We start from the raw sequence: 72,089 nt of genomic DNA, 5'->3' as shown, positions 1-72,089 counted from the left end.
TCTTCCATTAGTGATGAGCGAGCATGCTCGCTACTGCTCGGTGCTCGCCCCAGGATCTCACTGCTCGAGATGCTAAGCGTTCGCCGAGTATTTCCGGGGTTGCTTGGCGGGAGCTCGGGTCTCCTCCCTGCATGTTTGGCTCTCTTTACAGAGACAATGAACATGCAGGGATTACCTGCCACTCACTGTAATGCCATAGCCATGTTGGTTGTGGCATTACAGTGATTGGCTGGCCGCACAGCGTCATCAGGTGTATATCAGACCTGGCGCCACTATGCTCGTCACAGTCACTCTGGAATCAGAGACTGTAGGGAGAGGTGCTGCTGTGTCAGGGAGAGATTTACTTGTTTCTAGTTAGTGTAGGTGTACCAAACTATATTAGAGACACATATCCATCTCAGCAAACAGTCCTTCTGAGGACTAATCCATCTGCAGAGATATCAGGCAGGCAGTGTATATAGGCAGGTAGGCAGGGTATATAGCAGACTGCAGTGCACATAGCACAAGAGGCTCCATTCCAGATTTGTCTGCTGCTGCTGTTAGATATTTTTAGAAATAGGCCCAGGTTTCAGGGGCCAGGAATAATTTTTTTTGGGATCTTAATCCTTATTATTTGCTTCAAAAGCAATCCAGAGAACACCATTTGCTTGTTGGCACTGCAGAATACAGCCAGGTCCTTTCCATATTACAGCGCTAAAAATCCAGCTATTTAAAATTGTGGTTTGTCCGTCACACGGATCACATATAATTCCGCTTAAAATACTGCCATTTCAGGCCTCCATTAAAAATTTGTTTCAGTGTGTCAGTGAAGCAATTGACACCAGTTTGCTGTTCAAATAGTTACCTACAGGCCAGGTATTTAAAACTGTGCTTTCTCTGTCACACAGATCACATATACGTTTTCAGAAAATTCTGCCATTTCTGGCTTCCATTAAAAATTTGTTTCATTGTGTCAGTGAAGCAATTGACACCAGTTTGCTGTTCAAAATAGTTACCTACAGGCCAGGTATTTAAAACTGTGGTTTCTCTATCACACGGATTACATATAACTTTGCTCCAAATCCAGCTATTTGTAGTGAGCGGGGAAGATATTGTCCTTTATTTAAAATGGGCAAGGCGCATGGCAAGGGACGGGGAACTGGACGTGATGGTCATGGTGCATGCAGAGGCCGAGGCCATGGCAAACTGAAATTGTGCTACAACAAACACCCACATCTTCTCGCCTGACCTTCCTGTCCCAATTCCTAGGGGACCGCAGCACACCACTATTGAATCCAGAGCAGTGTCAAAAGGTTGTTGGTTGTATAGTGGATAATGCTTCCAGTTACTTTGCCACCACCACCACCCTGTCTTCCACACGGTCAAGTCTCAGTAGCCGTGAGTCTGGACTGCATATTCCTCACCCTGATCCTCCTTCCTCCCACCATGCTGAGTGCCCGGAGACAACTGATCCCACACTTTGACACTCCGAAGAGCTGTTCACTTTTCCATTTATAGATCTGGGTCTCTCGCCCGGTTCACTTGAAGGGGGCAAGAGGAGATCACATGTAGCGATGCCCAAATATTTGAGCAGCCACGGTCACATGCAGGCGATGGTGGGAAAGTGTCACAAGAGGTGGAAGATGCTAAGACACAATTGCCAGAAAGTCAAGAGGAGGACCAGGGTGTGGAAGTGGAAGACGTGGTGGTGAATGATATAGTAACTGTCCCAACCTGGCAGGAGGACATGCACAGTGAGGACAGCAGCACACGGGGGGGGGGAGGCAGAGCACCCCAACAGGCAGGAAGAAGCAGTGTGGTGGCCGCAGACAGAAGGCAGGCAACCGTTCCCCGTAACACCAACCGAAGGAAGTTGCCAGTACAACTGTTAGGTCTTCCCGAGTCTGGTTGTTTTTTAAAGACTCTGCCGATAACCCCAAAAAGGCCAATTGCAGCACCTGCCAGACTAGCATCAGCTGGGTTGGCAAAACTAGCAGCCTGACCACCACCAGCATGATCAGGCACATGGCAGCAAATCATCTGACTTTGTGGGCCAAACCCCAGGGTCCAGGAACAGTGTCTGCAGGTGGCATCATTGCTTCTTCCACTGTTGTGCATGCAAGTCAATCTCCTGTCCATGGTGCATTCGAAGATGCCTCCTGCCCTGCACCTGTCATTGCACACTCTCAAGTAGCAGCATCAGGACGCACGTTCATGTCCTTGTCACAGCGCAGTGTTCAGTTGGCCATACCCCAATCCTTGGAATGCAAGTGCAAATACACAGCCAACGCCCCACAGGCCACACTACTAAATTCCCACATTTCACGACTACTTGGGCTCAAAATGTTGCCTTTTAGGCTCGTGGAGATGGAAGCATTCCGCAACCTGATGGCGTAACCCAGCCGCCACTATTTCTCCCGGTGTGCCGTCCCCGCATTACACAAGCACGTGTCCCAAAACATTAGCCGAGCCCTCAACAATGTAGTTACCGGGAAAGTCCATCTAACCATGGACACATGGACAAGTGCTTGTGGGCAGGGATGGTACATCTCGCTGAAGGCACACTGGGTTAACATAGTGGAAGACGGGAACCCAGTCGGACCTTGGGACGGAACACGTCCTCCCGACGCCAAGGATTGCAGGAACTAGATCAATCAGGGTTGCCCCCACAGTCTACATCTCCTGCACCTCATTCTCCTCAGCCTCCATCTCCTCTTCAGCCTCCATCTCCGAAATGACCACATCAGTCACAAGCTGGAAGCACTGCAGCACAGCCTCGGCCAAGCGGCAACAGGCTCTGCTGAAAATAATATGCTTAAGTGACAAACTGCACAATGCTGAAGAGCTGTGGACAGCTCTGAAAGAGCAGCCAGATCTGTGGCTCACACCGCTGAACCTACAGCCAGACATGGTCGTGTGTGACAATGGCCGGAACCTGGTGGTGGCTCTGAGGCGAGCTCACACACGTACCATGTCTTGCCCATGTGCTTAACCTCGTGGTTTAGCGGTTTCTCAAATCCTACCCAGAGCTGCAGGATCTGCTTGTTAAAGAACGTCACCCGTGTGCCCATTTTAGAACGTTACCTACAGCTTCCGCTGCCCTTGCCATGTTTCAGCAGCGTTTGCAGCTTCCGGCTCACAGATTGGTGTGTGTTGTCCCTACGCGTTGGAACTCTACACTGTAGATGTTGGAAAGGATTTGTGAGCAGAAAATGGCAGTTGTTGAGTACCAGCATCAACAAGGCCTTCGGTATTCAGTTCAGGCTCCACACATAAGACCTCAGGAGTGGACATGGATGTCACACATATGTACCATCCTCCAAAACTTTGAGGACTCCACCAAGATGGTGAGCGGCGATGACGCCATAATTAGCGTCACCATCCCGCTTCTCTGTCTTCTGAAATGCTCTCTGCTCACAATCAAAGAGGATGCATTGCAGGCAGAGCACGATGAGATGGAGCAAGGAACCATACAGGGTGATTACACACTGCCCAGCCTCATCTCATCCCAATGTGGATTTGGTGACAATGAGGAAGAGGAGGAAGAGGAAGAACAGGAGCTAGTTTCATGCACTATAGACGGTACTACCTGTACAACTGCCATACCGTCTGTTCAGCGTGGATGGCCAAAGACTGAGAGGAGGAGGAGAGCATGGTCAGTCATCCTCTTGGTGAAGACACGGAAGTCTTGCCTGTTAGCAGTCTGGCACGCATGGCTGAGTTTATGTTACGCTGCCTTTCTCATGACCCTCGCGTTCTCAAAATTTTAGGTGACAGTCATTACTGGTTGGTGACACTTCCAGACCTACTTTACAAGGAGAACTTTATATCTCTTATTCCTAAGGTGGACAGGTCTACAAAAATGGGGCAGTACCAGAAGGCCCTTGTTGCAGAACTATTAAAAAAATTCCCATCGGAAAATGCTGGTGGCAGAGGTCACAGTTCGTTGGACAACCAAGGAGTACAGGCAAGAGAGACACAACTTCAATCCAGCAGAGGAAGGAGAACACTGTCAAAGTTCGAGGAGAATTTTCTCAGCCCCTCCCATCGCAAAGGCCCTGAGGCGTGGGGTACTCTCAAAGAAGTGCAAAGTTTGGGAAGATGCTGAGGGAGTACCTTCCCGACCGTACCAACATCCTCCATGATTCCTCTGTGCCTTTAAATTATTGGGTATCCAAGCTGGATACGTGGAATGAACTGGCTCTCTACGCTTTAGAGGTCCTGGCCTGCCCTGACACCAACGTTTTATCAGAGCGGGTTTTTAGTGTCGCTGGTGGAATTATAACTGATAAGCGCATCCGCCTGTCAACTGAAAATGCTGACAGGCTGACTCTTATAAAAATGAACAAGGGCTGGATTGGGCCAGACTTCTCAACACCACCGAATGATAGCAGCGTAACATAAACTCAAATCCAGTGTCTTTTTTTGGGAGGTGTATTCCCATGCACCTTTTCACACCCACACATGGGTATATGCTTCCTGATTTTGGCAATTTGCTCTTGTCCTCCTCCTTCTCCTCATCCTCATCCTCCACCACCATATCACCAGGGTGACCATGGTCCGTGATGCAACACCCACATAATTTTTTTGAAGGATGTTTATGATACCCGTAAAAAAAATATTTATACAGTATGTTCATGTATACCCCCCAGGGATAAATGTTTGTCAGCCCATATACTTAGTGCATGGGCATTACAAGTATAGGAGACCCGCTCCTTTCTAATGGGAACATTGCATTCACTGCATAGGCCAACACTAGGCCAACACTTCCTAATAATTAGTGTTGAGCCACCCCCGTAGTGTTCGAGTTCGGTTCGGTTCGTCGAACACCCGTGTGTTCGCCGAACTGTACGTCGAACTGTTCGTCGAACACCTTCGAACACCGTTAAAACCAATGGCAGGCAAACAAAAACACATAGAAACACATAGAAAACACCTTCAAAGGTGTCCAAAAGCTGACAAACTGCTCAGAAGACACAACTAACACATGGAAAAGTGACAAGTACATATAGACATGCGAAAAGAAAAGAGGTGGAGGAGTAAAAGGAGGGGGAGACACAGATATAGGCATGTCATGCCCTTCTAAAATCCAAAAAGTGAGAAGCCGACACGGCCAGTCCGTTCCTGCCCGTGCCACCTCTGTGTCGCCGGGTTTGTGCCAGAGCCGCGGTGGACCCTGACGGCCAGCCCCCCTATCCCAATACTGGTGCCTGTCCACCGGTGGGTCGAGGCCCCCCTGTGGTGGGGGGGGGAGTAACATCTGCAGAAGAAAGACCATCTTCCAGCCAAACTAAGATGTCGACTTCTTTTCGTGGACAATGTGATACGATCCCATTCTTACGGACACGCCCATCGCTACAAATTCTAAATGAGGCACAAAAACAGCAGGTGCTTCAACGGATATCAAGTGCTCCTTCAAGTGGGCTCTCCATCACCTCAATTTCAACATCACAAATACTCCAGTCCTCAGAGGTGTCACCCCAATCGCACTTGCTTCCTCACAGCTCCCAAGTCTCCAGCTGCCCGTCTGAGTATGGGGTAGCACAGATGGTTGAGTCTGCACAGCTGTTTACTCATACTATAGCCTGGGAAATGGAGGTCTGCTCCAGAGCTTCTGTTAATCCAGATGAGGAAATGATCTGATCTGATGCCCAGAATCTTTATAAGTCGGATCCAGGACCAGATGAAGAAGGTTCTGAGCATAATGTAGACCCTTGTTCCCAAACTGTAACTCCTGTTGGTGGAGACAATGATGAAGACGATGATGAGACTCAAATACCTGATTGGAGCGACAACTTGACTTTTCGGTCAGGGCAGGAAGAGGTTGGCTCTGAGGACGACGGGTGTGATAACACACAGGGTGATGATGACGAGGTTGGAGATCCCACTTACTGTCAACCCACAGTCAGCCAGTCGATGAGGTCAGCAGAGGAGGTGGAGGAGGATGTGACTAGCCCTGGGGATGGGGATGACTCGGTACCCGGGCATTTGCCTGGCCTTGGGGATGTCGTGGTGGTCGGCTCCCTGGCCCGTACCCTGGGGTCTCTCTTTAAAAGGGTGGATAATTGTTAATTTTATAAGAGTTCAAGATGCCACCTGTGGTATCTGGTGACAAGCACCAGCGCTGCAGCAGTCCACTGAGGCCGGTGATAAGGCAGCTCGATGGTATAGCTCCCCACAGGTGGACCTAGGTCTCAGGGCAGCGTATGCAGGGGGAATGCAGGACAGGCGAGACCCAGCTGGGTCAGAGCAAGAACGGGAACGGACACGGCAGTCACTTCAGTACCTTTTACTGGTGGAAATTCAGGCACATCCTGGAGCACTGTAGGGTGAAGGGTGCATATCAGGATCCTCCCCAATGAGCGGGTGTAGGGCCTCCTGTTTCTTGCCTCTGCATAGTAAGTTTCTGACCTGCCTGGAGCTAGGCCTAACTTTGTCTCTGTCCTGCGCTGGCTGACCTTGTGGTAGGGCCTTCTCTTGGAGTTCACGCTCCCAGTATGAGGGGCCTAAGCGTCTCCTGGCTCTGTTACATATCAGCACCTTAGCGATCCTGGGACTTGTAGTTCTCCAGGGATTCCGGTTATGCCTTACTGGGTCATAGAGATACCGGTAAGCTCGGATCCTGTGTCCGGTAAATGCTTCGGGGTGAGCTGGTTAAGCTCCTCTGCCCCTTATGTACTAACTCGCCACTCGCCTTCGGCCTACTCCGGCCCTCACTAGGCTATACACACTAACGGCAGCTTGCCGCGCTTCACTGATCTTACGGCACCGGCACACCTTAAGCTCTATCTGGGCTCCCTGAATCTAGCAAGCAGGAGCCTCGTGCTCCACTGCTGAACTATTAACTGCGTTCTCTAGACTAGACTGAGCTCCACTGCAGACTGACCTCTCTTAGGTTTCTCTACTGCAGGAACTCTTCAGAGGAACTGAACTGCCTAGCTCCACCTTCCCTATTTATATCCCTAACAGGCTCCCTCTGCTGGTCTGAGGTGGAAGGTGGAGATGTGTGAATGTTTATGGGGGCCTCTTGTGGAGGATTCCATCAATGCACTCTTCTAGGATCTGTGATACCAAGCGCAGCGGGGCATCACAGATGCTATTGACGACGAGGTTAGGTTGCGCCTTCCTGAACAGAGACGGAGTACTGGAAGCACGTCAACAACTGCATCGTCAACCACAACTCTGCCTCTGACCACAAGTCGTAGTGGCTCTTCAGGTCACATGGGCTCTAAGCCTTGCATAGCCTGGGCATTTATTCAGATCGATAAGGATGACCCAACTCGTGTTAGCTGTAATATTTGTCAGCAAAAGCTAAGTAGAGGCCAAAAAATCCATAGTTTGAGTACTTCATGCATGTACCGTCACATGGATATGAAGCATAAGTTGCAGTGGGAAGCTCACTGTGCTACAATGCGGCCTAGCCGGCTGGGCCAACCACCGTCTGCCCCATCTTGTGCATCCACAGCCTCTTCATCCTCTGTGACTGGGGGGACAGCAGTCACACATGTTTTTGGACACAGACCTGCCACCTCTTTACCCGCAACAGCCAGTGTGATTGGCAGGTCGTCAGTTCATTGGGAAGTGGAAACACCTGCTAGTGTTGAGCGCTCTCCGACATCGAGAGCACCACCTTTGGATCAAGGCAACCTAACATGTCCGCCTGCATCTTCCTCACAGACCGGCAGTTTGCCGGGGACACCCTACTCAACACCGTCTAAGCACAACAGCCAGCCCTCGGTCCCTCAGATGTGGAAAAGTAAAAGACCATTTCCTCCTAGCCATGAGAAAGCTAAGAGGTTGAATTTCACCATCTGCAAGCTGTTGGCTACAGAAATGCAGCCTTTCCACCTGGAGGACACAGAGGATTTTCAAGACCTTATGTCCGTCACAGTGCCCCAGTACCAGATGCCCAGTCGGCACTACTTCTCAAAGAAAGGTGTGCCTGCGCTCCACTAGCATGTCGCACACAACATCACCGCTTCTTTGAGAAACTCTGTGTGTGACAGGGTGCACTTCACCACAGACACTTGGATGAGAAGGCATGGACAGGGGCGTTACATGTCGCTGACTGGGCACTGGGTAACTATGGTGACAGCAGGACAAGGGGCTGATGTCCAAGTCTTACCGTCCCCACGAGTTGTGCGTCAATCCTCTTTATCTCGAAGTTCCTCCACTGCTTCTGCCTCCTCAACCTCCTCTCGGTCCTCCACCTGCACCCAAAGCCTGTCTGGTAATGCCACCTGCTTTCTAACTGCGCAGAAGGAATCCTGCACACCTCCTTACTATGCTGGCAGCAGGGCTCAACGGCATCAGTGTTTACTTTGAAATGTCTGGGAAATGTGAGTCACACAGCTGAGGAGTTGTGGTCAGCTCTGGAGACCCAGTTTCATGAAAGGTTGTCTCCACTGGACCTGAAACCAGGGAAGGCCATGTGCGACAATGCTGCAAACCTGGGTGCGGCCCTTCGCCGGGGCAATGTCACACACGTGCCTTGTATGGCTCACGTGTTGAACCTGGTTGTCCAGCAATTTTTAGCCCACTATCCCGGACTAGATGGCCTTCTGCAGAGGGCACGGTCGCTGTGTGCTCACTTCCGCCGTTCGCATCCCGCAGTTCAATGACTTACATCTCTACAGAAGTCGTTGGGCCTGCCAGTTCATCGGCTGAAATGAGATGTGCCGACACGGTGGAATTCAACTCTGCACATGTTCCAGCGACTGTGGCAGCACCGACAAGCCCTGGTGCAATACGTTCTGACGTATAGCCTGGGCCAACGAGATCCAGAGGTGGGGCAAATCACGCTGCAGGAGTGGTCTCAGATCAGGGACCTATGAAGTTGACGCGCCCCCTGGGCCATGGGGCACCCTGAGCCGGGCCAGTAGACGCTGGGGGTTGTAGTCACTGTGGCGGTGACCCAGTCCGTGACCCAGGGCAGTCAATCCAAGGGTAATTTGTATATATGGATTTTATAATGTCTGACTACGCCACCTGTGGAGTGCGGCCAAAGGGGCCGTCGCTGCGGAACAGTCCTCTGAAGCTGGTGGTTTTGCAGCAACGGTATTATTACTCACCACAGGAAGAGTGTAGCTTCAGGGCAGTGTGGGTGGATGATGTTGGTTGTAGTGCAGGGAGTCAGTAATGAACACAGAGTCCGTGTGATGCCGTCTCAAGATATTACTCACAGTTGTTGTAGTCCAGATTACAGGTACCAGAGCAATCTCCCCCGTCGTGCTGTGCATACTCAGTGAGGGGCTCAGTCCACCCCCAGATAGCTCCGGAGTACTTAGCAGGACCCCCTTCTGTGTGTCCTTTCTCTGGCCTTCTCCCTGCACCTCACACCCAGTGACACTTCTATCCGGTATCCTCGGGCCTTGGCGGGTGACGTGTGTTCCGTCCCCTGGGTCCTATGTGGCTACCTTCTTAGTGAGACTGGTGTGGACTTTGGCCTGCAGTACATGAAATGCAGCAGCCTCCGGTTTCTAGTTGAGCCTTGCTGTTTCTCCGCTAGTTGAGGGACCGGTTCCCCTTATCTGGCCTGACCCCACTACCTCCTGGTAGCAGCGGGAGTACGGGTGGCCTTCTGCACGGCCCGTAGCCGTAGGGTCCCTTCGGTTCCTGGAGCCTTCCAGCTCCCACTCCTCTCTTCTCTCCTTCAGTCCTGGGCCTCCCAGGCTAGGCCCGCCTCCGGAGCAGAGCTCATGCCTAGTCTCTGCTCCTGTCACTTTTCCTCCTCTGTCTGGCTTGCTCTTTCTAAGATGGCTTCCTATTTATACTCTCCTTGTCATGTGCTCCCCTAAGCTGCTCCCCTAAGCACCCACTACATAGGACCCTCAAACCAGCTAGGGACCTGGGACTGTGCTCTCCCTTAGGAGCAATCTCGCCCTACCCCCACTGCGGGTATGTGTTGGATGCAGGAGTCAGGGTCCCGAGCCATACGCCTTCCTTACCTGATTGTGAGATACCACACCTCTGGGTGAGATGCAGTAACTCTGTGGCGACTGAACCCTCAGGGGCGCCACACACCCTTCTGCACAGTTTTGAAATGGCGACGAAGATGTTTAGTGCTGACGACGATGCCATTATCAGCATGACTATTCCGATGATTTACATGCTGGAGCACACATTAAACAGAATTCAGAGTCAGGTGGTGGGACAAGAGGAGGTGGAGGAAGTAGAGGAGGAGTCGTATGCGGAAGGGATAACATCTCCAAGGTCCAGACGGTTGGCAGCACAAAGGCGGCAGGCATGGGAGGGTGGGGGAGAGGGATTAACCAGGGCGCAGGGTAGCAGCCAAACTGTTGAGGAAGGTGCAGGAGCCGAGGAAGAAGTGGAGGACGAACTGGCGATGGGCATGGAAGAGTCATCAGATGAGGGAGACCTTGATCACATTTCTGTTGTGCGAGGTTGGAGGGAGAGGGCAGAGGAAGGAAGCATGATTCTTACCTCGCTACCAACACAACAAGGACTTGGTACTTCTGGATGCGCAAGACACATGAGTGCCTTCTTGCTGCACTACCTGCAACATGACCCCCGGATTGTCAGAATTCGAAGTAATCCCGACTACTGGGTTGCCACACTCTTAGATCCCCGGTACAAAAGTATATTTGCCGAAATAATTCCTGCCATAAAAAGGTATTGACGAATGCAGGAGTATCTGCAGACGCTGTTGCAGAATCTTACATGTGCTTTTCCACAAAACACCAGTGGTGCACATAGTGAATCTCACAGTTCTAACTTGCCAACGGTGGGACTGTCGAGTCTTCATCACTCAAACAGTAACAGTAACACAGTATCTGCTGGTAACAGCAATTTTGTGGAATCGTTTCACCACTTTTTTAGACCATCCTTTGCAAGGCCACAGGAGACAAGAAGTCTGACACATAGTCAATGCCTAGAGAGGATGGTACAGGAGAATCTCCAAGTGAACATCGAAGCCATGACTGTGTCACTGGACACTTGCTCATTTTGGTATTCCAATCTGGAATAATCGCCGGAGCTCGCCACTCACGCCTTCGAGATCTTGTCATGCCATGCTGTCAGCGTTCTCTCTGAACGTGTGTTCAGCGCTGCTGGTGGTGTGCTGACAGATAAGCGCACGCGGCTGTCCACTGAGAATGTAGACAGACTCACGTTCATAAAGATGAACAAATCATGGATTCGCAAGGACATTTCTACCCCTGTGTCATCCTTGGGAGACTAAAAGCTTGGGGATTTGGTAAAATCACCTCACCAACCGTTTTAAGCAACCGTGGGGCAATTGATGCCACTTAACCCTAGAACGCATGACCATAAAAATCTACACTTTCACATACCTGGGGCCCTTTAGGCCCGTGTGCAAATAACATGGAATAACTCAAACTCAAATGACAAACAACTATATACATGAAGAATACCTAGAGTTTCAAAATTCTAACTAAAGTAATCTTGCAGAAAATAGAAAACAATTAACTGGGCGGGCCTGCAAGGCCACAGGTATGCGTTCTAGGGTTAAGTGGTGTCTGTGCCACAATTTTGGGAGTCCCCTTGCTGTGTCTTACGTGACGTTGGCATCGTCAATTCCAGGTGGGTTGGGTCGCACCCCCCCCCCTTTTAACTGTAAGAAACTACATACACTATGGCTTGGGCTAACACAGATGGTTGAGTCTGAAGAGCTGTTTACTCAGAGGTCTGCTCCAAATCTTCAGTGTCTGCTAGTCAGCGTAGAATTTTTAACTGCATCTAGCCTAGGCAATACTTTGGGCGTAGTAGCCCAGCTGCGAAGCAAGCTGCACCGCCTGTGTATCTAATAAGAATTTTTAAATGAATCTAGCCTAGGCAGACTGTGGGGACCCCCAACCAAACCCAGACGCTCAGCCCCCCTACCGCCCCCCTTTCATGGACAATACAATAATGTAACTCTTACAACTGGATGGGTGAGGATCGGTTACAGCTTTATTAACTCTTTATACTCATTCCATTAGAAAGGCATTTTATTTCTAAAATAATTCAGCTTGTTGCAGCATGCCCTGGGTCCCCACTCCGGCAAGTTGGCCAACAAGTGTAACTCTCCAACATGTCCTTTCTATTTCCAGGCCACGGAGGATCCAGCGTACTCGTATGCAGGACTCTGACCCCCACCCATCACTCTTAACGCTTGTTCCACTCCGTCCTGGAGTCCTGACAGGAATATGTCCAGTCCAATATCTATTAAGTGAACACCATCGGGCCGTATGAGGCCTGCTTTATCTCCTTCCAGTTGTCGGTGTCGTATCACTACACCGCCTCTGTCTCTTCTAAATTTTGCCATCCGAATATTTATTACCCGCCTTGTCCATTCGATGGCCGTGATGTCTCGCTCACCTTGCCATACCGCTATTGGCACAATCTCTGACCATACTATAGCTAATTTTGTGAAAAATTCTCTGAAGCGCTCAGTGTCTAGTTTCATTATTGCCATTAGTTATGCGCTCTTGTGATGACCTAGGTTGTTTCCCCCGGCCTGTATAACTAAGATGACCGGACCTCTTGCCTCTCTCCCTACCTTGATTACCTCCATTAGTACCTGTGGCCATAGCAGGCCTCTAATACCTCTCCAGTTGAAATATGTGTTATGAAACTCTAATTTCCTCCCGCCTGGGCGGACTTTCGCCCTTTTTTGTGCCCAATATATATACGAGTGGCCTATCACTCACACTGTTGGCTTAGCGTCACCTGTAAAAGAAACAAACCACGTTAGGATAACAAGTCCGGTCTTATGTATCTCGCCAAACACGTGGATCGCCATCTCCCTATCCTCTGAACTTCCGTTTCTGACAGTCCTGCTCTTGCTGCTTCCGTGGCCGCACCTATGCGGAATGAGTGTGTCCCGTAATCTTTGGGGTGGTTCCCTGCCGATGTTATGCATTTATTAAATATAGATTGGAACAGGTATCTTGATAATGGCGTTCCATCAATGTGTGATAGGAAGAAATTACTTTGTGATCTGATGGTTAGATATGTTTTTACTATTGTTACCCGACTCAGTGTACCGTTTGTGGGTTGTAGAAGTACCCAAGTACCCCTGCCCACTGGAACCGTTTTCGATTGGTGTATGCGTAGACGTATTGCATTATTGACTATGACTACGTCCTGGTGTAATAAGCCTCCACTGGTGGTAATTTTGGATTGAGGGACTAATTCGCTTATACATAGCGCCCCGAAGAAGGCGATCACAAATGCAGTAGACATTAGTGTTGCTTCAAATTGTGAGTGTCATGTTAATGGTGTTAGGGATATGATGTGAGAAATCAGTTTTAGTGACACGGGACGGGACGTCTACATTCCTGACTTGGCTGACCCCTTTTCCACCCTTTTATGGATTGTCTGATGATGAATCTTTGTCACATCTCCCCAATTCAGTAGTTGGAAGTGAAATGCTACTCCGGTAAGACACCGCTGCGCTGACGCTCCTGATATGCCCCTCATCATTAGCTGGTGGAGAAATTCTATGGTGACTTGTGATCTGGCTTGTTCACATTGGTCAACCCGTCTGCCTGCTACTAGTCGTGTCCACTCTTCCCATGCCTTACCGTATGCTTGCCACGTTGACGGGGCAACTGACGCTCTGATTAATGGCATCAACTATTCGCCACTAGATCCCATAGGGAGGGTGGGCAACTGTTGCCCGATGGGTGGGCGTTGTGGAAGAGCTCTGTGAAAATCTGCCAATTGAATTGTTATAAAGCGTTAGCAGCAGCTTTATACCCCTCAGCATAGTGGCTAGCGCGGACCCATACATTGTGTTTTAGGCACAGGAATGCTAGCCTGCGTAGTAGGCCTAGCACTGGGAGAGACGATGATGCCATCTTATTAATGCAGTGCGCTAGGCTGGTGTTTTGTGTTATGAAGCGTATATTTTTGTTAACCAGGCGCGCGCCTCATATTTCTATTGCTACCACTATTGGGAAAAATTATTTTCAGGGCTAGATGCAGCTAAAAATTATTATTAATTTCAAAGCTGGTGGAGCTTGGTATAGATGGCCTAATACAATGAGTCCCACACACTGCTAGAAGCCCAAATATTTTTTCAGAGATAGATGCAGATAAAAATTATTTTTAATTTGCAACCTGATGGAGGTCAGTATAGATGAACTAATAGACCCAGTCCCACACACTGCTAGAAGCCCAAATATTTTTTCAGAGCTAGATGCAGAAAATAATTATATTAAATTTGCAGCCTGATGGAGGTCAGTATAGATGGACTAATAGAACAAGTCCCACTCACTGCTAGAAGCCCAAATATTTTTTCAGAGCTAGATGCAGAAAAAAATTATATTCAATTTGCAACCTGATGGAGGTCAGTATAGATGGACTAATAAACCAAGTCCCACACACTGCTAGAAGCCCAAATACTTTTTCAGAGCTAGATGCAGATAAAAATTATTTTTAATTTGCAACCTGATGGAGATCAGTATAGATGGACTAGTAGACCAAGTCCCACACACTGCTAGAAGCCCAAATATTTTTTCAGAGCTAGATGCAGATAAAAATTATTTTTAATTTGCAACCTGATGGAGGTCAGTGTAGATGGACTAATAGACCAAGTCCCACTCACTGCTAGAAGCCCAAATATTTTTTCAGAAGTAGATGCAGAAAAAAATTATATTCAATTTGCAACCTGATGGAGGTCAGTATAGATGGACTAATAGAACAAGTCCCACACACTGCTAGAAGCCCAAATTTTTTTTCTGAGGTAGATGCAGAAAAAAATGATATTCAGTTTGCAACCTGATGGAGGTCAGTATAGATGGACTAATAGAACAAGTCCCACACACTGCTAGAAGGCCAAACATTTTTTCAGAAGTAGATGAAGAAAAAAAATTATATTCAATTTGCAACCTGATGGAGGTCAGTATAGATGGACTAATAGAACAAGTCCCACACACTGCTAGAAGGCCAAATATTTTTTCAGAGGTAGATGCAGATAAAAATTATTTTTAATTTGCAGCCTGATGGAGGTCAGTATAGATGGACTAATAGAGAAAGTCCCACACACTGCTAGAAGGCCAAATATTTTTTCAGAGCTAGATGCAGACAAAAAATTATTTTTAATTTGCAACCTGATGGAGGTCAGTATAGATGGACTAATAGAGAAAATCCCACACACTGCTAGAAGGCCAAATATATTTTCAGAGCTAGATGCAGATAAAAATTATTTTTAATTTGCAACCTGATGGAGGTCAGTATAGATGGACTAATAGAGAAAGTCCCACACACTGCTAGAAGGCCAAATATTTTTTCAGAGCTAGATGCAGAAAAAAATTATATTCAGTTTGCAACCTGATGGAGGTCAGTATAGATGGACTAATAGAACAAGTCCCACACACTGCTAGAAGGCTAAATATTTTTTCAGAGCTAGATGCAGAAAAAAATTATATTCAGTTTGCAACCTGATGGAGGTCAGTATAGATGGACTACTAGAACAAGTCACACACACAGCTAGAAGGCCAAATATTTTTTCAGAGGTAGAAGCAGATAAAAATTATTTTTAATTTGCAGCCTGATGGAGGTCAGTAAAGACTGCTACTAGTCGTGTCCACTCTTCCCATGCCTTACCGTATGCTTGCCACGTTGACGGGGCAACTGACGCTCTAATTAATGGCATCAACTATTCGCCACTAGATCCCATAGGAAGGGTGGGCAACTGTTGCCCGATGTGTGGGCGTTGTGGAAGAGCTCTGTGAAAATCTGCCAATTGATTTGTTATAAAGCGTTAGCAGCAGCTTTATACCCCTCAGCATAGTGGCTAGCGCGGACCCATACATTGGGTTTTAGGCACAGGAATGCTAGCCTGCGTAGTAGGCCTAGCACTGGGAGAGACGATGATGCCATCTTATTAATGCAGTGCGCTAGGCTGGTGTTTTGTGTTATGAAGCGTATATTTTTGTTAGCCAGGCGCGCGCCCCATATTTCTATTGCTACCACTATTGGGAAAAATTATTTTCAGGGCTAGATGCAGATAAAAATTATTATTAATTTCAAAGCTGGTGGAGCTTGGTATAGATGGCCTAATACAATGAGTCCCACACACTGCTAGAAGCCCAAATATTTTTTCAGAGATAGATGCAGATAAAAATAATTTTTAATTTGCAACCTGATGGAGGTCAGTATAGATGAACTAATAGACCCAGTCCCACACACTGCTAGAAGACCAAATATTTTTTCAGAGCTAGATGCAGAAAAAAATTATATTCAATTTGCATCCTGATGGAGGTCAGTATAGATGGACTAATAGAACAAGTCCCACTCACTGCTAGAAGCCCAAATATTTTTTCAGAGCTAGATGCAGAAAAAAATGATATTCAATTTGCAACCTGATGGAGGTCAGTATAGATGGACTAATAGACCAAGTCCCACACACTGCTAGAAGCCCAAATACTTTTTCAGAGCTAGATGCAGATAAAAATTATTTTTAATTTGCAACCTGATGGAGATCAATATAGATGGACTAATAGACCAAGTCCCACATACAGCTAGAAGCCCAAATATTTTTTCAGAGCTAGATGCAGATAAAAATTATTTTTAATTTGCAACCTGATGGAGGTCAGTGTAGATGGACTAATAGACCAAGTCCCACTCACTGCTAGAAGCCCAAATATTTTTTCAGAAGTAGATGCAGAAAAAATTATATTCAATTTGCAACCTGATGGAGGTCAGTATAGATGGACTAATAGAACAAGTCCCACACACTGCTAGAAGCCCAATTTTTTTTTCTGAGGTAGATGCAGAAAAAAATGATATTCAGTTTGCAACCTGATGGAGGTCAGTATAGATGGACTAATAGACCAAGTCCCACACACTGCTAGAAGCCCAAATATTTTTTCAGAGCTAGATGCAGAAAAAAATGATATTCAATTTGCAACCTGATGGAGGTCAGTATAGATGGACTAATAGACCAAGTCCCACACACTGCTAGAAGCCCAAATACTTTTTCAGAGCTAGATGCAGATAAAAATTATTTTTAATTTGCAACCTGATGGAGATCAGTATAGATGGACTAATAGACCAAGTCCCACACACTGCTAGAAGCCCAAATATTTTTTCAGAAGTAGATGCAGAAAAAAATTATATTCAATTTGCAACCTGATGGAGGTCAGTATAGATGGACTAATAGAACAAGTCCCACACACTGCTAGAAGCCCAAATTTTTTTTCTGAGGTAGATGCAGAAAAAAATGATATTCAGTTTGCAACCTGATGGAGGTCAGTATAGATGGACTAATAGAACAAGTCCCACACACAGCTAGAAGCCCAAATATTTTTTCAGAGCTAGATGCAGATAAAAATTATTTTTAATTTGCAACCTGATGGAGATCAGTATAGATGGACTAATAGACCAAGTCCCACACACTGCTTGAAGCCCAAACATTTTTTCAGAAGTAGATGCAGAAAAAAATTATATTCAATTTGCAACCTGATGGAGGTCAGTATAGATGGACTAATAGAACAAGTCCCACACACTGCTAGAAGGCCAAATATTTTTTCAGAGCTAGATGCAGATAAAAATTATTTGTAATTTGCAACCTGATGGAGATCAGTATAGATGGACTAATAGACCAAGTCCCACACACTGCTAGAAGCCCAAACATTTTTTTCAGAAGTAGATGCAGAAAAAAATTATATTCAATTTGCAACCTGATGGAGGTCAGTATAGATGGACTAATAGAACAAGTCCCACACACTGCTAGAAGGCCAAATATTTTTTCAGAGGTAGATGCAGATAAAAATTATTTTTAATTTGCAGCCTGATGGAGGTCAGTATAGATGGACTAATAGAGAAAGTCCCACACACTGCTAGAAGGCCAAATATTTTTTCAGAGCTAGATGCAGACAAAAAATTATTTTTAATTTGCAACCTGATGGAGGTCAGTATAGATGGACTAATAGAGAAAGTCCCACACACTGCTAGAAGGCCAAATATTTTTTCAGAGCTAGATGCAGACAAAAAATTATTTTTAATTTGCAACCTGATGGAGGTCAGTATAGATGGACTAATAGAGAAAGTCCCACACACTGCTAGAAGGCCAAATATTTTTTCAGAGCTAGATGCAGATATAAATTATTTTTAATTTGCAACCTGATGGAGATCAGTATAGATGGACTAATAGAGAAAGTCCCACACACAGCTAGAAGCCCAAACATTATTCCAGAAGTTGATGCAGAAAAAAATTATATTCAATTTGCAACCTGATGGAGGTCAGTATAGATGGACTAATAGAACAAGACCCACACACTGTTAGAAGGCCAAATATTATTTCAGAGGTAGATGCAGATAAAAATTATTTTTAATTTGCAGCCTGATGGAGGTCAGTATAGATGGACTAATAGAGAAAGTCCCACACACTGCTAGAAGGCCAAATATTTTTTCAGAGCTATATGCAGACAAAAAATTATTTTTAATTTGCAACCTGATGGAGGTCAGTATAGATGGACTAATAGAGAAAGTCCCACACACTGCTAGAAGGCCAAATATTTTTTCCGAGCTAGATGCAGATATAAATTATTTTTAATTTGCAACCTGATGGAGGTCAGTATAGATGGACTAATAGAGAAAGTCCCACACACTGCTAGAAGGCCAAATATTTTTTCAGAGCTAGATGCAGAAAAAAATTATATTCAGTTTGCAACCTGATGGAGGTCAGTATAGATGGACTAATAGAACAAGTCCCACACACTGCTAGAAGGCCAAATATTTTTTCAGAGCTAGATGCAGAAAAAAATTATATTCAGTTTGCAACCTGATGGAGGTCAGTATAGATGGACTAATAGAACAAGTCCCACACACTGCTAGAAGGCTAAATATTTTTTCAGAGCTAGATGCAGAAAAAAATTATATTCAGTTTGCAACCTGATGGAGGTCAGTATAGATGGACTAATAGACCAAGTCCCACACACAGCTAGAAGGCCAAATATTTTTTCAGAGGTAGATGCAGATAAAAATTATTTTTAATTTGCAGCCTGATGGAGGTCAGTAAAGACTGCTACTAGTCGTGTCCACTCTTCCCATGCCTTACCGTATGCTTGCCACGTTGACGGGGCAACTGACGCTCTGATTAATGGCATCAACTATTCGCCACTAGATCCCATAGGGAGGGTGGGCAACTGTTGCCCGATGGGTGGGCGTTGTGGAAGAGTTCTGTGAAAATCTGCCAATTGAATTGTTATAAAGCGTTAGCAGCAGCTTTATACCCCTCAGCATAGTGGCTAGCGCGGACCCATACATTGTGTTTTAGGCACAGGAATGCTAGCCTGCATAGTAGGCCTAGTACTGGGAGAGACGATGATGCCATCTTATTAATGCAGTGCGCTAGGCTGGTGTTTTGTGTTATGAAGCGTATATTTTTGTTAGCCAGGCGCGTGCTCCATATTTCTATTGCTAACACTATTGGGAAAAATTATTTTCAGGGCTAGATGCAGCTAAAAATTATTATTAATTTCAAAGCTGGTGGAGCTTGGTATAGATGGCCTAATACAATGAGTCCCACACACTGCTAGAAGCCCAAATATTTTTTCAGAGCTAGATGCAGATAAAAATTATTTTTAATTTGCAACCTGATGGAGGTCAGTATAGATGAACTAATAGACCAAGTCCCACACATTGCTAGAAGACCAAACATTTTTTCAGAGCTAGATGCAGAAAAAAAATATATTCAATTTGCAGCCTGATGGAGGTCAGTATAGATGGACTAATAGAACAAGTCCCACTCACTGCTAGAAGCCCAAATATTTTTTCAGAGCTAGATGCAGAAAAAAATGATATTCAATTTGCAACCTGATGGAGGTCAGTATAGATGGACTAATAGACCAAGTCCCACACACTGCTAGAAGCCCAAATACTTTTTCAGTGCTAGATGCAGATAAAAATTATTTTTAATTTGCAACCTGATGGAGGTCAGTGTAGATGGACTAATAGACCAAGTCCCACTCACTGCTAGAAGCCCAAATATTTTTTCAGAAGTAGATGCAGAAAAAAATTATATTCAATTTGCAACCTGATGGAGGTCAGTATAGATGGACTAATAGAACAAGTCCCACACACTGCTAGAAGCCCAATTTTTTTTTCTGAGGTAGATGCAGAAAAAAATGATATTCAGTTTGCAACCTGATGGAGGTCAGTATAGATGGACTAATAGAACAAGTCCCACACACAGCTAGAAGCCCAAATATTTTTTCAGAGCTAGATGCAGAAAAAAATGATATTCAATTTGCAACCTGATGGAGGTCAGTATAGATGGACTAACAGACCAAGTCCCACACACTGCTAGAAGCCCAAATACTTTTTCAGAGCTAGATGCAGATAAAAATTATTTTTAATTTGCAACCTGATGGAGATCAGTATAGATGGACTAATAGACCAAGTCCCACACACTGCTAGAAGCCCAAATATTTTTTCAGAGCTAGATGCAGATAAAAATTATTTTTAATTTGCAACCTGATGGAGGTCAGTGTAGATGGACTAATAGACCAAGTCCCACTCACTGCTAGAAGCCCAAATATTTTTTCAGAAGTAGGTGCAGAAAAAAATTATATTCAATTTGCAACCTGATGGAGGTCAGTATAGATGGACTAATAGAACAAGTCCCACACACTGCTAGAAGCCCAAATTTTTTTTCTGAGGTAGATGCAGAAAAAAATGATATTCAGTTTGCAACCTGATGGAGGTCAGTATAGATGGACTAATAGAACAAGTCCCACACACAGCTAGAAGCCCAAATATTTTTTCAGAGCAAGATGCAGATAAAAATTATTTTTAATTTGCAACCTGATGGAGATCAGTATAGATGGACTAATAGACGAAGTCCCACACACTGCTTGAAGCCCAAACATTTTTTCAGAAGTAGATGCAGAAAAAAATGATATTCAATTTGCAACCTGATGGAGGTCAGCATAGATGGACTAATAGAACAAGTCCCACACACTGCTAGAAGGCCAAATATTTTTTCAGAGCTAGATGCAGATAAAAATTATTTTTAATTTGCAACCTGATGGAGATCAGTATAGATGGACTAATAGACCAAGTCCCACACACTGCTAGAAGCCCAAACATTTTTTCAGAAGTAGATGCAGAAAAAAAATTATATTCAATTTGCAACCTGATGGAGGTCAGTATAGATGGACTAATAGAACAAGTCCCACACACAGCTAGAAGCCCAAATATTTTTTCAGAGCTAGATGCAGATAAAAATTATTTTTAATTTGCAACCTGATGGAGATCAGTATAGATGGACTAATAGACCAAGTCCCACACACTGCTTGAAGCCCAAACATTTTTTCAGAAGTAGATGCAGAAAAAAATTATATTCAATTTGCAACCTGATGGAGGTCAGTATAGATGGACTAATAGAACAAGTCCCACACACTGCTAGAAGGCAAAATATTTTTTCAGAGCTAGATGCAGATAAAAATTATTTTTAATTTGCAACCTGATGGAGATCAGTATAGATGGACTAATAGACCAAGTCCCACACACTGCTAGAAGCCCAAACATTTTTTCAGAAGTAGATGCAGAAAAAAATTATATTCAATTTGCAACCTGATGGAGGTCAGTATAGATGGACTAATAGAACAAGTCCCACACACTGCTAGAAGGCCAAATATTTTTTCAGAGGTAGATGCAGATAAAAATTATTTTTAATTTGCAGCCTGATGGAGGTCAGTATAGATGGACTAATAGAGAAAGTCCCACACACTGCTAGAAGGCCAAATATTTTTTCAGAGCTAGATGCAGACAAAAAATTATTTTTAATTTGCAACCTGATGGAGGTCAGTATAGATGGACTAATAGAGAAAGTCCCACACACTGCTAGAAGGCCAAATATTTTTTCAGAGCTAGATGCAGACAAAAAATTATTTTTAATTTGCAACCTGATGGAGGTCAGTATAGATGGACTAATAGAACAAGACCCACACACTGCTAGAAGGCCAAATATTTTTTCAGAGCTAGATGCAGACAAAAAATTATTTTTAATTTGCAACCTGATGGAGGTCAGTATAGATGGACTAATAGAGAAAGTCCCACACACTGCTAGAAGGCCAAATATTTTTTCAGAGCTAGATGCAGACAAAAAATTATTTTTAATTTGCAACCTGATGGAGATCAGTATAGATGAACTAATAGACCCAGTCCCACACACTGCTAGAAGCCCAAATATTTTTTCAGAGCTAGATGCAGAAAATAATTATATTAAATTTGCAGCCTGATGGAGGTCAGTATAGATGGACTAATAGAACAAGTCCCACTCACTGCTAGAAGCCCAAATATTTTTTCAGAGCTAGATGCAGAAAAAAATTATATTCAATTTGCAACCTGATGGAGGTCAGTATAGATGGACTAATAAACCAAGTCCCACACACTGCTAGAAGCCCAAATACTTTTTCAGAGCTAGATGCAGATAAAAATTATTTTTAATTTGCAACCTGATGGAGATCAGTATAGATGGACTAGTAGACCAAGTCCCACACACTGCTAGAAGCCCAAATATTTTTTCAGAGCTAGATGCAGATAAAAATTATTTTTAATTTGCAACCTGATGGAGGTCAGTGTAGATGGACTAATAGACCAAGTCCCACTCACTGCTAGAAGCCCAAATATTTTTTCAGAAGTAGATGCAGAAAAAAATTATATTCAATTTGCAACCTGATGGAGGTCAGTATAGATGGACTAATAGAACAAGTCCCACACACTGCTAGAAGCCCAAATTTTTTTTCTGAGGTAGATGCAGAAAAAAATGATATTCAGTTTGCAACCTGATGGAGGTCAGTATAGATGGACTAATAGAACAAGTCCCACACACTGCTAGAAGGCCAAACATTTTTTCAGAAGTAGATGAAGAAAAAAAATTATATTCAATTTGCAACCTGATGGAGGTCAGTATAGATGGACTAATAGAACAAGTCCCACACACTGCTAGAAGGCCAAATATTTTTTCAGAGGTAGATGCAGATAAAAATTATTTTTAATTTGCAGCCTGATGGAGGTCAGTATAGATGGACTAATAGAGAAAGTCCCACACACTGCTAGAAGGCCAAATATTTTTTCAGAGCTAGATGCAGACAAAAAATTATTTTTAATTTGCAACCTGATGGAGGTCAGTATAGATGGACTAATAGAGAAAATCCCACACACTGCTAGAAGGCCAAATATATTTTCAGAGCTAGATGCAGATAAAAATTATTTTTAATTTGCAACCTGATGGAGGTCAGTATAGATGGACTAATAGAGAAAGTCCCACACACTGCTAGAAGGCCAAATATTTTTTCAGAGCTAGATGCAGAAAAAAATTATATTCAGTTTGCAACCTGATGGAGGTCAGTATAGATGGACTAATAGAACAAGTCCCACACACTGCTAGAAGGCTAAATATTTTTTCAGAGCTAGATGCAGAAAAAAATTATATTCAGTTTGCAACCTGATGGAGGTCAGTATAGATGGACTACTAGAACAAGTCACACACACAGCTAGAAGGCCAAATATTTTTTCAGAGGTAGAAGCAGATAAAAATTATTTTTAATTTGCAGCCTGATGGAGGTCAGTAAAGACTGCTACTAGTCGTGTCCACTCTTCCCATGCCTTACCGTATGCTTGCCACGTTGACGGGGCAACTGACGCTCTAATTAATGGCATCAACTATTCGCCACTAGATCCCATAGGAAGGGTGGGCAACTGTTGCCCGATGTGTGGGCGTTGTGGAAGAGCTCTGTGAAAATCTGCCAATTGATTTGTTATAAAGCGTTAGCAGCAGCTTTATACCCCTCAGCATAGTGGCTAGCGCGGACCCATACATTGGGTTTTAGGCACAGGAATGCTAGCCTGCGTAGTAGGCCTAGCACTGGGAGAGACGATGATGCCATCTTATTAATGCAGTGCGCTAGGCTGGTGTTTTGTGTTATGAAGCGTATATTTTTGTTAGCCAGGCGCGCGCCCCATATTTCTATTGCTACCACTATTGGGAAAAATTATTTTCAGGGCTAGATGCAGATAAAAATTATTATTAATTTCAAAGCTGGTGGAGCTTGGTATAGATGGCCTAATACAATGAGTCCCACACACTGCTAGAAGCCCAAATATTTTTTCAGAGATAGATGCAGATAAAAATAATTTTTAATTTGCAACCTGATGGAGGTCAGTATAGATGAACTAATAGACCCAGTCCCACACACTGCTAGAAGACCAAATATTTTTTCAGAGCTAGATGCAGAAAAAAATTATATTCAATTTGCATCCTGATGGAGGTCAGTATAGATGGACTAATAGAACAAGTTCCACTCACTGCTAGAAGCCCAAATATTTTTTCAGAGCTAGATGCAGAAAAAAATGATATTCAATTTGCAACCTGATGGAGGTCAGTATAGATGGACTAATAGACCAAGTCCCACACACTGCTAGAAGCCCAAATACTTTTTCAGAGCTAGATGCAGATAAAAATTATTTTTAATTTGCAACCTGATGGAGATCAATATAGATGGACTAATAGACCAAGTCCCACATACAGCTAGAAGCCCAAATATTTTTTCAGAGCTAGATGCAGATAAAAATTATTTTTAATTTGCAACCTGATGGAGGTCAGTGTAGATGGACTAATAGACCAAGTCCCACTCACTGCTAGAAGCCCAAATATTTTTTCAGAAGTAGATGCAGAAAAAATTATATTCAATTTGCAACCTGATGGAGGTCAGTATAGATGGACTAATAGAACAAGTCCCACACACTGCTAGAAGCCCAATTTTTTTTTCTGAGGTAGATGCAGAAAAAAATGATATTCAGTTTGCAACCTGATGGAGGTCAGTATAGATGGACTAATAGACCAAGTCCCACACACTGCTAGAAGCCCAAATATTTTTTCAGAGCTAGATGCAGAAAAAAATGATATTCAATTTGCAACCTGATGGAGGTCAGTATAGATGGACTAATAGACCAAGTCCCACACACTGCTAGAAGCCCAAATACTTTTTCAGAGCTAGATGCAGATAAAAATTATTTTTAATTTGCAACCTGATGGAGATCAGTATAGATGGACTAATAGACCAAGTCCCACACACTGCTAGAAGCCCAAATATTTTTTCAGAAGTAGATGCAGAAAAAAATTATATTCAATTTGCAACCTGATGGAGGTCAGTATAGATGGACTAATAGAACAAGTCCCACACACTGCTAGAAGCCCAAATTTTTTTTCTGAGGTAGATGCAGAAAAAAATGATATTCAGTTTGCAACCTGATGGAGGTCAGTATAGATGGACTAATAGAACAAGTCCCACACACAGCTAGAAGCCCAAATATTTTTTCAGAGCTAGATGCAGATAAAAATTATTTTTAATTTGCAACCTGATGGAGATCAGTATAGATGGACTAATAGACCAAGTCCCACACACTGCTTGAAGCCCAAACATTTTTTCAGAAGTAGATGCAGAAAAAAATTATATTCAATTTGCAACCTGATGGAGGTCAGTATAGATGGACTAATAGAACAAGTCCCACACACTGCTAGAAGGCCAAATATTTTTTCAGAGCTAGATGCAGATAAAAATTATTTGTAATTTGCAACCTGATGGAGATCAGTATAGATGGACTAATAGACCAAGTCCCACACACTGCTAGAAGCCCAAACATTTTTTTCAGAAGTAGATGCAGAAAAAAATTATATTCAATTTGCAACCTGATGGAGGTCAGTATAGATGGACTAATAGAACAAGTCCCACACACTGCTAGAAGGCCAAATATTTTTTCAGAGGTAGATGCAGATAAAAATTATTTTTAATTTGCAGCCTGATGGAGGTCAGTATAGATGGACTAATAGAGAAAGTCCCACACACTGCTAGAAGGCCAAATATTTTTTCAGAGCTAGATGCAGACAAAAAATTATTTTTAATTTGCAACCTGATGGAGGTCAGTATAGATGGACTAATAGAGAAAGTCCCACACACTGCTAGAAGGCCAAATATTTTTTCAGAGCTAGATGCAGACAAAAAATTATTTTTAATTTGCAACCTGATGGAGGTCAGTATAGATGGACTAATAGAGAAAGTCCCACACACTGCTAGAAGGCCAAATATTTTTTCAGAGCTAGATGCAGATATAAATTATTTTTAATTTGCAACCTGATGGAGATCAGTATAGATGGACTAATAGAGAAAGTCCCACACACAGCTAGAAGCCCAAACATTATTCCAGAAGTTGATGCAGAAAAAAATTATATTCAATTTGCAACCTGATGGAGGTCAGTATAGATGGACTAATAGAACAAGACCCACACACTGTTAGAAGGCCAAATATTATTTCAGAGGTAGATGCAGATAAAAATTATTTTTAATTTGCAGCCTGATGGAGGTCAGTATAGATGGACTAATAGAGAAAGTCCCACACACTGCTAGAAGGCCAAATATTTTTTCAGAGCTATATGCAGACAAAAAATTATTTTTAATTTGCAACCTGATGGAGGTCAGTATAGATGGACTAATAGAGAAAGTCCCACACACTGCTAGAAGGCCAAATATTTTTTCCGAGCTAGATGCAGATATAAATTATTTTTAATTTGCAACCTGATGGAGGTCAGTATAGATGGACTAATAGAGAAAGTCCCACACACTGCTAGAAGGCCAAATATTTTTTCAGAGCTAGATGCAGAAAAAAATTATATTCAGTTTGCAACCTGATGGAGGTCAGTATAGATGGACTAATAGAACAAGTCCCACACACTGCTAGAAGGCTAAATATTTTTTCAGAGCTAGATGCAGAAAAAAATTATATTCAGTTTGCAACCTGATGGAGGTCAGTATAGATGGACTAATAGACCAAGTCCCACACACAGCTAGAAGGCCAAATATTTTTTCAGAGGTAGATGCAGATAAAAATTATTTTTAATTTGCAGCCTGATGGAGGTCAGTAAAGACTGCTACTAGTCGTGTCCACTCTTCCCATGCCTTACCGTATGCTTGCCACGTTGACGGGGCAACTGACGCTCTGATTAATGGCATCAACTATTCGCCACTAGATCCCATAGGGAGGGTGGGCAACTGTTGCCCGATGGGTGGGCGTTGTGGAAGAGTTCTGTGAAAATCTGCCAATTGAATTGTTATAAAGCATTAGCAGCAGCTTTATACCCCTCAGCATAGTGGCTAGCGCGGACCCATACATTGTGTTTTAGGCACAGGAATGCTAGCCTGCATAGTAGGCCTAGTACTGGGAGAGACGATGATGCCATCTTATTAATGCAGTGCGCTAGGCTGGTGTTTTGTGTTATGAAGCGTATATTTTTGTTAGCCAGGCGCGTGCTCCATATTTCTATTGCTAACACTATTGGGAAAAATTATTTTCAGGGCTAGATGCAGCTAAAAATTATTATTAATTTCAAAGCTGGTGGAGCTTGGTATAGATGGCCTAATACAATGAGTCCCACACACTGCTAGAAGCCCAAATATTTTTTCAGAGCTAGATGCAGATAAAAATTATTTTTAATTTGCAACCTGATGGAGGTCAGTATAGATGAACTAATAGACCAAGTCCCACACATTGCTAGAAGACCAAACATTTTTTCAGAGCTAGATGCAGAAAAAAATTATATTCAATTTGCAGCCTGATGGAGGTCAGTATAGATGGACTAATAGAACAAGTCCCACTCACTGCTAGAAGCCCAAATATTTTTTCAGAGCTAGATGCAGAAAAAAATGATATTCAATTTGCAACCTGATGGAGGTCAGTATAGATGGACTAATAGACCAAGTCCCACACACTGCTAGAAGCCCAAATACTTTTTCAGTGCTAGATGCAGATAAAAATTATTTTTAATTTGCAACCTGATGGAGGTCAGTGTAGATGGACTAATAGACCAAGTCCCACTCACTGCTAGAAGCCCAAATATTTTTTCAGAAGTAGATGCAGAAAAAAATTATATTCAATTTGCAACCTGATGGAGGTCAGTATAGATGGACTAATAGAACAAGTCCCACACACTGCTAGAAGCCCAATTTTTTTTTCTGAGGTAGATGCAGAAAAAAATGATATTCAGTTTGCAACCTGATGGAGGTCAGTATAGATGGACTAATAGAACAAGTCCCACACACAGCTAGAAGCCCAAATATTTTTTCAGAGCTAGATGCAGAAAAAAATGATATTCAATTTGCAACCTGATGGAGGTCAGTATAGATGGACTAACAGACCAAGTCCCACACACTGCTAGAAGCCCAAATACTTTTTCAGAGCTAGATGCAGATAAAAATTATTTTTAATTTGCAACCTGATGGAGATCAGTATAGATGGACTAATAGACCAAGTCCCACACACTGCTAGAAGCCCAAATATTTTTTCAGAGCTAGATGCAGATAAAAATTATTTTTAATTTGCAACCTGATGGAGGTCAGTGTAGATGGACTAATAGACCAAGTCCCACTCACTGCTAGAAGCCCAAATATTTTTTCAGAAGTAGGTGCAGAAAAAAATTATATTCAATTTGCAACCTGATGGAGGTCAGTATAGATGGACTAATAGAACAAGTCCCACACACTGCTAGAAGCCCAAATTTTTTTTCTGAGGTAGATGCAGAAAAAAATGATATTCAGTTTGCAACCTGATGGAGGTCAGTATAGATGGACTAATAGAACAAGTCCCACACACAGCTAGAAGCCCAAATATTTTTTCAGAGCAAGATGCAGATAAAAATTATTTTTAATTTGCAACCTGATGGAGATCAGTATAGATGGACTAATAGACCAAGTCCCACACACTGCTTGAAGCCCAAACATTTTTTCAGAAGTAGATGCAGAAAAAAATGATATTCAATTTGCAACCTGATGGAGGTCAGTATAGATGGACTAATAGAACAAGTCCCACACACTGCTAGAAGGCCAAATATTTTTTCAGAGCTAGATGCAGATAAAAATTATTTTTAATTTGCAACCTGATGGAGATCAGTATAGATGGACTAATAGACCAAGTCCCACACACTGCTAGAAGCCCAAACATTTTTTCAGAAGTAGATGCAGAAAAAAAATTATATTCAATTTGCAACCTGATGGAGGTCAGTATAGATGGACTAATAGAACAAGTCCCACACACAGCTAGAAGCCCAAATATTTTTTCAGAGCTAGATGCAGATAAAAATTATTTTTAATTTGCAACCTGATGGAGATCAGTATAGATGGACTAATAGACCAAGTCCCACACACTGCTTGAAGCCCAAACATTTTTTCAGAAGTAGATGCAGAAAAAAATTATATTCAATTTGCAACCTGATGGAGGTCAGTATAGATGGACTAATAGAACAAGTCCCACACACTGCTAGAAGGCAAAATATTTTTTCAGAGCTAGATGCAGATAAAAATTATTTTTAATTTGCAACCTGATGGAGATCAGTATAGATGGACTAATAGACCAAGTCCCACACACTGCTAGAAGCCCAAACATTTTTTCAGAAGTAGATGCAGAAAAAAATTATATTCAATTTGCAACCTGATGGAGGTCAGTATAGATGGACTAATAGAACAAGTCCCACACACTGCTAGAAGGCCAAATATTTTTTCAGAGGTAGATGCAGATAAAAATTATTTTTAATTTGCAGCCTGATGGAGGTCAGTATAGATGGACTAATAGAGAAAGTCCCACACACTGCTAGAAGGCCAAATATTTTTTCAGAGCTAGATGCAGACAAAAAATTATTTTTAATTTGCAACCTGATGGAGGTCAGTATAGATGGACTAATAGAGAAAGTCCCACACACTGCTAGAAGGCCAAATATTTTTTCAGAGCTAGATGCAGACAAAAAATTATTTTTAATTTGCAACCTGATGGAGGTCAGTATAGATGGACTAATAGAACAAGACCCACACACTGCTAGAAGGCCAAATATTTTTTCAGAGCTAGATGCAGACAAAAAATTATTTTTAATTTGCAACCTGATGGAGGTCAGTATAGATGGACTAATAGAGAAAGTCCCACACACTGCTAGAAGGCCAAATATTTTTTCAGAGCTAGATGCAGACAAAAAATTATTTTTAATTTGCAACCTGATGGAGATCAGTATAGATGGACTAATAGAGAAAGTCCCACACACTGCTAGAAGGCCAAATATTTTTTCCGAGCTAGATGCAGATATAAATTATTTTGAATTTGCAACGTGATGGAGGTCAGTATAGATGGACTAATAGAGAAAGTCCCACACACTGCTAGAAGGCCAAATATTTTTTCAGAGCTAGATGCAGAAAAAAATTATATTCAGTTTGCAACCTGATGGAGGTCAGTATAGATGGACTAATAGAACAAGTCCCACACACTGCTAGAAGGCTAAATATTTTTTCAGAGCTAGATGCAGAAAAAAATTATATTCAGTTTGCAACCTGATGGAGGTCAGTATAGATGGACTAATAGAACAAGTCCCACACACAGCTAGAAGGCCAAATATTTTTTCAGAGGTAGATGCAGATAAGAATTATTTTTAATTTGCAACCTGATGGAGGTCAGTATAGATGGACTAATAGAGAAAGTCCCACACACTGCTAGAAGGCCAAATATTTTTTCAGAGCTAGATGCAGAAAAAAATTATATTCAGTTTGCAACCTGATGGAGGTCAGTATAGATGGACTAATAGAACAAGTCCCACACACTGCTAGAAGGCTAAATATTTTTTCAGAGCTAGATGCAGAAAAAAATTATATTCAGTTTGCAACCTGATGGAGGTCAGTATAGATGGACTAATAGAACAAGTCCCACACACAGCTAGAAGGCCAAATATTTTTTCAGAGGTAGATGCAGATAAAAATTATTTTTAATTTGCAGCCTGATGGAGGTCAGTAAAGACTGCTACTAGTCGTGTCCACTCTTCCCATGCCTTACCGTATGCTTGCCACGTTGACGGGGCAACTGACGCTCTGATTAATGGCATCAACTATTCGCCACTAGATCCCATAGGGAGGGTGGGCAACTGTTGCCCGATGGGTGGGCGTTGTGGAAGAGCTCTGTGAAAATCTGCCAATTGAATTGTTATAAAGCGTTAGCAGCAGCTTTATACCCCTCAGCATAGTGGCTAGCGCGGACCCATACATTGTGTTTTAGGCACAGGAATGCTAGCCTGCGTAGTAGGCCTAGTACTGGGAGAGACGATGATGCCATCTTATTAATGCAGTGCGCTAGGCTGGTGTTTTGTGTTATCAAGCGTATATTTTTGTTAGCCAGGCGCGTGCCCCATATTTCTATTGCTAACACTATTGGGAAAAATTATTTTCAGGGCTAGATGCAGCTAAAAATTATTATTAATTTCAAAGCTGGTGGAGCTTGGTATAGATGGCCTAATACAATGAGTCCCACACACTGCTAGAAGCCCAAATATTTTTTCAGAGCTAGATGCAGATAAAAATTATTTTTAATTTGCAACCTGATGGAGGTCAGTATAGATGAACTAATAGACCAAGTCCCACACATTGCTAGAAGACCAAATATTTTTTCAGAGCTAGATGCAGAAAAAAATTATATTCAATTTGCAGCCTGATGGAGGTCAGTATAGATGGACTAATAGAACAAGTCCCACTCACTGCTAGAAGCCCAAATATTTTTTCAGAGCTAGATGCAGAAAAAAATGATATTCAATTTGCAACCTGATGGAGGTCAGTATAGATGGACTAATAGACCAAGTCCCACACACTGCTAGAAGCCCAAATACTTTTTCAGTGCTAGATGCAGATAAAAATTATTTTTAATTTGCAACCTGATGGAGGTCAGTGTAGATGGACTAATAGACCAAGTCCCACTCACTGCTAGAAGCCCAAATATTTTTTCAGAAGTAGATGCAGAAAAAAATTATATTCAATTTGCAACCTGATGGAGGTCAGTATAGATGGACTAATAGAACAAGTCCCACACACTGCTAGAAGCCCAATTTTTTTTTCTGAGGTAGATGCAGAAAAAAATGATATTCAGTTTGCAACCTGATGGAGGTCAGTATAGATGGACTAATAGAACAAGTCCCACACACAGCTAGAAGCCCAAATATTTTTTCAGAGCTAGATGCAGAAAAAAATGATATTCAATTTGCAACCTGATGGAGGTCAGTATAGATGGACTAACAGACCAAGTCCCACTCACTGCTAGAAGCCCAAATACTTTTTCAGAGCTAGATGCAGATAAAAATTATTTTTAATTTACAACCTGATGGAGATCAGTATAGATGGACTAATAGACCAAGTCCCACACACTGCTAGAAGCCCAAATATTTTTTCAGAGCTAGATGCAGATAAAAATTGTTTTTAATTTGCAACCTGATGGAGGTCAGTGTAGATGGACTAATAGACCAAGTCCCACTCACTGCTAGAAGCCCAAATATTTTTTCAGAAGTAGGTGCAGAAAAAAATTATATTCAATTTGCAACCAGATGGAGGTCAGTATAGATGGACTAATAGAACAAGTCCCACACACTGCTAGAAGCCCAAATTTTTTTTCTGAGGTAGATGCAGAAAAAAATGATATTCAGTTTGCAACCTGATGGAGGTCAGTATAGATGGACTAATAGAACAAGTCCCACACACAGCTAGAAGCCCAAATATTTTTTCAGAGCTAGATGCAGATAAAAATTATTTTTAATTTGCAACCTGATGGAGATCAGTATAGATGGACTAATAGACCAAGTCCCACACACTGCTTGAAGCCCAAACATTTTTTCAGAAGTAGATGCAGAAAAAAATGATATTCAATTTGCAACCTGATGGAGGTCAGTATAGATGGACTAATAGAACAAGTCCCACACACTGCTAGAAGGCCAAATATTTTTTCAGAGCTAGATGCAGATAAAAATTATTTTTAATTTGCAACCTGATGGAGATCAGTATAGATGGACTAATAGACCAAGTCCCACACACTGCTAGAAGCCCAAACATTTTTTCAGAAGTAGATGCAGAAAAAAATTATATTCAATTTGCAACCTGATGGAGGTCAGTATAGATGGACTAATAGAACAAGTCCCACACACTGCTAGAAGGCCAAATATTTTTTCAGAGGTAGATGCAGATAAAAAATTATTTTTAATTTGCAACCTGATGGAGGTCAGTATAGATGGACTAATAGAGAAAGTCCCACACACTGCTAGAAGGCCAAATATTTTTTCAGAGCTAGATGCAGATATAAATTATTTTTAATTTGCAACCTGATGGAGGTCAGTATAGATGTACTAATAGAGAAAGTCCCACACACTGCTAGAAGGCCAAATATTTTTTCAGAGCTAGATGCAGAAAAAAATTATATTCAGTTTGCAACCTGATGGAGGTCAGTATAGATGGACTAATAGAGAAAGTCCCACACACTGCTAGAAGGCCAAATATTTTTTCAGAGCTAGATGCAGACAAAAAATTATTTTTAATTTGCAACCTGATGGAGGTCAGTATAGATGGACTAATAGAGAAAGTCCCACACACTGCTAGAAGGCCAAATATTTTTTCAGAGCTAGATGCAGATATAAATTATTTTTAATTTGCAACCTGATGGAGGTCAGTATAGATGTACTAATAGAGAAAGTCCCACACACTGCTAGAAGGCCAAATATTTTTTCAGAGCTAGATGCAGAAAAAAATTATATTCAGTTTGCAACCTGATGGAGGTCAGTATAGATGAACTAATAGAACAAGTCCCACACACAGCTAGAAGCCCAAATATTTTTTCCGAGCTAGATGCAGATAAAAATTATTTTTAATTTGCAACCTGATGGAGATCAGTATAGATGGACTAATAGACCAAGTCCCACACACTTCTAGAAGCCCAAACATTTTTTCAGAAGTAGATGCAGAAAAAAATTATATTCAATTTGCAACCTGATGGAGGTGAGTATAGATGGACTAATAGAACAAGTCCCACACACTGCTAGAAGGCCAAATATTTTTTCAGAGGTAGATGCAGATAAAAATTATTTTTAATTTGCAGCCTGATAGAGGTCAGTATAGATGGACTAATAGAGAAAGTCCCACACACTGCTAGAAGGCCAAATATTTTTTCAGAGCTAGATGCAGACAAAAAATTATTTTTAATTTGCAACCTGATGGAGGTCAGTATAGATGGACTAATAGAGAAAGTCCCACACTCTGCTAGAAGGCCAAATATTTTTTCAGAGCTAGATGCAGAAAAAAATTATATTCAGTTTGGAACCTTATGGAGGTCAGTATAGATGGACTAATAGAACAAGTCCCACACACAGCTAGAAGGCCAAATATTTTTTCAGAGGTAGATGCAGATAAAAATTATTTTTAATTTGCAGCCTGACGGAGGTCAGTATAGATGGAATAATAGAGAAAGTCCCACACACTGCTAGAAGGCCAAATATTTTTTCAGAGCTAGATGCAGACAAAAAATTATTTTGAATTTGCAACGTGATGGAGGTCAGTATATATGGACTAATAGAACAAGTCCCACACACTGCTAGAAGGCCAAATATTTTTTCAGAGCTAGATGCAGAAAAAAATTATATTCAGTTTGCAACCTGATGGAGGTCAGTATAGATGTACTAATAGAACAAGTCCCACACACTGCTAGAAGCCCAAATATTTTTTCAGAGCTAGATGCAGAAAAAAATTATATTCAATTTGCAACCTGATGGCGGTCAGTATAGATGGACTAATAGAATGATGCTATGCCCAAAAGATTTTACTTCACTAGGTGCAGTAAAAAAATTGGTATTCTATACACAGGTGGTATGTCTTGCAACACAGATATGCTACTCCACTGACTAACACACTCTGCAATAGGCCAAAAAGGATTAGCTTTGCTGGATTCAGCCAAATGCTGTGAAAAAAACTTGCACAGCACTGGCACAGACCTGCCTGGCAAAAACTGATAGGAACTGATGTAACCTAGTCCTGAAAAGGACTGCAATTACAATTAGTCTTTACTCCCACAATCTATCTATTTAAGAGCACAGACCTGCCTGATAAAAGTCATAGGAAATGCTGTAACCTAGTCCTTAAAAGGACTGCAATCACAACTATTCCCTACTCCCAAGCTATCTGTAGATTTGTGCGAAAATTGGCTTGAAATTAACAAGGTATAGCGCACACAGCAACAGCGGTGCCGTCTAACACGCAGCTGCAGCAGTGAGAAAATGGTGGCGACAGGGAAAATGGCTGGGTCTTATAGGGCAAGGACATGTGACATACACTGCCAATGACACATGCCCTTGCTTGTGTGAAAAAAAGCACTTCGCTCCGTGTGTGCGCTGCTGATAGGCTGACAGATTGCACCTCCCCACTGTAAATGCGGGAAACAGAAAAAAAAATGGAGTTCTTCATTATTCCTGCAGAGATCCATCCCCTGCCCCTCCCCCCACCCCTCTGTACACTCAAACTGCGTATTAACATTAATTTTCATCATTACTGAGAAAAAATCCAGTTATGATTTTGGTGCACGAACAGTTATCGAACATAACCTCGAACAGCCGAATTTTTCTCAAATCGTTCGTGTTCGCCGAACGGCTCGAACACCGCCCAACACAGCTCGAATTTGAGATTGGCGAACAGTTCGAGTAGAACAACGCTCATCTCTACTAATAATGGTAACATTTTTTTTCAGGAGGCCTTCTTCTACGTCTCTTCTAAGGGGCATTGGAGTGCCTCCAAATTTTTGGCAACCCTTGCATTCACTGCATAGGCAAACACAATGGCAGACCTACTTCCTAATAATGGGAACATTGTTTTCAGGAGGCCCACCTCTAAGTCTCTTCAAAGGGGTATTTGGGTGTGTCCAAATTTTCAAAGAGGTATTGGGGCCAAATTTTGGGCAGCCTTGCCTCTCACTGCATACGCAATAACAGTATAGGAGACCCACTCTTTAGTAATTGTTAAGATCTGCTACAAGCACTAACGAAAGACAGGAGATCTGTCCCTACAATAGAACTAAGCTATATCCCTACGATGTAACGGGGAACCTGATCCTGCGATCAGACCCGCTAAAGTCCTCAGCTAGTCTGAACGAAGACCTATAGATGTGAGGGAGGGATCCCTACAAGAACTAGGGACTGGGAGAAAGATGGACACCTCCTAGCAGAAACTGTAGCAGTAAAAAGACAAACAAACAACATAGAACATAGAGGTCAAAAGACCTAGCTAAACTGACTGAGAAAGGTAACAAAGCACCTAGCTAGCTTAAAAGTAGAAATTACAATGAAGTCCAGCAAGGCCAGAAGGGCGGAGCAGGATTAAATAGGCAAAAACAGTCATGAGACCAGCATAATAGAAAAATCCTAACAGGAGAGTTCTAACAGTACCCCCTCTTCTATGAGGATCCTCCGGATCCCCTAGGCCCAGGCTTATCAGGAAACCTCTTGAGAAATGCTCTGACAAGTCTGGAAGCAGAAACATCATCTGCCCTCACCCATGAGTTATCCTCGGGACCGAAACCCTTCCAAGCGACGAGATACTGCAAACTCCCTCTATACCGTCTCGAATTAAGGATGTGGGAAATTTCATATTCCCCGTCCTCCACCACCGGAGGAACAGTGGCAGTGGCGTCTCTATCTGATACATAAGCTTTTTTCAATAGAGAAACATGAAACACCGCATTAATCTTCCAGGAGGTAGGAACCTCCAACCTAACAGCAGATTGGTTAACTACCTGAAGCACCTTAAAGGGCCCTACAAACTTGGGACCCAATTTTTTAGAAGGAATCCTCAACCGCAGATTCTTAGAGGACAACCAAACCATGTCACCAACCGTAAACAAAACCTCTTGATGTTTCCTGTCAAAGTACCTCTTAGATTTTTTGTTAGCCTCCTGAAGATTGCCATGCACATCCGTCCAAACTCTTTCCAAATCACCGGAAAAACTCTCCTCCTCGGGCACAGCCGATACCAATTTGGAGAATGACCCAAAAGACGGATGTCTCCCAGAACAACAAAAAAAAGGCGAACACCCAGCAGAAGAGGATGTATGGTTGTTAAGAGCAAATTCAGCAAGCGGCAGAAACTCAGACCACCCCTCTTGATTGTCTGCCACAAAACAACGCAAGAACTGCTCAACATCCTGGTTCTTCCTTTCTGTCTGGCCATTAGACTCAGGATGATATCCAGATGAAAATGACAAATGAACTCCCAACCTGTCACAAAAGGCATGCCAAAAACGAGCCACAAACTGAGGTCCCCTATCAGAAACAATGTCAGTAGGAACACCATGGAGTCTGACAATCTCCTTGACAAAGGCCTTAGCGAGTGTCTTAGCGCAGGGCAGTTTGATGAAGGGAACCAAGTGACACATCTTGCTAAAACGGTCCACGACCACCCAGATGACCGTGAAACCCTCAGAGGGGGGAAGGTCAGTAATAAAGTCCATAGCCAGATGTGTCCAAGGTGCACTAGGAACCTCCAGAGGGCAAAGCAACCCCACAGCAGGAGTATGTGAAGACTTAGATCTAGCACACACAAAACATTGACGCACCCACTTAATGACCTCCTTCTGCCATCCAGGCCACCAAAAACTGCGACCCACAAGTCTCTTGGTCTCAGAAATTCCAGGATGACCTGCCAACCGAGACTCATGACACTCAACAAACAAATCTCTCCGATCAAAGGTCTAAGGATGTCATTAATAAGATTCTGAAAAAATGCTTGTGTATTGGTAAGACCAAAAGGCATAACCAAATTCTCAAAATGACCCACAGGAGTGTGCACAGGAGTGTTAAAAGCAGTCTTCCATTCATCACCCTCCTTCATGCGCAACAAATTGTATGCCCCCCGTAGATCAATTTTAGAGAACCACTTGGCCCCCACTAACTGGTTAAACAAATCAGGAATCAATGGCAGTGGGTAGGGATTACGTACAGTAATTTTATTAATCTCGCGAAAGTCCAAACAAGGACGCAAACCGCCGTCCTTTTTTTTAACAAAAAAAAATCCAACAGCCACAGGTGACTTAGAGGGTTTGATATGACCGGCAGGCAAGCTCGTCTGTATGTATTCCTCCAAAGCCTTTCTCTCAGGAATAGTCAGATTAAATAAGCGACTTTTAGGAAGAGTCGCTCCAGGGACAAATTCAATGGTACAATCGTAGTCTCTATGGGGAGGCAAAATTTGCGACTCCTCCTCAGAAAAAACTTTCCAAAAATCATGAATAGGTACAGGTAATTCCCCTTTATCCACAGCAGCAATGTGCCCGTTACAACACTTGTCATAACACTTAGGGCTCCAGGACTTAATTTCATTGGTAGACCAATCCAGTACAGGATTGTGCAATTTTAACCAGGGCAACCCCAAAACTACTGGAGAAGGCAAATTATTTAATACCACCAAATCCAAATTTTCTTGGTGAATACCATTAATAGTGAGGGGAAATTCATAAACCTTGTGAGTAACACATTTCAAGGGAGAGCCATCGACAGAAACCACGGAAATAGGGGATGACAAAGGTTTGGGTTTTAAATTAAGTTTTTCCAAGAATCCCCCATCAATCACATTCAGAGTTGAACCACAATCCACAAATACCCGAAATTCAGTTAATTCAGTTAATTCTTCCTGAGCTGCGGTAGTAGCAGAAAGAAATGCACCCTTAGTGTTTAAACAGGCTATACGGGCGTAACTGACCTTTTTTTTTCTTTGTTCATACGAAGCACACAGTTTTTAATGAAATGGTCAGACTTGCTGCAATAAAAGCACAAACCTTCAGAAAACCTGCAGTCTTTTTCCTGAGAGCGGGGTGACATCGCCCCAATCTCCATCGGTTCTCCAGTGTCAGTGCAGACCCTCTCAAGACTCGGAGCTGACATGGCAGAGGATTTACTCTCATTAACCCTTGCACGCAGTCTCCTGTCCTTCCGTATAGCTAATTGCATTGCCTCCTGCAAGTTTCCAGGTGTAGGATAAGCAATCAGCAGATCCTTAACCCTTTCACCTAGCCCAGAAAGAAACAAACTTTTCAGAGCTGAATCGTTCCATCCCACCTGAGCAGACCACCGACGGAAGTGAGTACAATAATTTTCCACATTACCTGATCGCTGCCTCAAATGTCTCAATTCCGTCTCAGTTGATGAGACACGATCAGGATCATCATACAACAACCCCAAAGCAGAAAAAAAACTATCCACTGATATAAAGCACGGATCACTAGGTTGGAGAGAAAAGGCCCATCCCTGAGGTTCTTTGCGCAAAAGTGACATTATGAACCCTATGCGCTGTAATTCATCACCAGAGGATCTGGGTCTCAAACGAAAATACAATAAACAACCATTTTTAACGGAAAAACAATCTTGTTCACCAAAAAAAAAATCAGGCAATCGTACCTTTGGCTCCACAAAATGCGCTCCAGAACAGCTACTCACGTGTTGTTGGAGCTCGGCCACCTCCAGAGAGAGTCCCTGCAGGCGTTGTGCCAAATCCTAAACCGACACCATGATGGAAACTGGAGGTCTTTCCTTAGAGAAATTTTTTGGGCTGGACTTACTGTTAAGATCTGCTACAAGTACTAAGGAAAGACAGGAGATCTGTCCCTACAATAGAACTAAGCTAGATCCCTACGATCCTGCGATCAGACCCGCTAAAGTCCTCAGCTAGTCTGAACGAAGACCTATAGATGTGAGGGACGGATCCCTACAAGAACTAGGGACTGGGAGAAAGATGGACACCTCCTAGCAGAAATTGTAGCAGTAAAAAGACAAACAAACAACATAGAACATAGAGGTCAAAAGACCTAGCTAAACTGACTGAGAAAGGTAACAAAGCACCTGGCTAGCTTAAGAGTAGAAATTACAATGAAGTCCAGCAAGGCCAGAAGGGCGGAGCAGGATTAAATAGGCAAAAACGGTCATGAGACCAGCATAATAGAAAAAACCTAACAGGAGAGTTCTAACAGTAATGGGAACAATAAAACATAGCCGGCTGATGGCTCTCTAAGAATAGTGAAGGCTGACTGCTGGCCCTTTAAGAATAGTAAAGGCCGCCTGATGGCCCTATAAAAATAGGCTTTGTGACTTTCAGAGTCCCTTCTTCATAAATGAAACACGATGTTTCTGATGATATCTCACACACCACATGGCCAGATAAGGTTGTAAAATGTTAAAGTGACATTTCCTGGTGAATGTATTTGTCACGGTCGAAAGCAATGCAAAAGTGCAAAAATGCATCAAAAATACTAAGTGTGAACATAGCCCAAGGTGTGGAGGAGTATTTTTGTTTTTGGCTATTTATTTTGTTTTATATACAAGTCATTACCCTGGAAAGGACGTTCCTTAACAAATTTCCCAGGAAAATCCATTTTGGTTTCATTTTTGTATGTTTTATTGTGAGTCTGTAAAAGTGGCGTAATAGCTCTGACAATGTTGTAGTTAGAATCTATTTTGTTTTACTATCGGCCATCTTGTTGTGGTTTGCTGGCTTCTAGTCTTTTCCTCTGTTGCTGGGTTTCTTGGTCACGTGATCTCTGCACTCTTTATTTCCCAGGACCCGGCTCCCATTCCCTGCTGGACATCAGTGTTGTAACGCTCGTGCTCTGGCTAAGTAGCCTTGTTTAGTTCTTCTTGTTTTGGACTATTGTTATCCTGGGACTTCTTGTTCCACCAGTTTTGTTTCCTTTATTTTTTGTTTCTGCAACTAACTATTCTGTTAGGAGGTCTCCTGCTTTTGCTCCCAGTCCTTAGATCTTTTAGGGACCCCTTTCCCCATCCTACAGGTCTTCGTTTGAGTTCAGTGCAGGAGTTTTGATGGGGCTATTCATGAGGAATAGGGCACCCACCCCAGCGTAGGGTTAAGCTGAGTCTTAGTGCAGGGACAGCTTTTCCTCCTATTCCTTAGTTCGAAGTTGCAGTACATAACAGTTGTTGACAGAAGTGACCTAGGAGTCAGAAATGCTTCCAGGGGTCTTCCCCATGCTGTTCTCATGTCATTTGAGCACTGTTCCCATCGATTTGGGCAATTTTAAGGCCCGCTGCAGACCGCTGGGGGAGCCAACTGAAAAATGCTTGCGTTTCCCATAGACTTACATTGGGCTCATTGCTCGGGTCGAGCACCCGAGAATTCCAATGTGCTCGACCCGAGCATTGAGCACCTGAGCATTTTAGTGCTCGCCCATCACTAATCTTTATCTAACTTTGCTTTCTGCTCATTTTCCTTTCATTCTTATTTTCCTTTTTGAGTTGGCATTCTGAGGTTTAGAACCAATCACAATTTATTTATTCATAGTTATGAAAAATGTTTTAACTTACAATAGTCCTGAAATTAATAATGTAAACTGAGAGCCCATTGTACTTTTTCAATATGATTTTAATATGAGAAAAAAAGTTTCCTAAAGTGCACACTGTAAAGGGGTGAAAAACAGCTTTAGAAATGTAAAAAAAATGTAAAAATGTCAGCGCAATCATAAAGGGGTTAAGCTAACATATTTTCCAAGCCATCATCTCTGTGCAGTTCAGTATATAAAAATGATTCATTTGTTCTTTCTTTGATCTGTAGAGTAACTGATGTGGGGCGGTGACTTCTATTCTTCTCTAATTACTTTTGTACAATACAATCTAATATTTAACGTCTCAAGAAACTATGCCTAAAGAAACTATAGAACAACTTTAGAAAACTTTACAAAACTATGTAGAACTTCCTGCCATCCAATTGAAAACATCTGACATGCAACACTCGAGGTGAACACACCTATGACTTACTTTGTCTTACAGAAGCATGAGCAACATGTCTGCCAAGAAGGATTTTAAGCAAAATAGAAATAGCCGTTAGCAATCGTTAATGGCCATTCACTTGAGTGCCTGTTAACGACCGGTAACATCTCTAATAATTTTGTGAGCAACCCTGAAGTGTCAATTTTCCAGCAAAAGCCATTTGATACGTAACCCCCACAGAGAAAGCTACATTTGAAAAGCTTTTAAGAGTAATGAGCTTTCATGGAGTAGTGGTCGCCAGAAGTGTTCAGCAAAACAGTATCCTACTTGATTTGGTAATGCCCTTCAATTTAATAGGCACTTACATTCACTAATTCATCCAATTTAAAACTTCAAGTACTGACAAAGTCATTATCATTTTAAATAAGACATAACATGAAAAATCTGGATAACTACATTTTATGCTGTGTTTTGTATTAATTAGTTATGATCTCTTGAGGAAACAAATGTAAATGAGACAACATGTCTCAGTCATTGTATATTTCATTTGTATCGGATCCTCTGCTGCGCCTGCTGTTCGCTTTCTAATTCCCTTCTGGATTCTGATGAACTGTGTAGCATTCCCTAATTTATTTGCATACTTTTGAAACATTTTATTTCTTTACTTTGGCAAGTTAGATACAAAAACAGACAATATGCCTTGTTAGAAAAAAGAGTTATTAGAGTACTTAAGCTGTCTATGGGCCTTCTGAGATCTTTACAACCAACATGAAAAAAATGCCCTTCTTAGTGTCTGTTCATTAATATAAAGATACATGGAGAGAAGCAATGGGCCAAAAAAACAACTAATCAAAAATGCATAAGGACTTTAGAAACGAGTTGAGATGTGTACAGCAGTAACTAGATATGAGCATATCTTTTAAAATTTGACTTTGCCATCTTTGCTAAATAGTCTACAAAAATTTGATTTGCGGCACATAAATTTGCTGCCAATCTCAATACGGCAAAGCATCTAATTACTCAGCAAAGATGTGCATAACAATCGGAAGTCTCCTAAGAGTGCATTGAGACACTTTTGAGCTCTTAAATGCAAATACAAAATTAGTATAGAGGATTACTAAACTGCTCTCCCTGTTTGCAATATTTGATGAATAAAAAAAAATGCTGTTATTAAAGAGGTTGTCCACTACTCAGACAGCGCCTTCTCAATCACAATATTTTTTTCAAGTAAAATAATAGCAACTATACTCACTTTCGGTGCAGGCATCGTTCCAGCGGTGTTGGCTCTGGCTCTCCCAGGACTCACATAACATTGTTATGTCACTCAATCCCTGCGGCTAGCCAGAGGTTACTACACACTTATTTCCCTTGGACGTAACTGACATCCAGAAGAAGCCAGAACTGTGGCTGCTCTCTCACTCCCACTTGATGTCAGTTATGTCCAAGGGAGTGGAGAGAATAGTGGCTCCTAATTGACCGCAGGAATCATTGTTATGCCACGCAAGTCCAAGTATTGCACAATCCCTTTAAGTTAATGCTACTGCAGTATATCACAAATCAATTCAATGTAACAATGACTATGCAGGTACAGCACCTCCCTATCACTTAAATCTTTGGATTATTATTCACAGAATGAGATTGCCACTTCTATTTTCAATTAGCTAAATGCTTTAGTAGTACAGCACAATCAGATTAGGCCTTTTTCTACACTTAGAGGAATGAGCCGTATGCTCTGCCCTCCTATGCCTATGTTGTAAAATCCTAAAATGGCACTGCTTTGTCTACCCTCGTCTTTTACAATGGATGTGATAGTTCCCCTTGATTGGCTGTGCTACCATGGGAAATTAGATCTGAAAGGCATTATTGAGAAGCCAGTGTGGCTATGTCTTTGCTGTAAACACAACTGGCTCATTTTAGTGGTTGTTTCAGAGGAATTGTAATGATTTGCTGTAGTAAATAAAGAAAAAATTCTGTGAGAAATCCAAAATTAATTTTTATTGTTGATCTTTATTAGGGATGAGCGAACTTGTTCAGAAAACGTTCGCCAATCTCAAAGTCGGCACGAACATTGCACATTCGGATTCATGTTTGGACCCCCGAGCATTTTCCTCAAAATTTGCAAAATTCAGCCAAAGTTCAGAAAATGAGATCAAGTTTTCAATATTGCTATTGTTAGGACTTTGGCTAGGATAGTGGAGACAAAAAATCGGCTCCCTCCATAAACATCCCTGATTTGTTGTTATATGCGTGACAGCATGGCAAATCAGGGATGTTCATGGGCGGAGCCAATTTTTTATCGCGAACAAGTCAGAACCCCATACACTAACACGAATTTGAAATGATGAACAAATTCGCTCAACACTAGTAGTAATGTTACTGAAAGCTTTACTGAACAAACACCGTCTAGTCCTATCCAAACACAACTGACAACTTTTGTTACTGGATGGGCTACTTCACTCCCTTTCTTTGACAGCCTCACAGCGATACACCTGTCGATGGCAAGCAATGCATCAAGTGGCCTCTCATCCTCTTCCTCCACCTTAGCACCACACACAGTACAGTCCTCAGAGGTGTCACCCCAATTACCCCTGTTTCCCCCCCCCCGCGTCACAACTCCCCAATGGCCCAACTGACTGTGGGGAACCACAGATGGGCAAGTCTGCAGAGCTGTTCACACATTCTATTCCATAGGCATCAGAGGTCTGCTCCAAAGAGTCACAAACTCAAGAGGAAAGCATCTGCACCAATGCCCCAAATTTTTTTCAGTTGGATCTGAGGCCGGACGACGTACGGTCTGAGCAGAATTCAGACCCTCGTCACCAGACATTAACCCTCAGGGGTGGAGGTGATCCTGATGAGACTCAGATACCTGAGGCACAAACTGACTGTACTATGCTGTCAGAGCAGGAAGAGGAGGAGGGTGACTCTCAGAGCGAGGAGTGGGAGCACAGAGAAGATGACGATGAGGTTGTAGATCCCCCACTTAGTGTGAACCCAGAATCACGGAGACGAGTAGCTCAATAGAGGAGGTGGAGGAGGAAGATGAGGAGGTTATGTTGTGGCCTCCCGCACAGACACGAAGTGATGCAACCACAACAAGCACTGTATCCTCAGCCACCACTGTGGCTGTGGCCAGCAGCGGTCGCGGGTCTGCAGTTTGCAGGGGCGGCAAGGATTGAGTAGCCTGGGCCTTTTTTGAGACCGCAAAAGATGACTCAACTCATGTTATCTGCCAACCTTGTAAAAAATGACTCAGTTGAGGCAAAAATTGCAATAATTTGACTACTACATGCATCAACCGCCACATGTGCAATCAACATGCGCTAGTCTGGGAATCTCACTGTGATAAAATTCGGACTAGCAGGTCTCGCCAACCACCAGTCGCCCCATCAACCGCATCTGCTGCTTATTCTTCTTCTGTCACCATGGCAAGTGTTCTCACACAAGTCTCTGGCCGCAGAGTCTCCACTTGTTTACCCACTACAATCAGGGTGAGTGAGAGCCCGTCAGCTGTTACACAAGTGGACATGCCTGCTGTTTTTGCTTCACCGAACACACCACATCTTTATCAATCCACAAGAACATCTCCACCTGCACCTCACTCACAGTCCAGCAGTTTGTCGTGTTCACCCTACTCCATTCTCTCTCAGCACAGCAGTTAGCTCTCTGTCCCACAGTTGTTGTCATGTAAAAGTTTGTTTCCTCCTACACATGCCAAATCTAAGAGCTTGAACTCCACCATCTCCAGTCTGTTGGCCACAGAAATGTTGCCTTTCTGGCAGGTGCATACAGATGGTTTCTGAAAACTGATAGCCATTGCAGTCCCCCAGTAACAGTTGCCCAGTCGCAATTACTTCTCTAAGAAAACTGTGACTGCGCTACAGCATCATGTCGCTGACAACATCAGCCGTCCCTTGAAAAAATCTATGTCTGCCAGGGTGCATTTCACCACTGACACCTGGACTAGCAAGCATGGCCAGGGGCGTTACATCTCACTGACAGAGCACTGGGTGACTCTGGTGGCTGTGGGGGCCGGTGGGTAAGGGGCTGCTCCACTAGTCTTGGAATCCCCAATGTTTGAGGTTGGAACATCTGTATTGAACACTTCCTCCACTGCTTCTGCCTCCTCCACCTCCTCTAGGGCCTCGACCTGCGCCCTCAACCCCTGCCTTAATGAGACACATGTTCCAACAGTGCAGAGAGAATCCCCCCACCTCTGTACTGCACAGCCAGGACTCACCGCAATCACGCAGTGTTTAAATAAATATGCTTTGGAGATCACAGTCACACAGCTCAAGAGTTGTGGACAGCTATCCAGGCCGAGTTTTAGCAATGGCTGTCTTCCCTGGACCTGGAGGGAAGGCTGTGTGCATTAACGGTGAAAACCTGGTAGTGGCCCTTCACCGGGGCAACCTCTTACACATGCCTTGCATGGCTCACATCCTCAACCTAGTGGTACAGCAATTTCTCTGCCACTATCCCTGCCTGGATGCGCTGCTGCTGAAAGCACGGTCGCTGTGTGCTCACTTCCGCCATTTGCAATCCACGGGTCATCAATCTGCATCACTACAGAGGTCTTTCGGCCTACCGGTTAAATGGTTGATATGTGATGTGCCGACACGGCGGAGTTCCACTCTGCACATGTTGTAGTGACTGTAGCAGCAGCGATGAGCCCTGGTGCAGTAACTCATTTTGCATAGCCTGGGCCAACGCAGTATGGACGTGGTGCAAATTACACTTGCAGAGTGGGCACAGATTAAGGACCTCTGCACCCTTCTGCACAGTTTCAAAATGGCTACTAAGATGGTTAGTGCTGACAATGCCATCATCAGCATCACTATTCTGGTCATCTACATTCTGAAGCACACTGTGAATAGTCTGTGGGAGGAGGTGGTGGTCCCAGAGGAAGAGGAGGTAGCAGAGGAGGATGTGGAAGGGATAACAATATCTCTAAGTTCCAGACTTTCGTCACACAGGTGGGTGCCAAGGGAGGCTGGATTACAGCGATTGAGGGGGGTACTTGGTACTAGACAAACTGTTAGTGAAAGTGCAGGAGCCGCGGAACAAATGGAGGAGGATGAGGAGGAAGAGGTGATGTGCGTACAACAGTCAGGAAATGAAGAGGATAATGATACCCCTTTTGTTGTCCATGGTTGGCGGCGGGAGGGAATGGAGGAAGCAAGCTTGAGTGTTCCCCTGCCACCAACACAACAAAGACTTGGACCTCATGGAAGAGCACAACACATGAGTACCTTCTTGTTGCACTATCTACAACATGATGCCCGTTCTGTTAGGATTAGAAATAGTGCAGACTACTGGGTTGCCATTCTGTTAGTTCCACGGTACAAAAGTAAATTTTGCCAGAACCTTCCCCCTGGAAAGGGACGAGCTCATGCTGGAGTATCGAAACACGCTTGTAGACAATCTTAAGGTTTTCCCCAAGACAGCAGTGAGGCACACAGTTGTAGACTTCCATTCCCAGGCAAAGTCACGTTGTCAATGAAAAAACATTAGCAGCAGCAGTGTAAGTGGCAGAAGCAATTTCTGTGAGCTGTTTCACACATTTTTTAACCAGCCTGTGCACTAGCAGTACAGAATACTAGTCTGAGACATAGTGAATGACTGGAGAGGATGGTGCAGGATTATTTCGAGCTCAATATTTATGCCATCAGGGGAGGTTAGGACCCTTTTGCATTTTGGTCTTCAAAAATGGAAGAGTGGCCTTAAATCGTCTATCACGCCTTGAAGGTTTTGTCATGCCTGGCAGTCAGTGTTCTCTCAGAATGTGTCTTTAGTGCTGCTGGTGGTGTCCTGATGGATAAGTGCATCCGGCTGTCCCCTGAAAGTGTAGACTGCCTAACTTTCATCGCAGACTGGGCAGACTAGGCGATGGTGTAGTTTTTAGTGTGCTGCATTGATCTCGCGTTATTGCAGTCTGTGACATCTTTGTCAAAGCTTCTGTGCCTGCCGCTGCTACTGCTACTGATGTTAATAATAATTTTTTGAAATGTGAGACTCCAAGTTGGGTCTACATCTGGTGGGTTACCTGTAGTGGAAGGGGTGTCAGAGCTCCATTATACTATTTCTACTCTAGGAAAATTGATGGCACTTTAGTGGTATCTGCCCCTAATTTTTTTAAATGTGGACACTCCAAGTTGCGTCTCCTTCATGTGTGCTGCCTGTAGAAGTAGGGTTCCCAGACCAGCAGGCCTGCACTTACTTTCAATCAACTACCTGTGTTACTTTCCTTAATTTTTTCTATTTTTCTATCAATAGTAATCTACTAAACTGATGTTTGAGCCACCTGAGTGTGGCTGAGCAAAAAAGCAGTTTGAGCTATTGCATGAGGTATCAGGGCTCCCAGCACAGCAGGCCTACACCGGTCCCTCACCTACCTCATCTTAAATTGAACTTAAATTCAAAGCTGTAAATGCTGGCCCAGATCGATACCTCATGCATGGCCCATGCCTAACTGCTGCTGTACCATTATAAATTTTCTACTGTGAGTCAACTGATGCCTCTTTTCCTGGTGTCTGCCCCTAATTTGAGCTGTTTTGGCAGCTTTTGGGCCCGCTGAAGGTATTGTGTCCAAACCGAATCTTGAAAGGTTCGCTCATCTCTAATCTTGATTAATTTTGATGCTGCAAAAAATTGTTATACAGGTGCATCTCACTAAATTAGAATATCATCAAAAAGTTAATCTATTTCAGTTGTTCAATACAAAAAGTGAAACTCATATATTATATAGAGTCATTACACACAGAGTGATCTATTTCAAGTGTTTATTTCTGTTAATGTTGATGATTATGGCTTACAGCCAAAGAAAACACAAAACTCATTATCTCAGTAAATTAAAATAATTAACAAAAACACCTGAAAAGGCTATCTAAGCATTTAAAAAGGTCCCTTAGTCTGTTTCAGTAGGCTCCACGATCATGGGGAAGACTGCTGACTTGACAGATGTCCAGAAAACAATCATTGACACACTCCCCAAGGTCCCAGAGTTCCAATTTTCATTTGGAAATCAAGGTCCCAGAGTCTGGAGGAAGAGTGGAGAGGCACACAATCCAAGCTGCTTCAGGTATAGTGTGAAGTTTCCATCAGTGATGGTTTGGGGAGCCATGTCATCTGCTGGTGTAGGTCCGCTGTGTTTTATCAAGACCAAAGTCAGCGCAGCCGTCTACCAGGAAATTTTAGAGCACTTCATGCTTCCCTCTGCCGACAAGCTTTTTGGAGATGGAAGTTTCATTCTCCAGCAGGACTTGGCACCTGTCCACACTGCCAAAAGTACCAATACCTGGTTTAAAAACAACAGTATCACTGTGCTTGATTGGCCAACAAACTCGCCTGACCTTAACCCCATAGAGAATCTATGAGGTATTATCAAGAGGAAGATGAGAGACACCAGACCCAACAATGCAGATGAGCTGAAGGCTGCCATCAAAGCAACCTGGGCTTCCATAACACCTCAGCAGTGCCACAGGCTGATCGCCTCTCTGCCATGCCGCATTGATGCAGTAATTGATGCAAAATGAGCCCCGACCAAGTATTGAATGCATTTACTGAACATACATTTCAGTAGGCCAACATTTCAGATTTTAAGAACATTTTTCAAGCTGTTGTTCTAACGTATTCTAATTTACTGAGATAATGACTTTTGTGTTTTCATTGGCCGTAAGCCATAATCATCAACATTATCAGAAATAAACACTTGAAATAGATCACTCTGTCCATAATGACTATTTAATATATGAGTTTCACTTTTTTGTATTGAAGAACTGAAATAAATTAACTTTTTGATGATATTCTAATTTAGTGAGATGCACCTGTAGGTGACATTTAAAGACAGCATTGCTAATTACTAACCACTACATTATTTTCTTTATGGATATGTTTTTGAGATCCTTGTGAATCACTCTACAAACTTTTTGAACTTTTATAATTTTCTATCCAATATTTTTGAGTGAGCGGTTAATCTTCATCTTTGTGCTATAGGTGGTGTGAATTATTTTCCCCTATTTTACAGCATGCATTGCATCTGCCACCCTGCAATGGCTTGCCTGTCATAGACTAAAAAACACCTCTCTGTTATGTCTTTATACAGGTTTACAAAGAGAAGAGCAAGAGAAGACCCATCCCCACTTCCTATAACCTGTTTCGCGGTCTCTGCCACTAGATGGATTTCACTTGACAACAAGCAGTGGACAGCAAGTTACACATAAGGAAAATACCTAGTGGTCATCACTTTGGAGTGATTTTTCAGAGTTAAGACTGATTGCAGCCAGGTGTTTTTCACCTTGGAACACGGTCACATTTCTAAGTAAACATACAATGAAAAGCCGGCAGGGTTCTATGTGTTTCCATGGATGAGTCTGATGCAGTCACTGGCCGACTACTCCTCTCCTCAATCCCATCAACTGAGAGGTCTGTCCCTATCCACACCCAAAGGGAGAAACATACCAGTCAACTGGAGGGTGAAGGGAAAAGCCAGCCAGGGACCACATTAGACTAGTGAGCAGAGACACATAAGAGCAGAGTTATCAAGACTGGCATGAACGATTCCAGTTTTGATGAAGCAGCGTGTTGGAGACAGATGCTAAAGCATCTGAAAAGTGGTGCGCACCTCCGTGCACCTTGCCACAAATCTTGCTCCTGAAAGGGACTGGAGTAAGATTTCTGGCATAAGGTAGGCCACAGCTCATCATGAATTAGATGAGCTGTGATGTCATGCCCCCATCCCACCTTAACCCCACCCCAGCTCTGCCCATTTTAGCAGAGCAAGCAAAGCTGTTATGAAAACACCAAAAGTCGCAAAATTTTTGTGCAGCCTCGAGTTTATCAAAGTGTTTAACGCCACATTTCTGGTGAAAACATTTTGATGAATTGGTGCCCATAGTACTTTTTCAAAGTATTTTTAACCTGAAATGCTGTTTCAGTTTTTCAGAGTAAAACATACCTAGCTGCAATCGCACAGCCAAATGTTTGAATTTAGCCACAGATTATCTTTAAGCATCAAATGAGATCAAGTTGTCTAAAAGTACAGTTACCATTTAAGATGTATATTAAATGGTTCCTACAAACATCCCATACATGATGGTGCAGTCAAAAAAAAACATACAGCCTGCATGGAAACTGTACTAGTGGCATGAAGCTGGGTTCTTTTGGCTCCTGAGCCCTATAAGAGCTGCAATGCTTGCTATGTCCATGCTACTCATATTTTCATATTACATACATGCTATAAATAGGTTTTCATATACTTTATTGTGTTTGCAATGATACAAATGCTTGTTTAGAAATGCTGAACTACCACTGCACATTCAATAAAGTAAAAATTCCAGTGGCAGTGAAAGAGTTAAATGGGCATCCTAGAAACTTCACTACTGCACTAGTGCCCTAATCATATAATTACATTTTAATTAATAACCTTTTGAGTATGCTTAATCCACTAATTATCCACTGTAATTTGCAAACACTGCTACTGTAAGTCTTATCAATTTAATGATTCCTATTAATTACAAGAAAGCATACATATATATTTTTTTCAAAGTTACATAATTAGTCACACATTTTAACAAACATGGAGTGAAGGGTCACTTTTTCTACAAACATATATATATGTATCACATCTTAGGTTATATTATATTAATGTCACTTTCTATATCTTGTTTGTTAAAAGAATGTAACTACATAACATGCCTATGAGAATATACAGTATGTGTGTTTCCAGAATATTTTCTAAAAGCTTAGGACCTTATTTATAGAGAGCAATGCGTTTGTTTCTTTTAACCATATCTCTCTAAAATATAATAAAAGTGAATTACAAAATTGTCAAAGACTATTTTACAGAGGTTAATGCAGCCACATTTTTTGACTCATTAACTCTAGAAACCTTTGTGATTCCACTAAACCAAGCTTTATTAGATTGCACCCCCAGAAATCAAAATTTTGCAAAATACTTACGATTCTTGTTTGACACCCTACTACAGATGTTTTGCATCTACCACAATTTCTCTTTTTCTATGCAGAATCATTTTCTATGGAGAACCTTTTGAGCATCTGCATTGCTTTCATTTACCAATCTATTCTACTACAATCCATGCACTGGGGCTCAGTGCAGCCATGGAATGGTCAAACAGTTCAGTGCACCTTCCCTCTTATTTGCTTCCATCTATCTCCACCCTTCTCTTCCTTGGTTGACACTTGTGGCCTTACATTAACCAGAAGATAGAGATAGATGTAAAACAGGTGAGAAGGTGCACTGAGCTGTTTGGCCATGCCAAGGGTGAGCCAAGCAGCATTGCTTGGTTTGAACAGTCATTTTGTTCTGACAGATTCCCTTTAACTTAATTCACAATAGTCATTTAGTTTTGTACTCCCTAATGGTAATATATGCAATTATTCAGCTATTCTTGACTTTTTATTTAAAGTGCATCGGAACATATCTGTCTTTTAATAATAAACCACCAACTCAGACAACTTTTATCACTAAACATTCCAGTCCAAACTGGTGGAATATTCACTCTGGATATATTACGACCAGGTCCATATAAAAGACATTCACACTAAATACATAATACCTCTGTTCTTAGAATTGCTGTGGGAGTTCTTAGTGGTCAGATGGATAGGCTGTAAATGTGTTTAGGGGGAAAACCTCTTTAAGGCTAGCATGGAATATTTGCAGCACTATAGTACAGGTGCTTCTCACAAAATTAGAATATCATCAAAAAGTTAATTTGTTTCAGTTCTTCAATACAAAAAGTGAAACTCATATATTATATAGAGTCATTACAAACAGAGTGATCTATTTCAAGTGTTTATTTCTGTTAATGTCGATGATTATGGCTTACAGCCAATGAAAACACAAGTCATTATCTCAGTAAATTAGAATAATTTGCAAAAAACACCTGCAAAGGCTTCCTAAGCATTTAAAAAGGTCCCTTAGTCTGTTTCAGTAGGCTCCACAATCATGGAGAAGACTGCTGAATTGACAGATGTCCAGGAGGCAGTTATTAACACACTCCACAAGGAGGATAAGCCAAAAAAAGGTCATTGCTAAAGAAGCTGGCTGTTCACAGAGTGCTGTATCCAAGTATATTAATGGAAAGTTGAGTGGAAGGAAAAAGTGTGTCAGAAAAAGGTGCACAAGCAACCGGTATAACTGCAACCTTAAAAGGATTGTTAAGAAAAGGCCATTCAAAAATTTGGGGGAGATTCACAAGGAGGGGACTGCTGCTGGAGTCATTGCTTCAAGAGCCACCACACACAGACGTATCCAGGACATGGGCTACAAGTGTCGCATTCCTTGTGTCAAGCCACTCATGACCAATAGACAGCCCCAGAAGCATCTTACCTGGGCCAAGGAGAAAAAGACCCGGACTGTTGCTCAGTGGTCCAAGGTATTGTTTTCAGATGAAAGTAAATTTTGCATTTCATTTGGAAATCAAGGTCCCAGAGTCTGGAGGAAGAGTGGAGAGGCACACAATCCAAGCTGCTTCAGGTCTAGTGTGAAGTTTCCACAATCAGTGATGGTTTGAGGAGCCATATCATCTGCTGGTGTAGGTCCACTGTGTTTTATCAAGACCAAAGTCAGCGCAGCCATCTACCAGGAAATCTTAGAGCACTTCATGCTTCCCTCTGCCGACAAGCTTTTTGGAGATGGAAATTTCATTCTCCAGCAGGACTTGGCATCTGTCCACACTGCCAAAAGTACCAATACCTGGTTTAAAAACAACAGTATCACTGTGCTTGATTGGCCAACAAACTCGCCTGACCTTAACCCCATAGAGAATCTATGAGGTATTGTCAAGAGGAAGATAAGAGACACCAGACCCAACAATGCAGATGAGCTGAAGGCTGCTATCAAAGCAACCTGGGCTTCCATAACACCTCAGCAGTGCCACAGGCTGATCGCCTCCATGCCAAACCGCATTGATGCAGTAATTGATGCAAAAGAAGCCCCGACCAAGTATTGAGTGCATTTACTGAACATACATTTCAGTAGGCCAACATTTTGGATTTTAAAATAATTTTTCAAGCTGGTGTTGTAAAGTATTCTAATTCAATGAGATAATGACTTTTGTGTTTTCATTGGCTTTAAGCCATATTCATCAACATCGACAGAAATAAACACTTGAAATAGATCACTCTGTTTATAATGACTCTATATAATATAGGAGTTTCACTTTTTGTATTGAAGAACTAAAATAAATTAACTTTTGATAATATTCTAATTTTGTGAGAAGCACCTGTATGTTACTAGGATGACCCCAGCTATATAAGAAAGACTTTCTGATAATACTGTGGTATTTGACACTGACGGGGATGTTTGTTGTATTGTGGTGTATGTAAAGTGCTGATGGCGAAGAATTATTTGTACTGTAGTGTTATTTATACTCCATGGTTCATGGCATAAAAAATATGGCTAAACATGAAAAAATATACGGCTCTTGCAATGCTGCAATAAATAAAACTAAGAATATTGTTACATCCTGAAGGTCTAAAATGTACAGGCAATATTTTCATGTAGCATAATAATCGTCCCCAAGGTTAATTCTGCAGGTCTCAGCCTTCCCCACCCTTCCCAGCTTAACACTGGTTCAGTTAAAATCTTGCAATTCAAGAAATGTAAATACTGTAGTCTCCGACTTTATAAATGTGTACACTGTCTTTAGTCTATGACTCTGATACATCAAAGCTGTTACACCAGAAAACTGGTGTAAAATGTTTTGAAAAATTGCAAAAATTTTCGCAATGCGAAGTTGCAAAAAAATGTTGTGAATTTTGACATTTTCACACCAGTTTGAAGGAGTTTTGACTAAATGGGCTGAGCAGGAGAGGACATGGGGCTGGGGCGACATGGAGATGAGGCTATGTCCACTTTTAAAATTCAGCAAACTGATGGTGTTTCTAAATCTAGAAATGCTACTCTAAACTCTGACTGAAGTAACATTTCTGGTGAGGCGCATGGAGGCGCACGCCACTTAATGAATTTGGTGCAACTTCTCAGTAGCATACGCCTCATTTTGAATTTGGCATATCGAACTCTAGCAAGCCCTTCATTAAGACTGGCGTTGTGCCCCTATGTGTTTCTTGTACCACATTTGATGCTGCTGGTAAAATGTTATGCTGCAGTTTTGTCTTCAGATTCAGAGTGAAAAGGGAATAAAGACTATTACAGGACTGTTTAATGAACATTAGCAGTTGCTTCTGCTCTACATATCATTTTCTTCCACATGAGACACGACTTGGCATCCTGGTGTTGCTGATCTATGCACAGTGTTTGATGGAAGAAAAATAAAGTGTTATGTTGTTTTGTCTTTCTTCCAAATCTTTAAAAGTCAGAGAGTCTGTGAAGAACAAGAAAATGATTTGAACAGTCCTATATCTTCCAGGTTAACACAACTCCTATCACTCCACAGATTATGATTCTTTTTGCAGAATATAAATACTCTAAGATATTTTTAACCACATCTGGATCAACATGTTAGACTATGGGTTGAACTAGATGGATTTAGTCTTCCTTCAACCTTAAAAACGATGTTACTATGTTACATATCCAGCAGCATGGGAATCAAATTTTTAACAAAATTTGAGGCACCTGTGGGTTGTGATCTCCAGTCTGACTCTTAGTCCAGTACATTCTCTCCTATTTAGACAGTAGATCAGTCTTTTGAAGCAATTCATTAAGGTGCTTATGCCAGAAATCTGTCGTAAACACCTTAATAAGTTGCAATATTTTTGCGCATCTTAGAAGTTGTACAAAAATATTACAACTCAACTTTTGGCATTTACACGCCAGTCTCGTGGTGTGGGAGGGACATGGGTGGGATGAGGCACTGTTATGCCCGCCTGTCAAATTCATCATAAATTACACTCGTAAAGTGATGTAACTTACTCCAGAAATCTATACCGGCCCCCAGCTTGCGTACATTTCTGGCGTCGGCGCACACTTGGGTACCAGACCCGCCAGATCTATTAAGCAGCACAAGCCACTTAATGAATCAGATCATCAGATCAATGTACTCCAGTGAGTGTTTCATTAAAGCCCCGGCCCCACTATCAGTATTTGGTCAGTATTCGGTCAGTACTTTTTCTCAGGAGTGGGAGCCAAAACCAGGAGTTGGTGATAAATACAGAATTGGTGACTTATTAACTATTATATCTTTTCTCTGATTGTTCCTCACCTGGTTTTGGCTCCTACTCCTGAGAAAAAATACTGACCTAATACTGACCAAATACTGATAGTGGGGCCATAACCTAAGACTTGCATTACGTCAGACGTAATGAATCACCCCCTTTGACTTCTTGTGAACTATAGGATTACATTATCTTCTATTAAATAACCCAGCTCATTCTTTCTTGCTCCTTATCATTTTGTTCTATAAATGCGAGTAGTGATAAAATAATGATTACAATTAGGGATGAGCGAGTAGTGAAATAATTGGACTCGCTATACTCATAACGAGTAGGTCCCAATACTCGGGTACTCGTTATGAGTAGCGAGTCCAATGTAAGTCAATGGGAAAAGCGAGTAAGCCGATTAATTGTCTGCTGGAGCCTATAAAGCGGTCTGGGGGCTGAGGAAAAGGCTGAAATGGGTGCATGATTGTTTAAAAGCCGGTGGTAAAAAGCCGCCGGCTTTTAAACAATCACTCAGCCCCATACTCGCTTCCCCGCAGCCTCCCATCCCGATCCTCCGCTCCCCCCGCTGCCTCCCATCCTGATCCTAAGTAAGGACCGGGTGGGGAGCGCAGCACCAGGGAGTGAGGAGCAAAGGACCCGGGCGGGGAAGGCGGCAGTGAAAAGACTTCACCGCCGGCTTTCCCGTTCGGTGCTGCGCTCCCCGCTCCCTGATGTACGCTCCCCACTCCCTGGTGCTTTGCTCCCCGCCCGGTCCTAACTTAGGATCGGGATGGGAGGCGGCGGGGGAACGGGGAGCGTACATCAGGGAGTGGGGAGAGCAGCACCGAACGGGAAAGTCTTTTCACTGCCGGCTTCCCCGCCCGGGTCCTTCGCTACCGCTCACTGGTATTGCGCTCCCCGCTGCCTGGTGCTTCGCTCCCCACCCGGTCCTAACTTAGGATCGGGATGGGAGGCGGCGGGGGGAACAGAGGATCAGGATGGGAGGCTGCAGGGAAGCACGTATGGGGCTGAGTGATTGTTTAAAAGCCGGCGGCTTTTTATTGCCGGCTTTTAAACAATCATGCACCCATTTCAGCCTTTTCCTCAGCCCCCAGACCGCTTTATATGCTCCAGCAGACACTTACTTGGCTTACTCGCATTTCCCATTGACTTACATTGTACTCGTTACTCTTAGCGAGTAATCACAAGGAAACTCGGGGAGTAACAAGTAGCCCGAGTACCATACTATTCGGCGAGTACCGAATAGTAACGATTATACTCGCACATCCCTAATTACAATGATTAGCGCATCAGTCTAATTCCCTTGACTCCTGCTTGTAATAGCTGTCGAAACCAATGATAAGCTGAGGCAATGGTAGCAGGCTTAAGCTGCATAACATAGGACACACTAAAACTGCAGTATGGGTGAAAAAAGCTCATGGATCCAGGATTTATAACTTGCCAGCATTAGATAGGACTCAGAGCAGAGTAAAGTTCTCATGAACCTCTCAAACCAAGGGGATCATGAGGAAGTTAGTCTCTGAGAGAAAACACATCATAGAAGGATTTAAGAATGCCGGCAATCCAAAACTGGCACATCAACTAAAACAGATATACACAAGGCATACACAAGAGTCTCTACTTTATTTTTTAATAATATATAGACTGCACTATATTTGCAGAGAGAAATGCTGGAGTGGTATTGTAAGGAAGTTTGAAACTGAATTCACTGCAAATGTAAATCCCTTTCAAAAAATATTCTACAGTTTACCCAAAGAATTATTCTACATAAAAGTTCAGTAATTTTGTGTATATTGCTTAATCATGTAATGATCCTGAATTAGAGCAGGCATTATAATCCCACATTGGAGGTATAATCAAGCAGTCTTCAGAGTAGATCTAGCATTCCTTGCAAAATCTATGCCAGCACTGAATTTGTGTTTATTTGCATTATAAAAAAAAGTACAATTTTCAGTAGTCCTTTACCGATCGGGTATAGAGCGATGCTCCACAAGTCTGCTGAGAATCAGGTTCTAGTGAAAGTGAATGTGGCTTTTGCCTCTCCTAGTGTTGCTGTGGTCTCTAGGAAACTGAAAGAGCTAAGTGAGGCTTTCAATTTCAAATTGGAAATACATTTCTTCATAACAACGAATTATAACACCTTTACCCCGAGAATGTTTTCACCTTCATGACCAAGCCAAATTTTACAATAATAATAATAATTTTTATTTATATAGCGCCAACATATTCCGCAGCACTTTACAATTAAGCGGGGACATATGCAGACAATAAATTCAATACAAGGTGAAACAGTTTAAACAGTTACATTAGGAGTGAGGTCCCTGCTCGCAAGCTTACATTCTACAAGGAAATGGGTGGACACAATAGGTGAAAAGTGCTTGTTATTTCAGGTCTGGCAATTATAATAAGTAGGGATCTTCATATAAAGCTGCATGATCCAGTCATCAGCCTATATGTTTAAGTGTAGTGATGAGCGAACGCGCTCGCCACTACTCAGTACTCGCCCGAGCATCATGGTGCTCGACAAGTTCGGCGCTTGGCGAGTATTTCCGGGTTGCTCGGGCGGGAACTCGGGTCCCCTCCCTGCATGTTTGGCGCTCTTTAGAGAGTGAATGAACATGCAGTGATTGCCTCCCATGCACTGTAATGCCGTAGCCATGTTGGTTGTGGGCATTACAGTGATTGGCTGGCCGCACAGCATCATCAGGTCTATATAAGACCTGGAGCCGCCATGCTCGTCACAGTCACTCCGGATCAGACAGTGTAGGGAGAGCTGCTGCTGTTTCAGGGAGAGATTTGATCGTGTATTAGGTAGTGTAGGGAGAAAAACTGTACTTTACACATATCCATCTTAACAAACAGTCCTTCTGAGGACTAATCCATCTGCAGAGATATCAGGCAGGCAGGGTGTATAGGCAGGCGGTGTATATAGCAGACTGCAGTGCACATAGCACAAGAGACTCCATTCCAATTCTGCTTTCTGCTGCTGTTTGATATTTGTATACAAAGGCCAAGGTCTCAGGGGCCGGTAATACTTTTCTTTAGATCTTAATCCTCATTATTTGCTTAAAAAGCAATCAAGAGAACACCGTTTTTCTGCGCCATTTGCTTGCTTTGGGAAAGGTGCTGCTGCGTCAGGGACAGATTTGCTTGTGTATTAGGTAGTGTAGGGAGAAAAAACGTACATTACACAAATCCATCTTAACAAAAAGTCCTTTTGAGGACTAACTAATCCATCTGCAGAGATATCAGGCAGGCAGTGTATATAGGCAGGCAGGCAGGGTATATAACAGACTGCAGTGCACATAGGACAAGAATCTCCATTCCTGTTCTGTCGGCTGCTGCTGTTATATTTCTAGAAATAGGCCCAGGTCTCAGGGGCCAGGAATAATTTTTTTTGCATCTTAATCCTCATAATTTGCTTAAAAAGCAATCCAGAGAACACCGTTTTTCTGCGCCATTTGCTTGTTGGCACTGCAGAATACAGCCAGGTCCTTTCCATATTACAGCGCTAAAAATTCAGCTATTTAAAACTGTGTTTTCTCCGTCACAAGGATCACATATACGTTTTCAGAAAATACTGCCATTTCTGGCCTGCATGAAATTTTTTTTTCAGTGTGTCAGCAAAGTTTTTGACACGGGTTTGCTGTTCAAAACAGTTACCTACAGGCCAAGTATTTTAAACTGTGTTTTCTTCGTCACACGGATCACATATACGTTTTCAGAAAATACTGCCATTTCTGGCCCCCATTAAAAAGAAAATTTAGTGTGTCAGTGAAGCAATTCACAGCAGTTTGGTGTTCAAACTACTTACCTACAAGCCAGGTATTTGAAACTATGTTTTCTCCGTCACATGGATCACATATACGTTGTCATAAAATACTGCCATTTCTGGCCTCCATTAAAAATTTCTTTCAGTGTGTCAGCAAAGTTTTTGACACTGGTTTGCTGTTCAAAACAGTTACCTACAGGCCAGGTATTTAAAACTGTGTTTTCTCCGTCACACGGATTACATATACGTTTTCAGAAAATACTGCCATTTCTGGCCTCCATTAAAAAAAAATTTCAGTGTGTCAGTGAAGCAATTGACACCAGATTGCTGTTCAAAATAGTTACCTACAGGCCAGGTATTTGAAATCTGTGTTTTCTCCGTCACACGGCTCACATATACGTTGTCAGAAAATACTGCCATTTCTGGCCTCCATTAAAAATTTCTTTCAGTGTGTCAGTGAAGCAATTCACAGCAATTTGCTGGTCAAACTACTTACCTACAGACCAGGTATTTAGAACTCTGTTAGGTATTTAGAACTGTCATTTGTAGTGAGCGTGGAAGATACTGTCCTCCATTTAAAATGGGCAAGGCACGTGGCAAGGGACGGGGAACTGGACGTGATGGTAATGGTGCATGCAGAGGCCGAGGACAAGGCCGTGGGCAAGCCGAAATTGTGCCACAACAAACACCCACATCTTCTCGCCTGACCTTCCTGTCCCAATTTCTAGGGGACCGCAGCACACCACTATTGAACCTAGAGCAGTGTCAAAAGGTTGTTGGTTGGATAGCGGATATTGCTTCCAGTCACTTAGCCACCACCACCACCACCCTGTCTTCCACACGGTCAAGTCTCAGTAGCCCTTAGTCTGGACCGCATATTCCTCACCCTGATCTTCCTTCCTCCCACCATGCCGAGTACCCAGAGACAACTGATCCCACACTTGGACACTCTGAAGAGCTGTTCACTTTTCCATTTATAGATCTGGGTCTCTCGCCCGGTCCACTTGAAACGGGACAAGAGGAGATCGCGTGTAGCGATGCCCAAATATTTGAGCAGCCATGGTCACACGAAGGCGACGGTGGGAAAGTGTCACAAGAGGTGGACGATGATGAGACACAATTGCCAGAAAGTCAGGAGGAGGACCAGGGTGCAGAAGTGGAAGACGAGGTGGTGGACGATATAGTAACTGACCAAACCAGGCAGGAGGACATGCAGAGAGAGGACAGCAGAACACTGGGGGAGGGAGGAAGAGCACCCCAACAGACAGGAAGAAGCAGTGTGGTGGCCGCAGACAGAAGGCAGGCAACCGTTCCCCGTAACACCAAGACGAAGAAAGTTGCCAGTACAACTGTTAGGTCTTCCCGAGTCTGGTTGTTTTTTAAAGACTCTGCCGATAACCCCAAAAAGTCCATTTGCACCACCTGCCAGCCCAGCATCAGCAGGGGTGGCAAAATGACCAGCCTGACCACCACCAGCATGATCAGGCACATGGCAGCAAAGCACCCGACTTTGTGGGCCGAACCCCAGGGTCCAGGAACAGTGTCTGCGGGAGGCACCATTGCTTCTTTCACTGTTGTGGATGCAAGCAAATCCCCTGTCCATGGTGCATGCGAAGATGCATCCTGCCCTGCACCTGTCGTTGCACACTCTCAAGTAGCAGCATCAGGAAGCACATCCATGTCCTTGTCCCAGTGCATCATTCATTTGTCCATACCTCAGTCCTTGGAACGCAAGCGCAAATATGCAGCCAACGCACCACAGGCCACAACACTAAATTCTCACGTTTCACGACTGCTTGCTCTCGAAATGTTGCCTTTCAGGCTCATGGAGATGGAAGCATTCCACAACCTGATGGCGGCTGTCCATCGGTACTCAGTCCCCAGCCGCCACTATTTCTCCCGGTGTGCCGTCCCCGCATTACACAAGCACGTGCTCTCAACAACGCAGTTACCGGTAAAGTCCACCTAACCACAGACACGTGGACAAGTGCTTGTGGGCAGGGACAGTACATCTCGCTGATGGCACACTGGGTTAACATAGTGGAAGCCGGGACCCAGTCGGACCTTGGGACGGAACACGTCCTCCCGACGCCAAGGATTGCGGGCCCTAGGTCAATTAGGGTTGCCCCCACGGTCTACAGCTCCTGCACCTCATCCTCCTCAGCCTCCTCCTCCTCTTCAGCCTTCATCTCTGAAATGACCACATCAGTCACAAGCTGGAAGCACTGCAGCACTGCCTCGGCCAAGCAGCATCAGGCTGTGCTGAAGCTAATATGCTTTGGTGAAAAACCGCACAATGCTGAAGAGTTGTGGACAGCTCTGAAAGAGCAGGCAGATCTGTGGCTCACACTGCTGAACCTACAGCCAGGCATGGTCGTGTGTGACAATGGCCGGAACTTGGTGGCGGCTCTGAGGTGCCTGGCCCATGTGCTTAACCTCGTGGTTCAGCGGTTTCTCAAATCCTACGCGGAGCTGCCGGATCTGCTTGTTAAAGTACGCCGCCTGTGTGCCCATTTTAGAAAGTCAGCTACAGATTCCGCCGCCCTTGCAGTGTTTCAGCAGCGTTTGCAGCTTCCGGCTCACAGACTGGTGTGCGATGTCCCCACGCGTTGGAACTCTACACTGCAGATGTTGGGAAGGATTTGTGAGCAGAAGAGGGAAGTTGTTGAGTACCAGCATCAACAAGGCCGTCGCTATTCAGTTCAGACTCCACACATAAGACCTCAGGAGTAGAGATGAGCGTTGTTCTACTCGAACTGTTCGCCAATCTCAAATTCGAGCTGTTTTGGGCGGTGTTCGAGCCGGTCGGCGAACACGAACAATTTGAGAAAAATTCGGCTGTTCGAGGTTATGTTCGATAACTGTTCGTGCACCAAAATCATAACTGGATTTTTTCTCAGTAATGATGAAAATTAATGTTAATACGCAGTTTGAGTGTACAGCGGGGCGGGGGGAGGGGCAGGGGATGGATCTCTGCAGGAACAATGAAGATCTCCATTTTTTTTTCTCTTTCCCGCATTTGCAGTGGGGAGGTGCAATCTGTCAGCCTATCAGCAGCGCACACACGGAGCGAAGTGCTTTTTTTCACACAAGCAAGGGCATGTGTGATTGGCAGTGTATGTCACATGTCCTTGCCCTATAAGACCAAGCCATTTTCCCCGTCGCCACCATTTTCTCACTGCTGCAGCTGCGTGTTAGACGGCACCGCTGTTGCTGTGTGCGCTATACCTTGTTAATTTCAAGCCAATTTTCGCACAAATATACAGATAGCTTGGGAGTAGGGAATAGTTGTGATTGCAGTCCTTTTAAGGACTAGGTTACAGCATTTCCTACGACTTTTATCAGGCAGGTCTGTGCTCTTAAATAGATAGATTGTGGGAGTAAAGACTAATTGTAATTGGAGTCCTTTTCAGGACTAGGTTACATCAGTTCCTATCAGTTTTTGCCAGGCAGGTCTGTGCCAGTGCTGTGGAAGTTTTTTTCACAGCATTTGGCTGAATCTAGCAAAGCTAATCCTTTTTGGCCTATTGCAGAGTGTGTTAGTCAGTGGAGTAGCCTATCTGTGTTGCAAGATATACCACCTGTGTATAGAATACCAATTTTTTTACTGCACCAAGTGAAGTAAAATCTTTTGGGCATAGCATCATTCTATTAGTCCATCTATACTGACCTCCATCAGGTTGCAAACTGAATATAATTTTTTTCATCATCTAGCTCTGAAAAAATATTTGGGCTTCTAGCGGTGTGTGGGACTTGGTCTATTAGTCCATCTATACTGACCTCCATCAGGTTGCAAATTAAAAATAATTTTTTTCTGCATCTAGCTCTGAAAAAATATTTGGGCTTCTAGCAGTGTGTGGGACTTGGTCTATTAGTCCATCTATACTGACCTCCATCAGGTTGCAAATTAAAAATAATTTTTTTCTTCATTTATCTCTGAAAAAATATTTGGGCTTCTAGCAGCGTGTGGGACTTGTTCTATTAGTCCATCTATACTGACCTCCATCAGGTTGCAAATTAAAAATAATTTTTTTCTGCATCTAGCTCTGAAAAAATATTTGGGCTTCTAGCAGTGTGTGGGACTTGGTCTATTAGTCCATCTATACTGACCTCCATCAGGTTGCAAATTAAAAATAATTTTTTTCTGCATCTAGCTCTGAAAAAATATTTGGGCTTCTAGCAGTGTGTGGGACTTGGTCTATTAGTCCATCTATACTGACCTCCATCAGGTTGCAAATTAAAAATAATTTTTTTCTTCATTTATCTCTGAAAAAATATTTGGGCTTCTAGCAGCGTGTGGGACTTGTTCTTTAGTCCATCTATACTGACCTCCATCAGGTTGCAAATTAAAAATAATTTTTTTCTGCATCTAGCTCTGAAAAAATATTTGGGCTTCTAGCAGTGTGTGGGACTTGGTCTATTAGTCCATCTATACTGACCTCCATCAGGTTGCAAATTAAAAATAATTTTTTTCTGCATCTAGCTCTGAAAAAATATTTGGGCTTCTAGCAGTGTGTGGGACTTGGTCTATTAGTCCATCTATACTGACCTCCATCAGGTTGCAAATTGAATAAAAAAAATTTCTGCATCTAGCTCTGAAAAAATATTTGGGCTTCTAGCGTTGTGTGGGACTGGGTCTATTAGTCCATCTATACTGACCTCCATCAGGTTGCAAATTAAAAATAATTTTTTTCTGCATCTAGCTCTGAAAAAATATTTGGGCTTCTAGCAGTGTGTGGGACTTGGTCTATTAGTCCATCTATACTGACCTCCATCAGGTTGCAAATTAAAAATATTTTTTTTCTTCATTTATCTCTGAAAAAATATTTGGGCTTCTAGCAGCGTGTGGGACTTGTTCTATTAGTCCATCTATACTGACCTCCATCAGGTTGCAAATTAAAAATAATTTTTTTCTGCATCTAGCTCTGAAAAAAATATTTGGGCTTCTAGCAGTGTGTGGGACTTGGTCTATTAGTCCATCTATACTGACCTCCATCAGGTTGCAAATTAAAAATAATTTTTTTCTGCATCTAGCTCTGAAAAAATATTTGGGCTTCTAGCAGTGTGTGGGACTTGGTCTATTAGTCCATCTATACTGACCTCCATCAGGTTGCAAATTAAAAATAATTTTTTTCTTCATTTATCTCTGAAAAAATATTTGGGCTTCTAGCAGCGTGTGGGACTTGTTCTATTAGTCCATCTATACTGACCTCCATCAGGTTGCAAATTAAAAATAATTTTTTTCTGCATCTAGCTCTGAAAAAATATTTGGGCTTCTAGCAGTGTGTGGGACTTGGTCTATTAGTCCATCTATACTGACCTCCATCAGGTTGCAAATTAAAAATAATTTTTTTCTGCATCTAGCTCTGAAAAAATATTTGGGCTTCTAGCAGTGTGTGGGACTTGGTCTATTAGTCCATCTATACTGACCTCCATCAGGTTGCAAATTGAATAAAAAAAATTTCTGCATCTAGCTCTGAAAAAATATTTGGGCTTCTAGCGGTGTGTGGGACTTGGTCTATTAGTCCATCTATACTGACCTCCATCAGGTTGCAAATTAAAAATAATTTTTTTCTTCATTTATCTCTGAAAAAATATTTGGGCTTCTAGCAGCGTGTGGGACTTGTTCTATTAGTCCATCTATACTGACCTCCATCAGGTTGCAAATTAAAAATAATTTTTTTCTGCATCTAGCTCTGAAAAAATATTTGGGCTTCTAGCAGTGTGTGGGACTTGGTCTATTAGTCCATCTATACTGACCTCCATCAGGTTGCAAATTAAAAATAATTTTTTTCTGCATCTAGCTCTGAAAAAATATTTGGGCTTCTAGCAGTGTGTGGGACTTGGTCTATTAGTCCATCTATACTGACCTCCATCAGGTTGCAAATTAAAAATAATTTTTTTCTGCATCTAGCTCTGAAAAAATATTTGGGCTTCTAGCAGTGTGTGGGACTTGGTCTATTAGTCCATCTATACTGACCTCCATCAGGTTGCAAATTAAAAATAATTTTTTTCTTCATTTATCTCTGAAAAAATATTTGGGCTTCTAGCAGCGTGTGGGACTTGTTCTATTAGTCCATCTATACTGACCTCCATCAGGTTGCAAATTAAAAATAATTTTTTTCTGCATCTAGCTCTGAAAAAATATTTGGGCTTCTAGCAGTGTGTGGGACTTGGTCTATTAGTCCATCTATACTGACCTCCATCAGGTTGCAAATTAAAAATAATTTTTTTCTGCATCTAGCTCTGAAAAAATATTTGGGCTTCTAGCAGTGTGTGGGACTTGGTCTATTAGTCCATCTATACTGACCTCCATCAGGTTGCAAATTAAAAATAATTTTTTTCTGCATCTAGCTCTGAAAAAATATTTGGGCTTCTAGCAGTGTGTGGGACTTGGTCTATTAGTCCATCTATACTGACCTCCATCAGGTTGCAAATTAAAAATAATTTTTTTCTGCATCTAGCTCTGAAAAAATATTTGGGCTTCTAGCAGTGTGTGGGACTTGGTCTATTAGTCCATCTATACTGACCTCCATCAGGTTGCAAATTGAATAAAAAAAATTTCTGCATCTAGCTCTGAAAAAATATTTGGGCTTCTAGCGGTGTGTGGGACTTGGTCTATTAGTCCATCTATACTGACCTCCATCAGGTTGCAAATTAAAAATAATTTTTTTCTGCATCTAGCTCTGAAAAAATATTTGGGCTTCTAGCAGTGTGTGGGACTTGGTCTATTAGTCCATCTATACTGACCTCCATCAGGTTGCAAATTAAAAATATTTTTTTTCTTCATTTATCTCTGAAAAAATATTTGGGCTTCTAGCAGCGTGTGGGACTTGTTCTATTAGTCCATCTATACTGACCTCCATCAGGTTGCAAATTAAAAATAATTTTTTTCTGCATCTAGCTCTGAAAAAAATATTTGGGCTTCTAGCAGTGTGTGGGACTTGGTCTATTAGTCCATCTATACTGACCTCCATCAGGTTGCAAATTAAAAATAATTTTTTTCTGCATCTAGCTCTGAAAAAATATTTGGGCTTCTAGCAGTGTGTGGGACTTGGTCTATTAGTCCATCTATACTGACCTCCATCAGGTTGCAAATTAAAAATAATTTTTTTCTTCATTTATCTCTGAAAAAATATTTGGGCTTCTAGCAGCGTGTGGGACTTGTTCTATTAGTCCATCTATACTGACCTCCATCAGGTTGCAAATTGAATAAAAAAAATTTCTGCATCTAGCTCTGAAAAAATATTTGGGCTTCTAGCGGTGTGTGGGACTTGGTCTATTAGTCCATCTATACTGACCTCCATCAGGTTGCAAATTAAAAATAATTTTTTTCTGCATCTAGCTCTGAAAAAATATTTGGGCTTCTAGCAGTGTTTGGGACTTGGTCTATTAGTCCATCTATACTGACCTCCATCAGGTTGCAAATTAAAAATAATTTTTTTCTTCATTTATCTCTGAAAAAATATTTGGGCTTCTAGCAGCGTGTGGGACTTGTTCTATTAGTCCATCTATACTGACCTCCATCAGGTTGCAAATTAAAAATAATTTTTTTCTGCATCTAGCTCTGAAAAAATATTTGGGCTTCTAGCAGTGTGTGGGACTTGGTCTATTAGTCCATCTCTACTGACCTCCATCAGGTTGCAAATTAAAAATAATTTTTTTCTGCATCTAGCTCTGAAAAAATATTTGGGCTTCTAGCAGTGTGTGGGACTTGGTCTATTAGTCCATCTATACTGACCTCCATCAGGTTGCAAATTAAAAATAATTTTTTTATTCATTTATCTCTGAAAAAATATTTGGGCTTCTAGCAGCGTGTGGGACTTGTTCTATTAGTCCATCTATACTGACCTCCATCAGGTTGCAAATTAAAAATAATTTTTTTCTGCATCTAGCTCTGAAAAAATATTTGGGCTTCTAGCAGTGTGTGGGACTTGGTCTATTAGTCCATCTATACTGACCTCCATCAGGTTGCAAATTAAAAATAATTTTTTTCTGCATCTAGCTCTGAAAAAATATTTGGGCTTCTAGCAGTGTGTGGGACTTGGTCTATTAGTCCATCTATACTGACCTCCATCAGGTTGCAAATTGAATAAAAAAATTTTCTGCATCTAGCTCTGAAAAAATATTTGGGCTTCTAGCGGTGTGTGGGACTTGGTCTATTAGCCCATCTATACTGACCTCCATCAGGTTGCAAATTAAAAATAATTTTTTTCTTCATTTATCTCTGAAAAAATATTTGGGCTTCTAGCAGCGTGTGGGACATGTTCTATTAGTCCATCTATACTGACCTCCATCAGGTTGCAAATTAAAAATAATTTTTTTCTGCATCTAGCTCTGAAAAAATATTTGGGCTTCTAGCAGTGTGTGGGACTTGGTCTATTAGTCCATCTATACTGACCTCCATCAGGTTGCAAATTAAAAATAATTTTTTTCTTCATTTATCTCTGAAAAAATATTTGGGCTTCTAGCAGCGTGTGGGACATGTTCTATTAGTCCATCTATACTGACCTCCATCAGGTTGCAAATTAAAAATAATTTTTTTCTGCATCTAGCTCTGAAAAAATATTTGGGCTTCTAGCAGTGTGTGGGACTTGGTCTATTAGTCCATCTATACTGACCTCCATCAGGTTGCAAATTAAAAATAATTTTTTTCTGCATCTAGCTCTGAAAAAATATTTGGGCTTCTAGCAGTGTGTGGGACTTGGTCTATTAGTCCATCTATACTGACCTCCATCAGGTTGCAAATTAAAAATAATTTTTTTCTGCATCTAGCTCTGAAAAAATATTTGGGCTTCTAGCAGTGTGTGGGACTTGGTCTATTAGTCCATCTATACTGACCTCCATCAGGTTGCAAATTGAATAAAAAAATTTTCTGCATCTAGCTCTGAAAAAATATTTGGGCTTCTAGCGGTGTGTGGGACTTGGTCTATTAGTCCATCTATACTGACCTCCATCAGGTTGCAAATTAAAAATAATTTTTTTCTGCATCTAGCTCTGAAAAAATATTTGGGCTTCTAGCAGTGTGTGGGACTTGGTCTATTAGTCCATCTATACTGACCTCCATCAGGTTGCAAATTAAAAATAATTTTTTTCTTCATTTAGCTCTGAAAAAATATTTGGGCTTCTAGCAGTGTGTGGGACTTGTTCTATTAGTCCTTCTATACTGACGTCCAGCAGGTTGCAAATTGAATATAATTTTTTTCTGCATCTAGCTCTGAAAAAATATTTGGGCTTCTAGCGGTGTGTGGGACTTGGTCTATTAGTCCATCTATACTGACCTCCATCAGGTTGCAAATTAAAAATAATTTTTTTCTGCATCTAACCCAGCCAATAGTTTTGGCCTAATACCACAGTTTGGCCACTCAGCTCTGCTCGGTTACCATCCATTGTTTTTTTGTGCAAACAACTCCAGAGTTGTGAATTAGTTAACCACCAAAATGAGTGGAAAAAGGCCTGCTGCTGGTGGAAAGGGGAATAGGCGTGTTGGGAAGGGGAAAAAAAGTTGTGTCCGTGGGGTAGGTGCAGAAGAAAGACCATCTTCCAGCCAAACTAAAATGTCTACTTCTTTTAGCGGACAATGTGATAAGATCCCTTTCTTACGGCCACGCCAATCGCTACAAATTCCAGATGAGGCACAAAAACAGCAGGTGCTTCAACGGATATCAAGTGCTCCTTTAAGTGGGCTCTCCTCCACATCAACTTCAACATCACAAATACTCCAGTCCTCAAAGGTGTCACCCAAATCGCACTTGCTTTCTCACAGCTCCCAAATCTCCAGCTGCCCGTCTGAGTATGAGGTAGAACAGATGGTTGAGTCTGCAGAGCTGTTTACTCATACTATAGCCTGGGAATCAGAGGTCGACTCCAGCGCTTCTGTGAATCCAGACGAGGAAATGATCTGCACTGATGCCCAGAATCTTTATGAGTCGGATCCAGGACCAGACGCAGAAGGTTCTGACCATAATGTAGACCCTCATTCCCAAACTGTAACTCCTGTTGGTGGAGACAATGAGGAAGACGATGATAAGACTCAAATACCTGATTGGAGCGACAACTTTAGTTTTTTGTCAGGGCAGGAACAGGTTGGCTCTGAGGACGACGGGTGTGATAACGCACAGGGTGATGATGATGAGGTCGGAGATCCCACTTACTGTCAACCCACAGTCAGCCAAGAGATGAGGTCAGCAGAGGAGGTGGAGGAAGATGCTAGTGACGACGAGGTCAGGTTGCGCCTTCCTGGACAGAGACGTAGTACTGGAAGCACGTCAACAACTGCATCCTCAAACACAACTCTGCCTCTCACCACAAGTCGTGGTGGCTCTTCAGGTCGCATGGGTGCTAAGCCTTGCATAGCCTGGGCATTTTTTCAGATCGATAAAGATGACCCAACTCGTGTTATCTGTAACATTTGTCAGCAAAAGCTAAGTAGAGGCCAAAAAATACATAGTTTGAGTACTTCATGCATGAACCGGCACATGGACATGAAGCATAAGTTGCAGTGGGAAGCTCAGTGTGCTACAATGCGGTCTAGCCGGCCGGGCCAACCACCGTCTGCCATATCTTGTGCATCCGCGGCCTCTTCATCCTCTGTGACTGGGGGGACAGCAGTCACACCTGTTTTGGGGCGCAGACCTGCCACCTCTTTACCCGCAACAGCCAGCGTGATTGGCAGGTCATCATTTTCTTTGGAGGTGGTAACACCAGCTGGTCTTGAGCGCTGTCCGACATCGATAGCACCACCTTTGGATCAAGGCAACCTAACATGTCCGCCTGCATCTTCCTCACAGACCGGCAGTTTGCCGGGGACACCCTTATCAACCCCGTCTAAGCACAATAGCCAGCCCTCGGTCCCTCAGATGTGGACAAGTAAAAGACCATTTCCTCCTAGCCATGAGAAAGCTAAGAGGTTGAATTTCACCATCTGCAAGCTCTTGGCTACAGAAATGCTGCCTTTCCGCCTGGTGGACACAGAGGATTTTCGAGACCTTATGTCCGTCGCAGTGCCCCAGTACCAGATGCCCAGTCGGCACTACTTCTCAAAGAAAGGTGTGCCTGCGCTCCACCAGCATGTCGCACACAACATCACCGCTTCTTTGAGAAACTCTGTGTGTGACAGGGTGCATTTCACCACAGACACTTGGATGAGTAGGCATGGACAGGGGCGTTACATGTCGCTGACTGGGCACTGGGTAACTATGGTGACAGCAGGACAAGGGGCTGCTGTCCAAGTCTTGCCGTCCCCACGAGTTGTGCGTCAATCCTCTTTATGTCATTTTTCCTCCACTGCTTCTGCCTCCTCAACCTCCTCTCGGTCTTCCACCTGCACCCAAAGCCTGTCTGGTCATGCCACAAGCTTTCTAACTGCGCAGAAGGGATCCTGCACACCTCCTTACTATGCTGGCAGTAGGGCTCAACGTCATCAGGCGGTTTTTACATTGAAATGTCTGGGAAATGTGAGTCACACAGCTGAGGAGTTGTGGTCAGCTCTGGAGAACCAATTTCATGAATGGTTGTCTCCACTGGACCTGAAACCAGGGAAGGCCGTGTGCGACAATGCTGCAAACCTGGGTGCGGCCCTTCGCCGGGGCAATGTCACACACGTGCCTTGTATGGCTCACGTGTTGAACCTGGTTGTCCAGCAATTTTTAGCCCACTATCCCAGACTAGATGGCCTTCTGCAGAGGGCACGGTCGCTGTGTGCTCACTTCCGCCGTTCGCATCCCGCAGCTCAGCGACTTACATCTCTACAGAAGTCGTTGGGCCTGCCACTTCACTGGCTAAAATGCGATGTGCCTACCCGGTGGAATTCAACTCTGCACATGTTGCAGCGACTGTGGCAGCACCGACAAGCCCTGGTGCAATACGTTCTGATGTATAGCCTGGGCCAACGAGATTCAGAGGTGGGGCAAATCACGCTGGAGGAGTGGTCTCAGATCAGGGACCTATGCACCCTTCTGCACAGTTTTGAAATGGCGACGAAGATGTTTAGTGCTGACGATGCCATTATCAGCATGACTATTCCGGTGATTTACATGCTGGAGCACATGTTAAACAGAATTCGGAGTCAGGTGGTGGCACAAGAGGAGGTGGAGAAAGTAGAGGAGGAGGAGTTGTATGCGGAAGGGCTAACATCTGCAAGGTCCAGACGGTCGGCAGCACCAAGGCGGCAGGCATGTGAGGGTGGGGGAGATGGTTTAACCAGGGCGCATGGTAGCAGCCAAACTAGTGAGGAAGGTGCAGGAGCCCAGGAAGAAGTGGAGGACGAACTGATGGAAGACTCATCAGATGAGGGAGACCTTGATCACATTTCTGTTGTGCGAGGTTGGGGGGAGAGGACAGAGGAAGGAAGCATTATTGTTACCTCGCCACCAACACAACAGGGACTTGGTGCTCCTGGATGCGCAACACACATGAGTGCCTTCTTGCTGCACTACCTGCAACATGACCCTCGAATTGTGAGAATTAGAAATAATCCTGACTACTGGGTTGCCACACTGTTAGATCCCCGGTACAAAAGTAAATTTGCAGAAATTATTCCTGCCATAGAAAGGGATGCACGCATGCAGGAGTATCAGCAGAGACTGTTGCAGAATCTTACATGTGCTTTTCCACAAAACACCAGTGGTTCACGTA

This window comes from Phyllobates terribilis, unplaced genomic scaffold (genome assembly GCF_046119375.1).
Source record: "Phyllobates terribilis strain yellow unplaced genomic scaffold, ASM4611937v1 Scaffold_1__5_contigs__length_1240528914, whole genome shotgun sequence".
In the NCBI taxonomy this organism is placed as follows: Eukaryota; Metazoa; Chordata; class Amphibia; order Anura; family Dendrobatidae; genus Phyllobates; species Phyllobates terribilis.
The sequence above is the reverse complement of the archived record's forward strand: the minus strand, read 5'-3'. Positions refer to the sequence as shown.